We start from the raw sequence: 72,089 nt of genomic DNA, 5'->3' as shown, positions 1-72,089 counted from the left end.
ATGGAGAAGAGTCAATGAAACTGTCAAAATCTTCAGATTTATTTACCATAAATTGTAACTCTGAAGAGGACTGCTGGTACTTTTCTGAAAACAGGTTAAAAATATTGGAACATATTTTAAACATTAAAAGTGTCAGGAAAATACCTATGAGCTAGTGTTAGAGACACATTTAGCTAAGGAGCCAAACATCAGGTGTGTTCACTGAACAAGTAGTGAAAGTTCGACTGTGCCACCAAAGACAAGTCAAACAATGGTGTAGGTGAAAAGTATAAAACGTGTTAAGTGTATACGTTCGATAGTAAATGTAGATACTCAGTAAGCATCAATCCATGAGACACGCCGACAGGTTTAGATAAGAGTGTGGAGCAGGGGAATGGCAGTAAAACCAAGAGGAGCCATGTCCATGGGACACTGGATGTTTATGAGGCCTTTGGTGTCCTCGAGAGCTTAAGTAGTTCACTTATTGGTGACACCTCTCTGGGCCAGTGTTTTCTATCCAAGAAACAGAGACAAAATCCATACCTGCTCCTCAAGTGAAGCAGAGTCACACGTGGCCAGGCTTAACTCATCCTCCCTTCTTTTCCTTCTGTCTGCCGAGCTGTTTCTCATCCCCAATTCTGATTTTTGTAGCTCCTACCATTGTCTGCAAGAGTGACAACGTGTGATACAACACACCTGTGCTCCAGCATTCAGGAATGTGAGCCTTCCACCCTGTTGCTTCTCTCAGGACAAGATCTCATGTGAGCCTCCCTGGGATATACCAGGACTCAGGGGCAAGGGAAAGAAGAAAGAAGGAAAAGGAACCCTGAAAAACTGACTGATTCTTCAAAAGAGGCCAATTTTACCAGGACAAGACTAAGATGTAATTTGGAAATGACGAAGGTAACTTCAAGAAAATTAGTAATTTACTCTATCGAGAAGGTATAGGAGCTCATGAGAAAGCTGTGCTACTGAATGTAAGTTCATGTGCCCGACACACAGTGAGGCCAAACACTACTGAAACGTTGGAGTTTGGAGCAGAGAATTTATTGCAGGGTCATCCAAGGAGAATGGGTGGCTCATACCCCGCCAAAACCCCAAACTCTCTAAAGGGTTTCAGCAAAACATTTTTAAAGTCCAGGTAAGGGAGGGGTGTGGTTGATCATTACAAAGTTCTTGGTGTTGGAATCCTTTGTTCTTGCAGCTGTCTAGGTAGGTCAGGACACCATGTTTCTGTAAACTTTATTCTCTGTTCCACAACTTTTTTGGCTCTATGTGAATGGAAACGTGTTGTCCCTTAAAAGTCAGAGCCTTGAGAATGGGCTATCCTGTGTATTTCAGGCTATAGGCAACATTCTTAACTGGAAGCAAAAGCAATAGAATACAAACGTTAAGGTAAAAGAAACAACCAATATGGAATCAGATTTGTTCTTCCCTCTTACAGTTGAACTTAGTTGCAAAATCATATTCTATATTTCTGCACATTGATGTTCTGAGAGTGAATTCAAACCTTATTCTGCGTGCATGTAAATAGATCAAAATTATTAAGACATTTTCATGGTGGCAGGATTTTGGTTAACTTTTATTTAGTATTTGATACATTTACTGTATACAATTTATCTACAATGTACATTTATGAAATTTGGAGTTATCAAACAAAGTAAATGCTACTCTTAAAAATAAAAGTTCACTAAAAACCTTGATCCACTGTGGTATATCAAGCCCATTGGAAATAGCATACATGGTCCTTTTTACAGGAACTTGAGAGATTTCCTGAGTCAAAATCACCAAGTCATGATTTGATCCATCTGGGTGACTCTTTCTGTCTCTGCCTCCTGTGTCCTAGCTTCTGTACGTTTTGTTTGTTGTTTCTGCTTGGTGACCTATTTGATTGAAAGTCCTTTAGAAAAGGTCTGATTGAAAGTCTCAGTAACATACAGGACTTGGATAGCAGATGACAGAGTCAGCAACCAAATATATAAAGACGACCTGGAATCAACATCAGGCAAGGGAAGAGAGCCAGGGTGTGGCCGAGGTCCAGACTGAATGTGCCTCCTGGATGCTCTGGTGGACACTTAAAAGCTGGTCCAAAGTTTGTTTGGTTTTCTCCTAGGTTATTCCTGAGAAGTGAGTGTTTTGCCTGTGTATTAGTTGGCACTCCTCTTATAGTTATGCTTCCTAAGCTACAATGGCACCCATCCCCACTTCATTCTGTGTAATCAAGTGGGAAATCACAGCCCAACAATTTGTCAGTGGCTTTTGTGCCTTTTGTGTTTGTATCTTAACATTTGCTGGATCCAGGTGAATAGATGATTTTGGTCCTTTCAAAAGAAATAACAATGTCAACTTCACACTTGTTTTATGATGGAAAATCTTTGCCATCATAGTTTTCACATGAAAGATATATTTGTCACTTCCCAAATGTCAAGTCTAATAGAATGGGGATATAAATGATATATTTCTTTGTAGCCATCAACCCTCTAAGGTTATGATATGATGTGACATACCTATTTGTCATGATAAAGTAAACACTTTTACTGATGTCCTGAATTTTTGATGTTTTCAAATACTGAATATAGTCTGAGTTTTTCCTGGATTCTACAAATTTTGCAGCATGTATCATTTCAGGACTCATGTACAGTTAATTAAATAGCTATTAGTAATATACCTGCATTAAATATTTCATTAGAGAAGCAAGATTTATCAAATCTTTATACTTTAAATAAAAATAATCTTTCAAAACCAACGAAAAGAAAGAGATGTAATCTAATTGAGAGAACCCAAAATGGTAGCTGTAACTTCTTTTTAAAGATAGCTAGTAAAAAACTTTTATTTCTGTATAATAAATCAACTGCATATAAAACATGGTTCCATTTCTTTAAATAAACAAAAGCATTAATTAGTTGAACATTAAATGCTCATAAAATTAAAATAGGAAATATTCAAATATTATGACTGTATCAGTGGATTGTCATGAAATGAATATTTGAAAGAAATTCAATGCATGACAACCTTTGTTTATTTTTCCTATGTTTTCTATCCACATTTTACTCTACTCTTTAAAAAATAAAGATATTATCATTAGTCACCACTGGATCACTTCCTACTTTTCAATTGTTGCTAAAGATAAGAACTTTATTTTCATGATATAAAAAAGTCATATCAGGAGGATGAGAATATTCATACTTTAGCTTTCTCTTTATCTATGGCACTTGAATTTAAAACTGTTTCTGCAAATTGTCCCACATACACACTGGTTAATAAGCAGATATTCCTTTTGGACATCATTTTTACTAGAATTTTAAATAAAGCTTTACTTAAAACATATAAAAATGGAATCATGTTTTATCTGTTGGCCCCTGTGGCTTAACACCACTGCTAAAAACGGTCACATTTCCTGCCCAACATATAGTACCTTCTGACAAGCTCATGGAATCTCTTCTGCAGAAAAACTCTGCAAAGTTGGGAATGTAAACTGGTACATCTACTATGGTAAATAGTATGCAGGTTACTAAAAATATTAAAAATAGATGTACCATATAATCCAGCCATCCTACTTCTGGGTATATAGTCAAAGAAATTGAAATCAGGAGCTTGAAGGCAGATCAGGTTCATTGCAGCATTGTTCATAATAACCAATATATGGAAACAATCTAAGTGTCCACCTATGGATGAATGGACAAAGTAAATGTAGAATATACATACAGCAGAATATTATACAACCTTAAAAAAGAAGGAAATTCTTCCATTTGTGGCAACATGGACAAACTTGGAGGACAGTGTGCTGAATGAAATACGTCCCACACAGAAGGACAAGTACTACATGATTCCACTTACATGAGGAGTCTAAAATAGTCAAACTCTAAAAAGGCAGAGAGTAGAATGGTGGTTTCTGAGCGCTGGGAGGGGAGAATGGGGATTAATTAGCCAAATCTTGCAAAATTTCAGTTATATAAGATTAATAAATCCTAGAGATCTACTGTGCAGCATGGAGATTGTAGTTAACAATATTGTATTGTATACTTAAAATTTTCCTGAAAGGGTAGATTTTATGTTAAATATTCTTATTATAAAAAATAATAATATATAAGGAAGGAAGGAGGAAATTTTTGGAGGTGTTGGGTATGTTTATGACATAGAATGTGGTGATATTTCTACATGTGAATACTTATCTCAAAACTCATTAAGCTGTGTACATTAGATAAGTACAGCCTAACTCAATAAAGTGTTTTAAAAAACAGTCTGCAATGTACCCTCTTTACACAACTGAATTTACACAAAGGTGTGAATAACTTTTGAAATCTAGTGAATCTTCTTTCTTAGGATGTAATCTGAGAGCCCTATTTTCATATCAGTGGAAAGTCCTTCAGTATGATCCACTCTTTTGTAGGGAGAGTATGTCATTAGCAAAGGTTTTTAGAGGGGGAATTTTGGCTAAAACCAAAATTGGCCTGAGAATCATATATGCATATATATAACATACAAAATATAATAAATATTATTTTCTATATAAATGAAGTTAAACACAAATAAATTATACTGTTTCATTCAAAAATATGAATATTTGAAATGCTGCCTTGTTGCAACATTGTGTCTGTTCCTTCTGCAATCTCTTATTATTCATGCTGTGAGTGGTGTTTAGTCATGAGACTGAGGTTGTGAAAAGAAACTGCTTTCTTTGAGGTCTGCTCAGTTAGGTGAACTTTTATACTAGGTCTGCTTTTCCTTTCTATGTTCCACCTCGTAAAGTTTCTTGTTTGGGGGTAAATTCAGTTCTGGTCACTGGTGTGTCCTGGCACAGAGGGGACCCTCAGTCCCTCAGTAAACACCTATGAATGAATAAAAGAGCCCTTGATTAGTGGCAAAAACAACATTAACCAATGACTAGATTTTTGTGTTTGTTTGTTTTTGGAGTTTTTTTGGGGAGATAGAAAGGAGAGTCAAAGTGTCCCTCTTGCATAGGCTGTTTCTTTTTTTTTTTAATTTAATTTTATTTATTTTTTTATACAGCAGGTTCTTATGTCATCCATTTTATACACATCACTGTACACATGCCAACCCCAATCTCCCAATTCATCACACCACCACCCCCACCCGCCACTGCTTTCCTCCTTTGGTGTCCATACGTTTGTTCTCTACATCAATGTCTCAATTTCTGCCCTGCAAACTGATTCATCTGTAACATTTTTCTAGGTATCACATATATGCATTAATATGCCATATTTGTTTTTCTCTTTCTGACTTACTTCACTCAGTATGACAGTCTCTAGATGCATCCACGTCTCTACAAACGACTCAATTTAGTTCCTTTTTATGGTTGAATAATATTCCGTTGTATATATGTGCCACATCTTCTTTATCCATTTGTCTGTCAATGGGCATTTAGGTTATTTCCATGACCTGGCTATTGTAAATAGTGCTGCAATGAATATTGGGGTGCATGTGTCTTCTTGAATTACAGTTTTCTCTAGGTATATGGTCAGTAGTGGGATTGCTGGGTCATGTGGTAATTCTATTTTTAGTTTTTTAAGTAATCGTCATACTGTTCTTGATAGTGGCTGTATCAATTTACATTCCCACCAACAGTGCAAGAGGGTTCCCTTTTCTCCACACCCTCTCCAGCATTTATTGTTTGTAGATTTTCTGATGATGCTCATTCTAACTGGTGTGAGATGATACCTCATTGTAGTTTTGATTTGCATTTCTCTAATAATTAGTGATGTTGAGGAGCTTTTCATTTGCTTCTTTGCCATCTGTATGTCCTTTTTGGAGAAATGTCTATTTAGGTATTCTGCTCATTTTTTTTTATTGGGTTGTTTGTTTTTTTTTAATATTGAGCTGCATATAATACTTTGGAAATTAATCCTTTGTCTGTTGATTAATTTGCAAATATTTTTTCCCATTCTTAGGGCTGTCTTTTCATCTTGTTTGTAGTTACCTTTATTTACAAAAGCGTTTAAGTTTCATTAGGTCCCATTTGTTTATTTTTGTTTTTATTTCCTTTAGGAGGTGGATCAAAAAAGATCTTGCTGTGATTTATGTCAAAGAGTGTTCTTCCTATGATTTCCTCTAAGAGTTTAATAGTGTCCAGTCTTACAGTTAGGTCTCTAATCCATTTGAGTTTATTTTTGTGTATGGAGTTAGGGAGTGTTCTAATTTCATTCTTTTACATGTAGCTGTCCAGTTTTCCCTGAACCACTTATTTTTTTTTACATATTTATTGGAGTATAATTGCTTTACAATGGTGTGTTAATTTCTGCTTTATAACAAAGTGAATCAGTTATACATATACATATACTCCCATATCTCTTCCCTCTTGTGTCTCCCTCCCTCCCACCCTCCCTATCCCACCCCTCCAGGTGGTCACAAAGCACCGAGCTGATCTCCCTGTGCTATGCGGCTGCTTCTCACTAGCTATCTACCTTACGGTGAAGAGACTGACTTTCCTCCATTGTATATCCTTGCCTCCTTTGTCATAGATTAATTGACCATAGGTGTGTGGGTTTATCTCTGGGCTTTCTATCCTGTTCCATTGATCTATATTTCTGGTTTTGTGTCAGTACATATTGTCTTGATTACTGTAGCTTTGTAGTGTAGTCTGAGGTCAGGGAGTCTGATTCCTCCAGCTCTATTTTTTTCTCTCAAGACCACTTTGGCTATTCAGGGTCTTTTGTGTCTCCATACAGATTTTAAGATTTTTCGTTTCTAGTTCTGTAAAAAATGCCATCAGTAATTTGATAGAGATTCCATTGAATCTGTAGATTGTTTTGGATAGTATAGTCATTTTCACAATATTTATTCTTCCAATCCAAGAACATGGTATATCTCTCCATCTGTTTGTATCGTCTTTAATTTCTTTCATCAGTGTCTTCTAGTTTTCTGCAAACAGGTATTTTGTCTCCCTAGGTAGGTTTATTCCTAGGTATTTTATTCTTATTGTTGCAATGGTAAACAGGAGTGTTTCCTTAATTTCTCTTTCAGATTTTTCATCATTAGTGTATAGTAATGCAAGAGATATCTGTGCACTAATTTTGTATCCTGCAAATTTACCAGATTCATTGATTAGCTCTAGTAGTTTTCTGGTGGCATCTTTAGGATTCTCTATGTGCAGTACCATATTATCTGCAAACAATGACAGTTTTACTTCTTTTTCTCCAATTTTTATTCCTTTTATTTCTTTTTCTTCTCTGATTGCCATGGCTAGGACTTCCAAAACTACATTGAATAATAGTGGTGAGAGTGGACATCCTTGTCTTGTTCCTGATCTTAGAGGAGATGCTTTCAGTTTTTCACCATTGAGAATGATGCTTGCTGTGGGTTTGTCATATATGGCCTTTATTATGTTGAGGTAGGTTCCCTCTGTGCCCACTTTCTCGGGAGTTTTTTTATCATAAATCGGTGTTGAATTTTTTCAAAAGCTTTTCCTGCATCTATTGAGATGATAATATGGTTTTTATTCTTCAATTTGTTAATAGGGTGTATCACATTGATTGATTTGCATATATTGAAGAATCCTTGCATCCCTGGGATAAATCCCACTTGATTATGGTGTATGATCCTTTTAATGTGTTGTTGGATTCTGTGTCCTAGTATCTTGTTGAGGACATTTGCATCTATATTCATCAGTGATATTGGTCTGTAATTTTCTTTCTTTGTAATATTTTTTTCTGTTTTTGTTATCAGGGTGATTGTGGCCTCATAGAATGAGTTAGGGAGTGTTCCTTCCTCTGCAATTTTTTGGAAGAGTTTGAGAAGGATGGGTGTTAACTGTTCGCTAGATGTTTGATAGAATTCACCTGTGAAGCAATCTGGTCCTGGACTTTTGTTGTTGGAAAAATTTTAATCACAGTTTCAATTTCATTACTTGTGATTGGTCTGATCATATTTTCTTTTTCTTCCTGGTTCAGTCTTGGAAGGTTATACCTTTCTAAGTATTTGTCCATTTCTTCCAGGTTGTCCATTTTATTGTCATAGACTTGCTTTTAGTAGTCTCTTAGGATGCTTTGCATTTCTGCAGTGTCTGTTGTAACTTCTCTAATTTTATTGATTTGAGTCCTCTCCTTTTTCTTGATGAGTCTGGCTAACTGTTTATCAATTTTGTTTATCTTCCTAAAGAACCAGCTTTTAGTTTTATTGATCTCTGCTATTGTTTTCTTTGTTTCTATTTCATTTATTTCTGCTCTGATCTTTATGATTTCTTTCTTTCTGCTAACTTTGGGTTTTGTTTGTTCTTCTTTCTCTAGTTCCTTTAGGTGTAATGTTTGATTGTTTATTTGAGATGTTTCTTGTTTCTTGAGGTAGTCTTGTATAGCTATATACTTCCCTCTTAGAACTGCTTTTGCTGCATCCCATAGGTTTTGGATCATCGTGTTTTCATTATCATTTGTCTGTAGGTATTTTTTGATTTCCTCTTTGATTTCTTCAGTGATCTCTTGGTTATTTAGTAATGTATTGTTTAGCCTCCATGTGTTTGTGTTTTTTTACATTTTTTTCCCCTCTAATTGATATCTAATCTCATAACATTGTTGTCAGAAAGATGCTTGATATGATTTCAATTTTCTTAAATTTACTGAGGCTTGATTTGTGACCCAAGATGTGATCTATCCTGGCGAATGTTCTGTGCACACTTGCGAAGAAAGTATAATCTGCTGTTTTTGGATGGAATGTCCTATAAATATCAATTAAATATATCCGTTCTATTGTGTCATTTAAAGCTTGTGTTTCCTTATTAATTTTCTGTTTGGATAATCTGTCCATTGGTGTAATTGAGGTGTTAAAGTCCCCCACTATTATTGTGTTACTGTCTATTTACTCTTTTATAGCTGTTAGCAGTTGCCTTATGTATTGAGGTGTTGCTATGTTGGATGCATATATATTTATAATTGTTATATCTTCTTTTTGGATGGATACCTTGATCATTATGTAGTGTCCTTCCTTGTCTCTTGTAACATTCTTTATTTTAAAGTCTATTTTGTCTGATATGAGTATTGCTACTCCAGCTTTCTTTTGATTTCCATTTTCATGGAATATCTTTTTCCAGTCCCTCACTTTCAGTCTGAATGTGTCCCTAGGTCTGAAGTGGGTCTCTTGAAGACAGCATATATATGTGTGTTGTTTTGTATCCATTCAGCAAGCCTGTGTCTTTTGGTTGGAGCATTTAAGCCATTCACGTTTCAGGTAATTATCGATATATATATTCCTATTACTGTTTTCTTAATTGTTTTGGGTTTGTTTTTGTAAGTCCTTTTCTCCTCTTGTGTTTCTGACTTAGAGAAGTTCCTTTAACATTTGTTGTAGAGCTGGTTTGGTGGGGCTGAATTCTCTTAGCTTTTGCTTGTCTGTAAAGCTTTTGATTTCTCCATCAAATCTGAATGAGATCCTTGCTGGTTAGTGTAATCTTGGTTGTAGGTTCTTCCCTTTCATCACTTTAAGTATATCATGCCACTCCCTTCTGGCCTGTAGAGTTTCTGCTGAGAAATCAGCTTTTAACCTTGTGGGAGTTCCTTTGTATGTTATTTGTCACTTTTCCCTTGTTGCTTTCAATAATTTTTCTTTGTCTTTAATTTTTGCCAATTTTATTACTATGTGTCTTGGTGTGTTCTCCTTGGGTTTATCCTGTATGGGACTCTCTGCACTTCCTGGACTTGGGTGACTATTTCCTTTCTCATGTCAGGGAATTTTTGACTATAATCTCTTCAAATATTTTCTTGGGTCCTTTTTCTCTCTCTTCTCCTTCTGGGACCCCTATAATGTGAATGTTGATGCATTTAATGTTGTCCCAGAGGTCTCTTAGGCTGTCTTCATTTCTTTTCATTTTTTTAATTTATTCTGTTCTGCAGCAGTGAATTCTACCATTCTGTCTTCCAGGTCACTTATCCATTCTTCTGCCTCAGTTATTCTGCTATTGATTCCTTCTAGTGTAGTTTTCATTTCAATTATTGTGTTGTTCATCTCTGTTTGTTTGTTCTTTTATTCTTCTAGGTCTTTGTTAAACATTTCTTGCATCTTCTCCATCTTTGCCTCCATTCTTTTCCGAAGTCCTGGATTATCTTCTCTATTTTTCTTTTTCTGGAAGGTTTCCTATCTCCACTTCATTTAGTTGTTTTTCTGTGGTTTTATCTTGTTACTTCATCTGGTACATAGCCCTCTGCTTCTCATCTTGTCTATCTTTCTGTGAATGTGGGTTTTGTTCCACAGGCTGCAGGATTGTAGTCCTTCTCGCTTCTGCTGTCTGCCCTCTACAACTAGAATTTTTTTTTTTTAATTATTGAAGTATAGTTGATTTACTATATTGTGTTAGTTTTAGGTATACAACAAAGTGATTCAGTTACATATATATATATATATATATGATTATTTTCCATTATATGTTATTAGAAATTATTGAATATAGTTCCCTCTGCTTTAGAATAAATCTTGCTGCTTACCTATTTTATTTATAGTAGTTTGTATCTCTTAATCTCATACTCCTAATTTATCCCTCTCCCCCATTTCCCCTTTGGTAACCATAAGTTTGTTTTCTATGTCTGTGAGTCTGTTTTGTATACAGAATCATTAGTATTATTTTTTTAGATTTCACATATAAGTGATATCGTATAATACTTATCTTTGTCTGACTTACTTCACTTAGTATGGTAATCTCTAGGTTCATCCATGTTTGTGCAAATGTCATTATTTCATTCTTCTTGTTGCCGAGTAATATTCTATTTTATATATGTACCACATCTTCTTCATCCATTCATCTGTAGATGGGCATTTAGGTTGCTTCCATGTCTTGGCTCTTGTAAATAGTGCTGTTATGAGCATTGAGAGGAATGAATATTTTCAAATTAGAAATTTCTCTTTTCTGGATATATGCTCAGAAATGGGGTTGCTGAATCATATGGTAACTCTATTTTTAGTTTTTTAAAGGAACCTCCATACTGTTCTCCATAGTGGATGCTCCAATTTACACTCCTACCAACAATATAGGGTGTGTAGTTTTCTCCACACCCTCTCCAGTATTTATCATTTATAGATTTTTTGATGTTGGCCATTTTGACCAGTGTGAGGTGATATCTCATTGTGGATTTGATTAGCATTTCTCTAATAATTAGCAATGTTAAGTATCTTTTCATATGCCTGCTGACCATCTGTACGTCTTCTTTAAAGAAATGTCTGTTTAGGTCTTCTGACCATTTTTTGATTGGGTTTTTTTTTTTTATTGAGTTGTATGAGTTGTTTTGCAAATTTTGCATATTAAGCCCTTGTTGGTCCCATTTTTGACAAATATTTTCTCCCACTTCATAGGTTGGCTCTTCATTTTGTTGATGGTTTCATTTGCTGTGCAAAAGCTTTTAAGTTTGACTAGGTTCCATTTGTTTTAGATTTTCTTTTTATTAAGTTCTGTGTCTTACTTGCTTGGGGCATTTTTATATTAATTGCAAGTACAGACTATTACATTTCCAATAAAATAATAATGGTGTTTTATCACTCATGCACTATCAGTGGTCAGGTATTGTGCCAATTATTTTGTATACAGCATATTATTCAATCATCATCCAAACTCAAGTGATGGGGTTGTTATACCCCATACACAGGTTAGGATGTAAGGTGGCTCAGCAGGGTCACAGAACTCGCTCATTGAAAGCTAGTGAGTGTCAGGATGTGCATCCAGAATCCAGGCTCCAGCATCAGAGCCTAAACTATGAAATGGCCCTTCCCATTCCTGTTGCTGCACATCCTACAGTGATGACCTTCACAGTCACTGGAGGTGCTCAACTAATGGGTCCTTATAAAGTTTGCTAACTGGGGACATTGTGCTTTTATCTTCTCTACTTCAGGGAAGTTTTAATGTTTGTTGTACCAATTTCTGTTTTTTTCCCACATGAATGTCTCTTGTGCTGCACTGTAATTGTGCTAGTTTTTCTATGCAGCATTTCACTAGTATTAAGTTGTTCCTGATGTTTCTATTTACAAACTCTGGCCCTTCTGTCAAACTTAAGATTTTAAAGGATTGTAAACTTTAATTATGTCTTCTTAAAGATAGTTTAGATTTACTTTTGCTTTTCCACATTTAAAATCTAATGGCACAGTAAGTATGAAAACATTTACAATAACTGCTACCTCTGAGCAGAGTAATAAAGAAAGGTGAGATTGAACTCATAGACTGTTTATTTCCAGGGAATCTCTGAGGTTCAGTGACTGTGCAGGATAAGCATAGCACGGAATGAAGATGGTCTCTGAGCAGCTGGACACAGATGCTTTTCACTAGTGGAGGTTAATAATGGATTCATATACTTAAATAGAGTCTCTGGCAAAAGTTTGTCATCCTGGAAGCTTATGTTATTTACCTATTGGTGAACATTCTCTGGTAACAGCATCTCTGAATTATGATTTCCATAGCAAGTGTGACAGCAGATGTTAGAAAGCATTTTTTTGCTTTGAATTTCCATGTGACATATTTATACAGAGTTTATGTACAAATTTCATTCTGAAAATTAGATGGTAATTTCAATTGGGAAATATAATATATTTTTTAAAATTTCATAACACTGTTTAAAGTCATCCATAAATGAATATCTTAGAACGAGTATGATGGCTTTCTCATTTATATGATTATTATTTTACAGAGTTATTATTTACATTATTATAATACACAGTTGCTCAAACTTCTATTATTATACATAGTTGCTTAAACTTCCTGTTCCTCCTTTTTTAATAAAAAGCTGTTTCAGCTCACAGGATTACATTCCTTTCTTCAGGACTGCCATAAAAATTACCCATATATGTATGCATAAAATATTTGGACATATATATATATATATAATATTTGTGTGTATATATATATATGTTTATACATGTAAAACCCATAGGCCGATAAGTGATAGATAGATAGATAACCCACATATATATAAACCTTAAGAGATGTTTGGAAAACATAGAAGGTTTTCATCAGTAACCCAAATTTCTGAGGCATTTTTGGATAATTATAAGCAGATAAGCTTTTATTCATGGAACGGCAGCCCTTTGAAACAATTTGAGATTCAATACAGGTAAAGGATGTATTTTCCTAGGAAGTAAGTGCTTGAGTTTCCCAACAACCATAAAAATCACAGGAAAATTAATGGCAAGACATCAGGGCCTGACCCAGTGTCTTGTGTGTGGGAACTGAGAGCATCCTTCGTACCCAGGCTTCACAAAGCTCCTTAGTGATCACTGCCTTCATAATCTTCTATCAGGGGACAGAGATGCAGAGAGAAGGGAGCAGTGTCTCAGCTCATTTCAAGCTGCCACAACAAACACAGGTGTAGTGGAGGAAAACATATTTAAAGTCATAAATGCCTCTCGAGGATGAAGTCTCCTGTTCAAGTAGCCAGTTAGAGGCGACCTCAGGGTTTCTGCTGGTTCTTTATGTTTCTGACATGATGGCTAAATGGTATTTTTGTTCTGCTGGGTGCTTCGAGGGATTTAGATAAGGCAGTGTGGTCCTGAAGGTGTTAAGGTAATTTCTCTTGCATAACAGAAGGTGAAGTATTGGTGTGGAGGTGGTGAACCAACTAGAGAGGACAAGAAGGAGAAGTAAAAAAAAAATCAGAGATGAGAGAAACGGGCAAGGGAAGCCTGCAACACGCTAAGAGATCAGTGGGGTTGGACCTGGGCTGGCACCACCAGGAAAAGCTCTGCGTTCTGGTGGCTGGAAGGGCTGTAAAGGGAGGGGAGTGTGATATCTAAGATGATTCTCTTGCTGCTGTGTAAGTTCACACCGAGTTCTGAAACTTTCAACAAAAATGTTACTTTCTCAAATGCTTAGCATGGCTGTTTATGGTGCTATGTATTGCTTGTTTCTTTTTCCATTTAATAAAATCAAGGAAAGGGGCCTAGTTTCCATACCTGAACCTTGGCTCAGGAAGCAAGAGATGAGGCTCCTGGGTAGTGAGGAGGTCCTTCAGCTTTAACAAATCATAAAATGTGGATCAAGGTGAGATTTTTCTAGATATTAGGTGACAAGGGTGACATTTGGGTTACCCAGAGCAGGGGAAAATGACTCAGCGTAATAGTAAATCCAGGAAAGACACACTCTGTCTTTCAGGAAGCAAGCCTTTTTCTACATCCCACTAACAGCTATTCATCTTGACAGAAGCTGCCCAACCTCAAAAGTTATGAGAAAACTTAAGTGATAGAGAGAGAGGTTGTATTTAAATAATTCAGAGGACATAGGGGCCCGCTTAGAGTCAGAAGGCTTCTCACATGCAGGTGCACTGGCTTTCCACCCAGACCTCATGTGGTGCAGGCTGCAGACTGGAAGTGGTGGGAAACTTGCTCCACTGTCACACAGACAATGGCTTCTTGAAGCCTAAGCCCTTGGCTGGCTCCATTCAGAGGTCATGCAGTGAAGCTTTCCTGAGCCCTGTCCTTCCTCTTGCAGCTTTTGGGTTGGGGATACACCCACTGTGTTGTGTGTTTATTTAGATGCTAAGATTGGCTCCTTTGGGTCTTATTCAACATTTTTGCTCTCTCTCTCTTCTCCTACAAGAAATCTGGGGAGAAATGTGTGTAATAAACCCAATGCTTAAAAAGAAAGTACACCGAGCACCTGCTGATTTCCTCTCACTGGCTGCCTCCCCTCCCCTCCGCCAAGATATTTAACAAATGCTCTGACCTTGAAGTGGGCTTCCTTCTCAGGTGGGCAAGTGGTAGATTCCATATACAAAGAGCTATAAGAATAAATATATGGAAGAAACTATTTAATACAAGGACTTCCCTGGTAGTCCAGTGGTTTAGACTCCACACTTCCACTGCAAGGGGTGGCGGTTTGATTCCTGGTCAGGGAACTAAGAGACCACATGCCACACGGTGTGGCCAAAAAAAGAGAAAAATACAAAAAACAAACAAAAAACCCCACATACTGATATAGGTCATGTATCCAAACCATACCTTAAACCTCAACAGTAAGAAATCAAACAACCCGACTGAAACGTGGGCAAAAGATCTGAATATGCACCTCAACAAAGAAGATGCAGAGGTAGTATATATGAAAAGATGCTCCACATCATTTCTCATTAGGAAATCCCTGAAATATCACTACATATCTATTTAAATGACTAAAATAGGTGAGGCAACCCCTGAAATACCAATGTGGGTGACAGGAATTCTAATTCATTGCTGGCTTGAATGCAGTGGTATGGTCACTTTGGAAAACAGTTTGGTGTTTGCTTACAACACTAAATAGAGCCTTACCCTGCAATCTGGTAACTGCATCCCCAGACATTTACACAATTAATTTAAAAATATATGCCCACACCAAAACCCAAATGTGAGTGTTTAAAAAAAAATGTGAGTGTTTATAATAGCTTAATTCACAATCTTCAAAAGCTAGAAGTAACAAAGATGTCTTCCTACAGGTGAATGGATAAACAAAGTGTGATACATGGACATAGTGAGAGGTTACTCAGCAATAAAAGAGGAGTGAGCTGGCAAGCCACACAAAGGCATGGACAAATTACAAAAGCACATTGTTAAGTGAAATAAATCAACCTGAAAAAGTTAATTATGGTATGATTCCATTTTTAACACTTTTGGAAAAGGCAAATTATAGTAACAGCAAATAAACCGGTGGTTGCTATGGATCCAGGGCAGGGAAGTGGTTGAATAGTGAAGTGCACAGGATTTTTTTTTTTTTTTTTGGTAAAGAAAGTATTCTGTATCATACTTCATTGGTGGATACACGACACTGTGCATTTGTCAAAAGCCATCAAACTTCATAGCACAAAGAGTAAAGCTTAATATGTGCACATTATTTTAAAAAGCATTTAGGAGGATGAGGAATCTCAGGATGGAATTCAGAATGTGACAAAACAATTTAACTGAATTAGAAAGGTATGACAAAACCTCATTGAAGGGCGAGGGAAGGGAGATGTGGACCTAAGTAACTTTGGAAGTGAGTAGTGTCTGTAAGACTAAAGACAAAAGGAACTGTGTGTAAGCACTGTAGTCCAGTGGATAAAGTTGTTTCCCACAAAGGTATGAGTTAACAATTCTGAAACCACTTTACATAGTGGAATTGAATGATCAGATAAATAGATGGTGGATGTCTGGGGTCAGAATTCTCACTGTTAGGGTGGAAAGTTACAGGGAAGTAAGGGGAGGAGGCTAGAATAATCTATGTGGTAATGGATTAGAATTGAAGACATCAGTGTCAACTGAGGCTTAGCTTCATGTAGATACAGATGGTTACATACAGCAATATTTATAGATTTGTGTATACACTTGTGTTAACATACACACATATATTTCCTTGCTTCCTCAAGGTGGAGGGGATAGAAGCAATGACACCTTGGAAGCCTCAATCACACCCAGCACCTAAGCCATAGTTTCTAATTCCATTTTCCAATACAAGGAACCAGAGCTTCTTGGAAAAGTGGCTGACTCTAAGGCTGGGGCAGAGAATATGCAAAATGAGATTGGAGCATCCTGTAGACTAGAAAATGAAGATGTGCTCAAAACAGAAGGCAAAGCCCCACATTGATGGGAGTGTGTTACAAGGACACAAGAGTCAGCTTCAGTTTGTTCCCAGTAGTGACCAAAGTTGAAATAATTTGAACTAAAAAAATAATGTAGCATGGAGTCATAACCCAATACATAAATTAACTTCCAGGAGTACAAACTGATATTAAGAAATGATTGTGTCACTAAATAATGGATAAGAATAGATACAGTTCCTGCTCAGAATTCTAAATGATTTGTGTAGAGAGATCACCCTCAATCAGATGGAGCATAACTCCCCACTCCTTCAGTGTGATCTATGCATAGTGACTTCTTCCCAAAGAATGACTAATGGAAAGGGAGTAATAAGAGTAATTTACAGTGGAGAAACCTGACAAACCTACCTTGGCCAGGTGATCAAGGTTAAAAGCAATAGTCATAAACCAAGTTGATAGTATATAAACTTGATATGATGTCATAAAATGGCATTTTTATCTCAGTGGTCTTCTTTGCCCAAATCCATAACCTCAGTCTAATCATGAGAAAAACATCAGACAATTCCTAGTAGTGGGGCATCCTACAAAACCCCTGACCAGCACTCCTCCGAACTGTCCAGGTCGGCAAAACAAGGAAAGTCTACAAAACTGCCACAGACAAGAAGACATGACACATGATGGATAAATGTAACGTGGTCCCTACATGGGATTCCAGAGCACAAAAAAAAGACTAAGAAATGAATATAGACTTTTATAATAATGTAATCTCCTCACTGAAGTGAGATGTTAATAGAGAAAACTGGATGTAGGGTATATGGGAACTCTTTGTCCTATCTTTGTAAATTTTCTGTAAATGGTAGAGTATTCTAAAATTTAAAAAATTAAAATATACAAACCCATTATAATATTTTACTTAAAATTAATATTTTATCACTATATATCCTTGTGTATGCCTATACAGACAAATGATCATTTTCCTCCAAAAAAACCCACAACGTATGAAAACTAATTCCCCCAAACACATTGCCATATAAATACTTTGGCAGTAGCCCTCTTCCAGATAGTATCCTTAACTGCTCCCAACTCTGGATTCCTTTCTCCACGTCTGGATTCAATCACTTTCTCAATCACTCACCTTGCATGTTCACTGCACTGTCTCCTGCATGACTTGTGTTCCCAAATGACAGTGTGCCCTGGGCCCATGAGGGTCTTATGTCCCTCCACGTCCATTCAATCCTTAGCTAGTGGTAAGGAAAACTTACTGGATACACATGTATTCTTTTGATTGGTCACAGGGTTTGTTTGTTTGTTTTTGTTGCTTGTTTTTTTGTTGTTGTTTTTTCTCTGCAAGTGTCTTTTCCAAGGTCTTGGTCTTCAGGTAGCCAGAGATGCTCCAGGCAGCGCACAGATTGCGTGTTGTAGGGACCAGTGTGTGAACAGGTTTGATACTCTCTTTGTCTTCGGAAAACTGGGTAAAGCTAGTTTATCCATAATTTCATATAAACTTCAAATCAGTGACATTCACTAGGGCACACATTTTTCCTACAGCCTGTTGGAAATAGCTTTCTTTTTTTCTCCCAATGTAATACTGAGCTCTAAATATAACCTTAACATACATTTGGAGTTGACCCTTGACATATGAATAGCTGCATTGGAGCCCAGTGGGCGTGTCTGCAGGAGTGGCAGAGAACTTTGCACTGAGACAACCTCTGCATTTTGAGGTGTTTTTTTTTTTTTAATATCTTTATTGGAGTATAATTGCTTTACAATGTGAACCTAGGGGCAGGACAGGAATAAAGGCTGTTTGTTTTGATGCATGTTTTTCTTTATCACACTTGAGGCTTCCAGAATGTTGCTCCTTATGGCTTTTCTCTCAGGGTTTTAAAATATCTACTGTGGCTCCACTCAAATGTAACACTTTAAAGACTAAGTGCTAGCTACACTCTGTACTGAAACATTCTAAATATAAGGTCTGGGTCATGTGAGAGGAATGCTGCCTTGTTTCATTTCATCATTTTTAGATGCGGTATTTACAAAGCCATTCCATAATTTTAGTTAATTGTGTGCTTCTATCAGACTAGCAGAGAAGAGCACCTACATTTCTGGAACATGTTTAGGTTAGACTATGACATGAGTGGTCATGAAACATTTTAATGGCAAAATGTCAGCATCTTACACCCTGGAAAAAGGAGAAAAGGAGTGTGAGGGAATAAGGGCATTTGATTCTAGATGTATTCGGAAAATTTTTAGAAATGATGTAAGATTTTGAGCTACAGATCCTCAAAGAATTTGCATTCCTTATTCTAAAAGAATAGCCTAGAAAATGCAACCAAATGCAGCTGCTATTGAGGATAAAAAAAAAAATGCTATTAACAAGTAACCCCAAGTAGTTTCATTAAGAACATAAAGGATTATATCATATGCATGGATTTTTCTGATGCTGACTTGAAAACAAAAATGATTAGAACTATTATAATAAAATATTGAAATTCAAGAGCAATAATAATAAAATACTAAACTGGGAGATTAAGTCTGACAAATGACCACTTGTAGACATTTAGCCCTGATTTAAAACAATTTTTATGTTTAGCACATTTTTTCATTTAAATTGTAGTAAATGCTTAGTTCATTTTCTTGGTTTTCCAGGGAAACAATGACATTTTTGAATCTACCATTTTCCCATTCTTTCTGTAATAGTTATACATCTTATATTCATTCATATTTTATTGTCTATATGTATTTCAGAATCATTTAAAATAATAATGATGTTAATAATAACCTCTAGTGCTAAATTTTAAAAGTATTATCTCCAGGATTTTGCCAAAGAAAATAATAATGATTAGAGATATACATATTCCTTGTTATGAAAAGGAATTATCTTTGTGTTCCACCCTTGAAAGATTGTTGTTTATTACTTTTTTAATCAGGGAGTGTATTTCATTGAGTTGAATAACTTCTGAGGTAATGAAATATGTCTGTTAGTTTGTTGACTATAGAAATAGATTCCCAAATATAGTGTTAGCCTTGCATTCTTGGCCTAAATCTTATTTAGTCTTGGTAGATTATTTTTTAATATACCATCAAATTTAATTATCATATTTTAATTTATTTTTTTAACAACTGTAATCCTAATTGGATTGGTTCATCATTTTCTATTTTTGTGCTTTCTTGATCAGGGATTAAAATTGAGCATTATTATATTATTAATATACTGCTCCTAGTAAAACTAAAAGCCAAAATCAAAGCCCCAAATTATATTTGCCTCATATTTTATATGTCTTAACTTTCCCTAATATTCAGCAAATTTAGCATTGGAAAAAATGAGAGCACGTCTCCTACTTGGATCTTGGCAGGGTGAATACCTGCTTGATTCTGCAAAGACATACTCGACCACATCTTCTTTTTATTATTTTTATTTTAAAATGTACATTGAGGTCGCCGCTGCATAAAGTGCACCGTAAAACATCACCAGATGAACCTGTCATGAAAAGCAAAGCTCCTATTCTATTTCTTTCAAAATTTTTCACACTCTGCAGAGGCCACACTTTTAAATTATCTTTTTAGGTCTAAAGTATATATCCCTATAGCTCTAAAAAATAACACTTTACCACCGTATAGGAAGTCTGTTATGTCATCTCCCTTGCCTCAGTTTTAGGACATACCTCTCTCTCCTAGAGGTGATCCCACAGAGCTGGGTTGAGAGCTGGGGTGCAAAGGATGATCCTGGACGAAGCACCACAACACCACAGAAGTGTCATTGCTCATCTGACTCAAAGTCTGTCACAGTCACGTTAGAGAGGCTATTATGACAGACTGTAGAGAGAAGATATCTCCCCAACTGCCCTCATCAACTACAAGGACCACATTACCTGAATCGGCCCAGGGCCATTGTTCCCAACACAGAGAGTGTGAGTCAGCAGGTACAGGCAACACAGCAGTGTCTGTCTCAAGACATTGGCTTTCACAGTCCCCTTGGTCCCTGATGACATTCTGTGAGCATTCAGAGACGCTGAGACAAGAAGCTAGAAAGTCTCTGGTCTTTTCCGTTATTGAGACCAAAAATTCTCATTTTGCATAAGCTAGTCTGTCATGGACTTCCATGGCTTGCAACTGAAAAACTCCAAGCTAAGCAGAGACTGGGACTACTACTGGGTTTGCAAATGACAGAAAGTCATTTGGGATTGACTTCCCTGTGGTAGGACACGGCAAAGAGGATTCTCTGAAGAGAATTCGCTGTTTAATCTTGCCTTTTGTGACAGGGGTCTACCAAGGCTGAAGCTTTAGGACTGTAATAGGAAAAATATCAGATTGCTGGAGTAGTTGGCTATTTGTTGCAGACTTGGACAGCATCTTATAAGACAGAGACAAGTTTTAAGGAAGGCTGAGCCATCTGACAGCAGTAAGAGAAACGTGTGGCATGGCTCATATTGACTACATCTGCACGTAGCCAGGCATCTCAGATAAATCTTTGGTTGTTACAGGAGCCAAGTCTTGGCCTTCAGCTGAGGTTGACGTAGGGAAATGCAGGAAAGGGGTACATGGAGGTTAGCTGAGACCCTGAGGGTAATAAATAAACTCTTTCTCCCAACATTGCCCCTCCAACCCATCACTGACCTCTAGACCCTGCTTGGCTAGAAAACAGTAACCTCTCTTACAAATGGGCCACATTAGCCCTGGATCCTGTCTGCAGGCTTTATTTATTTATTTTTTAAAGTCTTTATTTTTATTGAATTTGTTACAGTATTGCTTCTGGGTTGTTTTGTTTTGTTTTTAATGTTTTGGTTTTCTTGGCCACGAGGCATGTGGGATCTCCCTGACTAGTGATTGAACCCTGCACTGGAAGGTGAAGTCATCACCACTGGACCGCCAGGGAAGTCCGCAGTCTCTTTTGTCAACAGAAGAAAATTGAGAGCTAGGAGAATCAACAGTGCCAAGGTGTATTTTTCTCAGTAACTGAAACGAAAAGCCTGGGATCCAGATTTAATTCACTACAATTTGACTATTTGTTTGAACTTTAATTTTTCATAAACTCTAAAGAAAACAAATGTGTTTTCAGCACACACTTACCTGAAAAACCCTATCCTTTCCAGGCACACCTGGGATTATGAATGCACAGTCCCCAGGTGATTTGTGGGTCCCTCAGGTAAGCAACAGGGAGTAGCCATAAAGTGCTCTTCTGCCCCTTGAATTATCTGCTGATCTGCATTATCCTTCATCTATTGATTCGGTCTTTGTCTTTTACACAGTTAAATGTGTTCCTGCAGTTCCTGGTGTGTGTTTATCTAAATTTCAGGAGTTCTTGGTTGTTTTTCTGCTGGGTCTTTCCCCAGATTTAGAAGGCTCACAGAGATCCCTGTGGGTGTGGGCATGGCTTATTTATTGGCTTGGCTGTGACTTCACCAAATGTCTCAGGGGAGAGGGTTTTATACTGGAGAGACCACTCACCTTTAGCAGTTATATTTCTACCTGGATGGATCCCATTTATTTAGCCTAGAGACTTCAGGGCTGTCTTAAGTTCTATCAGGCAGATGGTTCCCACTTTCCTGTACCCTTATTCATATATGCTGAACTGTGTTTTTTGTTTGTTTTTGATGAGTATTATATTTTAGTTCATAAGGAAGGCTGGAAAGATCCTTCCAGGGAGAGTGAACAATTACAAAATTGAACATGAAATTTTCTAGGAGCAAAGAAGTCAGTGTGTTTGCGGTTCTGAGTGTGAGACAAAACATGGTGCATGGTGAATCAGACAGGGAGAAACAGAGGTTGACCCTAGACAGTGCAGGGCCCTGTAGACTAGGATGATGATGTTGGTATCTACCTTACAACCCTGGGAAAGGCAATTCCTTATCAAAAATACTAACTAACTAGATTGTGGAGAATAAGATTATGAATCAAAAAGAATTAGATATCTAAAGGAAAATTTGTGATATTTATAATTCATGATAACTAGTGAATTGTTGTGAAGAAGGTGAGAATAAGTAGGGAAATTAGAGAATATTTAGCAGACCAAATAAAACAAGACTTCATAAAGGCTTGAATATAAAGAGTCAGGGGATAGTTTCCACGTGGATCCCCAGATTTCTAGTTTGTTTGGCTGGTGTGTCATCAACTGAGATGTGGAAGCTTGGAACAACACACTGTGCATGTAAGATTTGTGTCTGTTAGATATGTTACACTTCAAAAGTCACTGTTCAAAAGTCACTGTTAAAGAAGAAATCTGACTATTTGGATCAAAAGCCTATTTGGATCAAATTTGCCTATTTGGATCAAAAGCAAAAACCCAAAGATATAAATTAGAAAATCCTTCCAGGGCTGAGAAAAAAGGAAACACCCATCTTCCCCCAGTAGCATGTAGATAAAAAGAACTATGTGGATTTGCAGGTCCAGATAGTCATGATAAGGTTTTTACCCATGAAATACATCTTCTTTTGTTAATAAAAAAAATCCCTTAATGTGACAACATACAATTTTTTAAAGCTCTATACTTAATTATATACTTTAAAATAGTTAAAAATATCATAAATGCTTTTGAAAGAAAAGTCAGTAGAAAAATATAATATACCACATTTTATATGACTTGAAAAATGTATCTTAAAAATGTCTCTTTCATTTGAACCACGTTAGCAGTCCTTCCTGGTGTTTTACAAGTGCGTAAGTTTGATCATTGGAAAAGCACCCCGTTAGAAAGATTCCAAAGTAACCAGAAGAAGAAAGATGTATGTCTCTACTTTCTATTTTTATCAAAAATATTACAATGAGCATAATTTTGTATTTCATCCCAGCATGTGCTTTATCCCATAGATAATTTCTTGCAATAAAAATTATAAAACGTTATACATTTTAACCTTCATAATTTACTAAATTATTTTGTTTTCTTTTTTTTTCAACTAAGAGTGGGGGTATTTTCACATTTATTAGTAATTAATTGATCTTTTTTAAAAATAATTGAGGCAAGATTGGGATAGAAATTTCAAAAGTTACAAAACTATGCACAGGAGAAAGCGGAGTTAGCTTCTCCTTACGTGTTCCTTGCCTTTATTTTCCTCTTTGGAAGTTACTAGTTTCTTATGTATCCTGCATAGTAGAATGCATGTAAGTACTATTTTAATGCAAATATTAATATATAATTAATGTTTTAAAATATGGCCATCTTCATGTTTTCTGGGAAAATTGTTGATAAAAATATATTTAGTGTTACATTTAACTTTAAATACTTTGAGGCTGTCCCATAAAGTCATCACATTTTTCTAATTAATTGCTATATCAAGCTATATATATTTTTTTATAATTTATTTGTCCAGGCCTATTATTTGCTATTATGATCAGTAGTGCTGGCAATAGATGGGTGTCCAGTGCATGTGAGTGCAATCAAAGAATTTGATCATTACTTTGCTTATATTTTTATTAAATGTTTAATTACTTGTCTTTGGAGAGAGTTACACATTCTCTAGGTCAAAACCCAAACCTGCTGCATAGCACAGGGAGCTCAGCTAGGTGCTCTGTGATGACCTAGATGGGTGGGATGGGTGGGAGGTGGGGGTGGGAAGGAGGCCCAAGAGGGAGGAGATATATGTATATGTATAGCTGATTCACTTCATTGTACAGCAGAAACTAACACAACATTGTAAAGCAATTATACTCTAATACAAAAATAAATTTTAAAAAATGAATAAAAAGTAATATGCTCACCAAGATCTGCTTCTTCTTTCCATCCTAGGTATACAAGAAGTCAAGTGATCCACACTTCTTGGCATTTAACTGGGGACGTGAGCCCATTTCTGGCTATTGGAATGTGAATGCTGTTGGTGTGAATCACATCCCAGATGGAAGAATGAAAAACTTGTCAAATTTTTCAGACTATCTTTTGCTGACATGATCATGGAGAAGGCCTGCTCATGAAACAGAAAAGCCTCAAGACTAAACTGGTCTCGATGGAGAAAAACTGCCCTGAGTCATTCAGTCATTCAGATTCATGGTGGACTTGAATGAGTAGGAAAGAATGTTTTGTGTATCACTGCACTGAGATTTTTGGTGATCCTTGTTATTAGAGAATAAACTAGCCTATCCTGAATAACACTGGAAGATGACTTCCAGTTTCCAGTGGATCAATGTGCTCAGATTGTTGTGTGTTTGTGCAGACACATAGTTTTCACACTTACATGTATCTATAACCTACCTATACACTGTCTATACCAGGCTTATTCATTATATAAATGTTGTTGAAACTATTTTACCTGAATACTTAAAGTTCTTTATTCTTTACAATGCTGCATAATATTGTATTTGGATGTACCATAATTTAACCAGGCTATTTGATGAGTATTTATGGCATTTCCATAAATGTAAATGATGTAGACATTATAAATAAGGAATAAAAATAAGTTTTATACATGCAACCTTGATTTTTATTTGTAGGATACTTTGAGATAAAATTAATGGGGTCCTAAGAATGTGTGTATTTGGAATTTTGGTCCCCAGAAGCAGGCCTTAATATTCTTTCCTTGTGTCTATTGGTATATTTATTTTTCATATAAAATTTGCAAATTATTATTAGTTTTATAAATGAGTTGTTTTATGTTATTATCAAATTATTCTTCATAGGTTGTATTCTAGATTGCACTCTCAAATGATAGATGTAAAACTGACTGCTTATATAGTAACCAACAAAGGGTGTTATCAGACTTTACAACATTGGCTAATATTGTAGGTGAAAAAAGTATATGTCAGCTACATTTAATGTTTGTTACAACTGTAATAAACAAAGCTGAGTAATGTTTAAGAGACACTCATAGTTATTATTCTGTGAATGAATGTTCTTATTCTTTCTTTTTTAATCTTTTGGCCGCACTGCAGGGAATGCCTGATCCTAGTTCCCCGACCAGGATGGAACCCACGCCTACTGTGTTGGCAGTGCAGATTCTTAACCACTGAACCCCCAGGTAAGTCCTTGTTCTTACTTTTTATTCATATTTTCTTTTGGGTTATTTTTTCTTTTCAGAAAGTTAATTATATATGACAGAAATCAGAATTTTGAACTTTTTGGAATTCAGTGTGGTATGACAAGTGTCACATGAGTCTAATTTGTTAATTTTTAATATTGGCACAAGGTTGATCCAATCCCTTTTACTAATTAAAAGCAGAAATTACCAAAATTGAGAATACTCTTCACAGATGTCATGATTTCTCTTGATGTTTCAGTAATTGCATGTTTTATTGGAATTTTTACATTCAGATGTATTTTCAAATATAATGGATTTTTCCATAGTATCTTCCTATTTTTTTAATATACATTTAATGCCTGTAGGATCTTTAATGATATTTGTATTTTGCCCTTAGTTTTGGTAATTTGTACTTTCTTTGTGATTAGTTTTACTAGAGGTCTATAGTCACTTTAACAATCTTATCAAAGGATAAATTTTTTTACTTTGTATGTTTGTTTTATTAAAAATTTATACTTGTCTACCCATAGTTTCCTTCATCACTCATTCTTTGAGTCAATTTTATGTTCTTATTCTAATTTCTTTAATTAGATACTTAGGACATATATTTTTGAACAAATAAAATTTATTCTAAGAAAATGTTTAACTTATGGTTCATGGAACTGATATGATATTGTTTCACTATGATTCTTTTAAAAATATATTCTAACTTCCTTTATGATTTCCTTTGTGATCCATAGGTTATTTTGAAAAGTATTACTTAACTTATAAATAAAACAATTGAAGATTTTTTAAGTTATATTTATGTTATTGATTTTTATCTGAATACAACTGTGTTAGTGAAAATGTGGTATATTATTTCAATTTTTTGTATGATGAGCCAATAATATATGTAAAATATTTGTATGCACTATAGAATAATGTATATTCTATCATTATTGGGTACAATGTATATTCTCTCAATCAGACATAATATTTTTAAATGTGTTGTTCAGATCGTAATATTTTGTCTGCTTCTTTTGGCACTGATTAAGATATATGTGCTAAAATCTCCAATATGACTGTGAATGTGTGTATTTTATTTCAAATTATTTTTTGCTTTAGTGTTTTAAAAATTGATTGTGGTAAAATATATGTAATGAAGATATACCATTTTAGCAAAATTTTAGTGTACAGTTCAGTAGAATTAAGTATATTACATTGTTAAGTACATTAAATTGCAACCATCACTACCATCCATCTACAGAACTTTTTCCATATTTCAAAAGAGAAACTCTATACCCATTAATCAATAACTCCCCATTGCCTCTTCCCCCAGGACCCTGAAATCAACCTGTCTTTAACTATTTCATACGAGTGGAATCATACAGTATATGTCTTTCTTGATTGGCTTATTTCATTTGGCATAATGTTTTCAAGGTTCAACCATGTTGTAGCATGTGTCTAAATTTCTTTCCTTTGAGAAACTGAATAATATTTTGTTGGATGTATATATCACATTTTATTTATCTATTAATAGTCACTTGGGTTGCTTCTACTTTTTGTCTATTGTAACAATGTTGTTATAAACATGGGTGTAAAAATATCTCTTGAGACCCTGATTTCAGTTATTTTGGTTATATACCCAGAAGCTGAATTGCTGAATCATAGGGTAACTCTATGTTTTTTTTAAATTTTTTGAGGAACCACCATATTGTTTTCGATAGTGGCTGCACTATTTTACATCCAATCCACCATGCACAGAGTTCCAACTTCTCCACATCTTTGCAAATATTTGTTATTTTTTTCCTTCCTTCCTTCCTTCCCTTTTTTTTTTGTCCTGTAGTCCTTACATATTTTTAAAAATAATACCCATATTAATGATGTGAAGTGTTATTTCATTGTGGTTTTGATCTGCATTTCCCTAATGATTAGTGGTTTGAGTATCTTTGCATGTGATTACTGGCCATTTGTATATACTATTTGGAGAAATGTTCTTTCAAGTCCTTTGCCCATTTTTGGATTTGTTGTTGTTGTTGAGTTTTATGAGTTTTTTATATATTCTGCATATTAATCCCTCATCAGATAAGTGACTTTCAAACATTTTTCTCCCATTCTGAGGGTGGTTTTAGGTATTTTGAATCCGTTTTCATGGTTGAATGTATAATTTGAATTGTTACACCTTAGTGGTTAAGACTTCTCAAATAAGCATTCATATAAATGCATACAATTATTATCTGATAATAAGTTAAAAGTGTTATAATTTGGTTCCAGATGTAAAAGTTTAATAATTTATTTTTTCAGGTTTTATATATCAAATAGAGGTATTTTTTTGCAGTGATAATCAAAAATATTAAATATTTACCTCCAGTTATTTTTATGTAGATTTTATGTTTATTTTCTCATTGCCTGAAATTTTTCCTCAAGTAGTTTAATATTAGAACATAAATAGTATCATTTAGAAGCTCAATATTTTCTCCACATTGTTGGTGTCAGATTCATTTTTTCATTATTTTGAAAGTAAAATGATAGAACTATTCACTGAGTTTATGTGAATAGATGATAAGAACATAATGTAAGGCTCAGTTATTTTTAACTTGACAAGTCCTTCAGCAGAAAAGAATATGTTAAGAATATATTAAGAAATCATAGCTCATAATAAAATCCACTGAGGAATCATCAGAGCACTTTTCCTCTTCTTCATGATATATACAATTTGGTATCATGAGACAATGATAACGTGGGAGAGCAGAGAGGATTTAGCAAGTGAGAATTAACAAATGGAGAGGCAAAGTAGCTTATGATAGACTAAAATGCATTTTGTTAGAAAAATCATTAACTACTTCAAACTAGCTCTATAAAACTTAGATTTGGAAGCTTTATGTCTTGTGTCTGGCATGTCATTCATTCATATCTCTTCCTCTAAATGAACATGCTTTTCCATTTAATATGTGGTATATCAGTCTATTTAGGAATTTCAATGCAAAATCTAACAATTTAATTTTGTTAATGGGAGAAAAAGAAAAGTAGAGCTGACCATGCCAGGAACAGCTGTGGTCACATGTTGTATAGCTCTGGGACTGCAAAGGGACCTGGTCTCTCTCAGTGTCCACTCCATTCACTGGTGAGAATGCCTGAATTCCCACTCTTCAGCAACTCCTTGATGTCTAAGTCTCTTCATCTTCAGGTATGTACTAGTAAAATGAACTTATGCAAGTTATAAGATTGACTTCTGACATTATAGTGTGAGAAGCTCTGCTGATTCCCTCCCTAATGAAAATAGTAAGAACTATTTTTTTCAAATACACTAATCATTGAAAACATCTTGAAATTTTCCTAAGAGCAAGCAGCAAATAAACATCTATTCATAAAAATTTGGCAAGAAAGGTGAGTATCTGTGAAATTTGAACAAAGACCACTCTCTCCCTAGGCCCTCCCAGCTCATGAACTGGACATTCCACTCTAGGATGCTGTAGCCAAGGTCAGAGACTCCCTCTTTCACATTCCATTTGGAAGGCTGTCTTCCCGGGAAGAGCAGGACTTCAGGGCTTCTTATTCTGTCCTAGCTGCCTGTTACTGAGGCTACAGCCTGAGCAGTGCAGTTGAGAGATACGAGTTTCTTCCACACACACCCCCACTCATGGGATGTAGGCTTTACCTTGGGTGCATAGCTCTGAAAATACTGATGCTCTGATAGCCTTTCCCCTGGATTATGAGGAAATAGGTCTATTCCAAGAGAGGCAAGTCAAGGGAATCTTAGGCTGCTTGCACCTCCCACCACCAAATGCTCAGCTCCTAGTACAGGGTGTCACTCTGAGAGAAGCTTGCCATTGTCCATCCTCGCAGCTCCAGAGCCCTGGTTCTGAGATATTACCTGGAAGGAGAAGCCAGCCACAAAACAGATAGCTCAGGAAAAATTGAGAGGCACTCCTAGAGCATATAGCTCTAGGTGACTAGATGGGAATGTGGTGCTGCTGGACCCCAAGGAATGTCTCCTACATAAGGCCATGTCTGCAAAATCAGGAAACATGACCGACCTACCTAATAAATAGAAATAAACACAGATAATTGGCAAAATGAGGATACAGAATGAGAATACAAAATGAGGATTCATTTCATGTTTCAAATGAAGGCACAAGAAAAAAAATCTCAGAAAGAAAAGTAAATTAAGTGGAAATAAACACTATACCCAATAAAGTGTTCAAAACAGTAAAGAATATGCTCAATGAACTCAGAAGAATGAAGAACATAGTGACAAGTTTGTACCAAGAGTTAGAAATATAAAGAAAGAACAAAGAGCTGAAGAATATGATAAGTGATGTAGAATATACCCTAGAAGGAATTAACAGTAGAGTAGATGATACAGTTGAACAGCTCAGCAAATGGAAGAAAGAGTAGTGAAATCAATGAAGCTAAACAGAAAAAAGAAAAAAAATGTAAATGAGGATAGTATAAGAGACCTCTGGGACAACATCACATACTAACATTCACATTAAAAGGATCTCAGAAGGAGAATAAATGGAAAAAGGGGCAGAGGACTTATTTGAAGACATACTAGCTGAAAACCTTCCTAACCTAAAGAAGAAAACAGACATCCACGTTCAGGAAGCATAGAAACTCCCAAAAAAGATGAACCCAAAGAGGTCTCCACCAAGACACATTATAATTAAAATGGCAAAACTTAGAAAGAATTTTAAAAGCAGCAACAGAAAAGCAACCAGTTTACATGTAAGAGAACCTCCATATGAAAATCAGTTTATTTTTCAGCTGAAATTCTATGGGTCAGAAGGTAGGGGCACAATATATTTAAAGTGGTGAAAGGTCAAAGCCTACAACCAAGAATACACTACCAGGCAAGGTTATTGTTCATCTTTGAAGGAGAGATAAAAAGTATATCAGATAAGCAAATCTAAAAGAGTGTATTGTTTGCAAATATTTCTCTCATTCCATAGGTTCTTTTCATTTTGCTGATGGTTTCCTTTGCTGAGCAAAAACTTTTAAGTTTAGTTAGGTCCTATATGTTTATTTTTACTTTTATTTATTTTGTCTTGGGGGACTGATCTAAGAAAGTATTGCTATGATATATGTCAGAGAATGTTTTGCCTATGTTCTCTTCTAGGAGTTTTATGATGTCATGTCTTATATTTAAGTATTTAAGCCATTTTGAGTTTATTTTTGTGTATGGTGTGAGGGTGTGTTTTAACTTCATCGGTATGCATGTGTCTGACCAACTTTTCCAACATCACTTGCTGAAGACAGTATCTTTTCTCCATTTTATATTCTTGTCTCTTTGTCATAGATTAATTGACCATAGAGGTAGGGGTTTATTTCTGGACTCTCTATTCTGTTCCATTGATCCATATGTCTGTTTTGTACAAATACCTTGTTGCTTTGTTTACTGTAGCTTTGTAGTATTATCTGAAATCTGGAAGGGTTATGCCTCCAGCTTTGTTCTTTTTCCTCAAAATCAACCAGCTATTCTGGGTCTTTTGGGGGTCCATATAAATTTTAGTATTATTTGTTCTTGTTTTGTGAACAATGTCATGGGTATTTTCATAGGGATAGCAGGAACTCTGTAGATTGCTTTGAGCATTATGGTCATTTTAACAATATTGATTCTTCCAATCCAAAAGCATGGGATATATTTATATTTATTTGAATCATTTTTAATTTCTTTCATCAATGTTTTATAATTTATAACATATAGGTCTTTCATCTCCTTGCTTAAATTTATTCCTAGTAATCTTATTTTTTTTTTGATGTACTTTTAAGTGGAATTTTTTAAACTTTCTTTCTGACATTTTATTGCTAATGTAAATAAATGCAACAGGTTTCTGTATATTAATCATGTAACCTGTTACCTTGTTGAATTCATTTATTAGTTCTAAATGTATGTGTGGAGTCTTTAGGGTTCTCTACATAGAGTATCAAGTCATCTGCAAATAGTGACATAAAAGGAGAAATTGACAGAAATAGAATAACAGTATGAGAATTTAACACCTCACTGACATCAATGGACAGATCTTCTGACAGAAAATCAATAAGGCAACATAGATCCTTAATGACACAATAGACCAGATGAACTTAAATGATATCTACAGGAGACTACATCCAAAAAAAAAAACAAGCAACTCAGAATATGCATTGTTTTCAAGGCCACATGGAACATTCTCTATAATAGACCACATACTAGATCATAAAACAAGACTCAACAAATTTTAGAGGATAAACATTATTTAAAGCATCTTTCCTGACCACAATTGTATGAAACTAGAAATCAACTGCAGAAAGAAAAATGGGGAAAAAAATGATCACATGCTACCAAAAAAAAAAAAAAAAAAAGAGTTATTGATGAAATCAAAAAATAAATTAAAAAATACCTTGAGACAAGTGACAATGAAAAAATGACCTTTCAAAGTCTATGAGATGCAGCAAAAGCAGTTATAAGAGGGATGTCTATAGCAATAAAGACCTCACTCAAGAAACAAGAAAAATATCAAATAAACAACCTAACCTACCACCTAAAAAAGCATAAGAGAAAGAAGAACAAACAAAACACAAAGTCAGCAGAAGGAAGGAAATACTAAGGATCACAGAGGAAATAAACTAGATATTAAAAATATACAAAAGATCAATAAAACCAAGGGCTGTTTTTTTGAAAAAATAAACAAAATTGACAAACCTCTAGCCAAGCTTACCATATAGAAAAGACAAAGGACCCAAAGAAACAAAACAGGAAATGGAAAAGGAGAAATAACAACCAATGCTGCATAAATACAAAAAATTATAAGAGAATACTGTGAACAGTTACATGGCAACATATTGGACAACCTAGAAGAAATGGACAAGTTTCTAGAAACATATACACTGCCAAAATTGAGTCAAGAAGAAAAAGATAACTTTAAGACAGATCACTAGAATTGAAATAGAATCTGTAATTTAAAAACACCCTTTAGTCAAAAGTCCAGGACTGAATGGTTTCACTAGGGAATTCTAGCAAACATACAAAGAAGAATTTATACCTATCCTTTTCAAACTCTTCCAAAAGATTGAAGAGGAGTGAACACTCCCAAAAGCATTCTATGGAGCCGCTATCTCCCTTATACTGAAACGAGAATAGAAAATTACAGGCCAATATCTTTGATGAACATAGGTGCAAAAATCCTCAACAAATTTTTAGCAGACCAAATACATAAAAATGATCATACAGTATGATCAAGTTGGAGTCATTCCAATGTTGTAAGGATGTTTCAAAATTTGCAAATCCATCAGTGCAATACACCACATTAAAAAAAGGAAGGACAAAAACCACACGATCATTTCTTAGATGAAGAAAAAGCATTTGATAAAATTCAACATCCATTCATGATAAAATATTACCAAAGTGGGTATAAAGGGAACATATCTCAACATAATTAAAGTCATTACAACAAACCCACAGCCAACATAATACTCAATGGTGAAAAGATGAAAGAAAACCTTCAGGAACAAGACAAGGATGCCCAATCTTACCACTTCAACATAGTACTGGAAGTCCTAGCCACAGCAATTAAACAAGAAAAAGAAATAAATGTATCCAAATTGGAAGGGAAGAGGTAAAACTATCATTATTTTTTACTTTTTGTCACTTTTTCATTGGCCACCCAAATGGAAAAAAAAGATAATGATTTTCCCTTTTCCCCTAACTCAGGAAGGAGGAGGGGAGGAAGTGAGAGAGAGGGAGAGATAGATTTGATGTTCATCCAAAACCATCATGACTATGAAATACTAATAACAGAAAAGGCATATTTTAGAATATGAAGTTTTCATTCTTACACTTTACGTGTCCTAGTGTTAGTAATCATCTTTGAGAATCTGGTCATTTATCTTTTTAAATAACTTATCATGAATTAGTTCTCAAACACTCCCCCAGTTCCCCAACTATGATGTCCTCTATAGATATACTCGACTACACCAAATTATTTATAATTTTCCTCCACTTGATAAAATTTCTCCCAGTGCATTCTGACCTGCCCCAATCAGGATATAATTTTCTTCAGACCTGCACACATATGTTTTTTTCATTCTGGTTGAAAAATCACTTCCATTGGCTTCCTGAAAAGGAAACAATATTTCTGAGACCTTTCATTTATGAAAATATCTTAAGTCTGCCCTGATCACTTTGTGATAGTTTGGTTAGGTGTAAAAAACAAATTTGCACATCATTTTCCTAAAGAATTTGAAGACAAATTATCTGAAGTATCTTCCTGAGCTGCACTGGGGATGTGTATTTTGATTTTAAATTTTGATTTTTGTTATGCATCTTGCTTTTGTTTCTTTTCTTCTTTCTTTGAAAGTTTCTACTTCTGAGTTCCTTCTGCTCTGAGTTTTCACAATGATATGCCATAATCATTTATCTTAATCCCTTTGTGGTCACCCCATGGACATTTAAGATTATTTTCATTTTAATTTTTACCTCATTTTCAGTTTATTTGTTTCTTTCTTGTATTTTATCATGACCATGAATCAGTGCTTTTTATAGTTGTCATTATTCTGAAAATTCCTTCCTATAGGAGTTTATATTTTTGTCATTAGACTCTTCTGGTTATCTTCATTCCATTCATTTTATTATTTAGAAGCTCAGTTCATTTTATTATTTAGAAGGTTAACTTTCTTTAACCTTCAGAAAAGGCTGTATTTTCACAGATTTGGAATGTGCTAATAAAAGAAATCCATTTATTCTTTCTTCTTGTTGTTTTACTTCATGTGGGGATCAGATACTCTGCTCTGATATGATACAGAAACAGAAAGATGATGTACATATGCTGTGCTTAAATAAATTTTTGTCTCACGTGATTTTACTTTGTGAAACTAGCATTATTTTTTTCTTTTTAAAAAATCACAAGCAGATAGCAGTTACATAAATACTAACAATTTGTAGAGTTTTTTACTGCTGTCATGGTTTGTGCCAAGGTACACTAATCACCCACCATTGCTTTGTTAACATCAGAGAAAAAACGAATATGCCAAACAAAGCCCTAGTATTGATATAAAAATAATTTCCATACTGTGAACTCTCTGAAGGTTCTTGGGACCCTCAGGTGTCTGAGGGTACATTTTGAGTACTACTGATATTGACCTTAAATTTCATAATCAGGGCATTCATGATGAATATATACAAATAATTTTATGACTATCATTTTTTTCTCTCAAGTGTACTTTTCACTAATTGAAGCCTAAACAAAGTTTTATTAATTTATTTCCATCTACCTTATAAATAATGTTTATTTATCTCAGATATCTTCAGTCCAAATATACAAGTTTGTTAGCTTTTACATCTTTTTAAAGATGTTTTCCTGGCTGTTTAAAGCCATGGAATGGAAACATTTACCCAGATGTCAGTGTGAGCCAGAAGTGATTGACTTTAGAGGGACAACACTGGTTCTGCACAACAGCACGTAGGAACATAGGTTCTGACATGTAAGCAAACCTTGACCAAGTGGAATAGAGCCTCAACTATATTCAGTACTCTTGAAGACATTTTGATAGAAATACTTCTTCACAGACTTTTTTTTTTCTTGTTTCAGATGTTGAACTGGAGCATGGCCATATGTCCAGAAGCAGTGGAGGCTCTATGCTCTAGTTCAATAGAAGAGTGTCCACAGTGTCAAAGGAAAGGACACACAATCAGAGAAGCAGGCAGTTTGCAGTTTGCATCAGCTGAGATGCTTGTAGCTTAATATATTTTTAATATATTGCCTGGCCTTTTTCTCTCACACTTGAAATAATCCAAAACCTCAGTAAATATATTTTAATATGTAAACTATAATAAGCAGAAATGGGTTTTAAAAGGTTTAATGATACTTAAATTAATTATTTAGAAGTGCAAATTTCCACATTTATCCAAGATCAAGCCTCCAGGAATGACTGATTGGGCTACCCTATGTGCAATGCCATTTAAATGCAATAACTTGGAAATATTCAGTGAAATATGGTCTTTTATCTTTGCAATCTATAATTAAAATACCAATTTTATCTCAGCAATCTATGTAAATTTACATTTAGAATGAGCAAATTAAGTTCTTATTATAGCCTGGAGTAGTTATTGTTCCTTTTTATGTTTGGGCATTTTTAAGGGAAGGAGAAAGAGCATTACACGAGAAAAGCATTTGAAAAATTACCCTTATGAATTGGTAACGATATAGCAAGTATAGCTTTGTGAGATAACCTGTAGGTAGTTATGCAAAAACCATCACAATATTAGATGCAAGATGGCTTGTTTAAACATGGGAAAGTCAATAGCATTATGAGTGAATATACCTTTTCAATGGTCATCATTTACACACTATAAAGGCAGCATCTGAGAAAATGTGTTAGTGCAAACTACAGACAGCTAGTCAGAAGATAAAATCAGCATAGGTTTCCAAAGTAACTCTATCTTCCTATTTAAGGATATTTTGCTCATGATAACAGCTGGGAAAACTCATTAAGTTACTGGAAATGAGCCTAGCTTTGCTTTCATTATCAGTTCTGTGATAAAGCCTCCTGGACAGCATGAAAGAACTGTTAAAGAAAGGGTTTTGCAGCACTCATTTTTTAGAGAGTTGCATATTTTTGCAATAACAAATGTAGTTGTAAAACACAAGATGTTTTTCATCCCCAAACTGATTGGGGGGAGGGTCTTGGAAAATGATTTATGTTTGGTGCAATTTGCATATTTTAGGAAGATGTTTTACATATTTATATTCTCTCTTCTGCTGGTTTCCGACTAGAGTTGTTGCCAAGTCTCTTTGCCCAGTGGTAGGACTGACTGGAGGTGGAGGATGGGAATGGAGTGAGTGGTCCTTAAATCAGAGGTAAACCATTTTCTCCATAATGCAACAGAAAATTCATGGTGAGAGGATGGTTTTGGGAAAGGAAACATTGCTATATGCAAAATGTTATAAATTATTCTTATTGTAAAAATGAAGAAATTGAACTGAAGAGTATAATAAAATATCTATAAGAATCAATGAAGCTGGATTCAAGTTCAGTTCCCTCTGATTCTGAAGTCCACAGTTTTGACATTACTTCACATGCACCAACTTTCTTTCTCTGTCCACAAATATCCCCAAATCTCCCTGTCACCCTGCTCCCTAACTTCCTCCTTACAAGAATGGAAATTTTTATCCTAGTTATTAATGTTACTAACTGCAGAGTCTTCATGTTAGAAGTGAATTATCTTAGGATTCTTTATGGGGATACAATATGCAATAAAAATATAGGAGTTTTACAGTTATTACCCAAATATGTTTTTTAATAACATATTAAAACTGCTTTTAAAAATATCTCTGTAAATTCTCTAAAATAGAGATATCATTAGGGGAACTTATCATAAATTATTCAAGAATTACTAAATTCTCACAATGTTGGAAACCATATGGAAAATGCAAAAATGAATGTGTAGGGGTTCAAAAAGCAATACAAATATCTCCCTGGCCCAAGAATGATATAATAAGGACTACAATTACAGAAGAGGCTTATTATTATTATTATTATTAAGAAGAGATGAGACTTCTGTTTCTAGTAAATATGAAGTAGGCTTATTTCTCCCAGATCCTCCCTGTTATAAGTAAAAATTCCTGAACATAACACAATAATCAGACGTGGGAAGATTCTGAAGGGTGGAAAAGAGAAGATGGCTGCTTAGAGCCCTCAGGACTAGAGGAGAAATACAAAGCTGTGTTCACTGGGTTATCATTTTTCCTTCCATAGATATCTAACATGGTGCCTCAGAAGACTCCTAACTGGAATTGCCAACAGGAGCAGAAAAAAAACAACGTTTTAAGGAAAGTTCATTCCCCATGGACAAAGGATTTAGAGAGAGTGGTCTAACAGAACAGATAGATTTTTGTCAATATCTACCTGATTCTATCTAAACACCAATGGAAAACCGCCGTCCACCACAACCAGGGTTTCAGCAGAACTGAGTGAGAGCTAATTTTCACCCCAGCACCATGACCCATGGGGCAGGCAGCATCCTGAGTTCTCCCTGCAGTGATATCAGCTGGAAGGAGCAGGCTGCTGTTCATCCATTCCCCAGTCGGTGGAAGCCAGCAGTGCTCCAATCCCCTGTAAGAGCAGCATCAGCAGAGCTGAACAGAGAGCTGCTCTTCCTTTCCCTGCCCAGTGGAAGCACTTGCTGAAGTTGTGTCAATAGGGTTGACTAGGGAGCTGGTATCCCACCCACGTGTGGCAGAAACAGTCAGTGGTCTGATTACCCCACCTGTAGGGTCAGCAGAGCCCGGTGGCAGCCTTAGCTTCCAACCCCAGTGGTGAGTGGTGAGACTTCACAACACAAGGCAAAGCTCATCAACATGAGGTTCACTAACATCCCAAGTGTCCTCGGGGCTCAATGGGAGCTGCTCTTCATCCCAACCAGCAGCATGAGGAGGGGATAATCAGCACTGTCTTCTCTCCTGGTGTCAGCAGGGCATTCTGAAAAGTCAGCCTCCAGTCCCACCTGGAAATCAAGGGGATGGCAGGGGTCATGGGAGGCAGGTCTGGCTGACAACACACTCCTGCTTCCCCTCTTCTCTCGTATCAGTGGGGGTCTGGGGGGCTGAGCATTTTCCCCCAACCTGTAGCAATAGGAAGTCTGAGTCAGCCCTCCATGTTCCTCTGCCTGCTGTGAATGGGGCCAAGAGGGGATACTCACATCCACCCCACTCATCCACAGGAAGCAATTTGAGTCAGTGCCCCACTTTTGCTGGGGCAGTTTTGGAAGACCTAGCAGAAAGCTAAAGATAGATAAGCACCTGTCCCTCATGCTAGACCTGAGCAGGAAACTGCTAAATATGAAGATTATATAGGGTCTGCATTTTATAATAATATGATATCCAAGATGTTCAGAATATAATAAAAAATACTTTCAGGGAGAGACAGATGGAAGGAAAAAGTAACTATTACAAAATACTCCAGAGCATTCTGGTTTTAACAAAATATGCCTTCAAGAGAAACTATTTTACAAGAGCCTAATCTGCTGGGGTTTTATCAGAGCCTAATTTACCTGGAGGAAGGGAGATACCCAACAATAGCTCCTTCTTGTCACACTTAAGGTGGGGAAAAGATTCTGTAACTAATTAGTAACTATAGCAAAGATGTAGGATACAAGGATACAAAAGTCAATCTCTTTCTAATATAACAGAAATGAAAAGGTAGAATTTGAAATCTGAAACACATTATAACTTATATTAGCACCAAAGAATGGAATGTTTAGGTATAAATCTGACAAATTATGTGCAAGATTTGTATGAGAAAAAGTACAAATTCTGATGAAAGAAATCAAAGAACCAAATAAATAAAGAGATAGCCCATGTTCATAGAGAGGAAGAATCAATATTGTCAAGATATAAGTTCTTCCCAATTTCATCTGAAAGATTAAATGAAATCTCAATAAGTTATTTTGTGAAAAAATAGCAAATTGTTTATGAAATTTGTACAGAGAGGCAAAAGACCCAGAATAACCAACACAATATTAGAGGAGAAGACAAAAGTCAGAGCATTGACACTACCTACCCTCAAAACTTACTACAAAAGTGCAATAATCAAAGAATCATATTAGTGAAAGAATAGACGACGGATTAATTTAACAGAGTGGAAAGCCTGGAAATAGGTCCTATCCCATAAATATAGTCTGATGATCTTTGACAGGAAAGAAAATGCATTATTAGAGAACAAAAATGGTCTTCTCAAGAAACAGTGCTGGAAAAATGAGATATCCACATGCAAAAAAAGAAAAAAAATCTAAACACAAACATTACATCTTTTACAAAAATTTACTCCAAATGGATGATAGATCTAAATATAAATGCTAAATTATAAAACATTTGGAAGATAACATAGGAGAAAACCTAACTGGCCTTGTGTTCACTGATGACTTTTTAGATATCACACCAAAGGGACAGTCCATTAAGGAAATAATGAAAAGTTGGACTTCATTCAAATTAAAGCCATAGCCTGTTTTATACAGCTGTTCAACAAGGATTCAGATTACAGGAGACCAGGAGGGAACACCAGTATTATTAGCTGGTGCATGCTGATGCCAGGCTAAATCACGCTTTCCATTTTTCTTGTAGGATGACGTCTATGAGAAATTTTTAAACCACAACTATTAATTCTAGGAAAATGTCACCTTGTGGCTTGTTGGTGCACACACCTTTGTGAGCTAGTTCATCAATGGAAGGTTCCTAATCCTTTAACCAGCAAGTTTTCCTGAGATTTTCCTGAATTTAGAATTGAATTCACAATATTAGCCATTGTGTTATTGAAATTATCTTGTAAACATTTAGCTAATATTGGGGGCTTTCAGTTGAATAAATAAGTTGCATCTCTTACATCAAGAAAAAAAAACATTTGCAGTTGTACAAGGGATTGATTTATGATCATTTACCAATAATAATGGACATTAATTAAAAAAAAAAACAACTTCTGCCCTGTGTAAAACAATGTCAAGAAAATGAGAAGACAAGCCACAGACTAGGAAAAATATATTTGCAGAAGTACATCTGATACAATTATTTTATTTCTATATAACAGAAAACACTGTTGAAAATAACCTTCTAAAAATGATATCCTTGCCAAAGCACAAACCATGTCAATGATCTAGGAAGAAATCTATCAAACAGGATAGTATTTCTTTACATAATGGTAACAAACATCATTGGGAAATCACAAGTGCTTGATAACTAAGTGGACAAAGACACAATTATGTATTGGATACAATTTATTTTTAAAACAAATTTTTAAAGTCCTTATTGAATTTGATACAATATTGCATCTGTTTTATGTTTTTCTTTTTTTTTGGCCCTGAAGCATGTGGGATCTTAGCTCCTCCACAAGGGATTGAAACCACACCCCCTGCATTGGAAGGCGAAGTCTTAACCACTGACCTCCAAGGAAGTCCCATGGATACAACTTCTATTCTCATCATTTTGGAAGGATTGTTTGGCACTATCTGTGTAGTTGATATACACACACCCAGCGAGTCAGTAATTCCACTTCTAGGTATGTATCCAATAGAAATGCATGCAGCATATGTGTATCCAAATGCAGGGACATAAATGCTCATAGTGGCATTATAATAGCCCTATATTGGAAATACCCTAAGGCATTTCCGAAGTTGAGTGGATACATAATATTAGTAATAATGCTACAAGAATACAGTATATAGCTGTAAAAATAAATGAATCAGAGTTATATATACAAAGACAAAAATAAATTTCACAAACATAATATTGAATACAAGTCAAACAATGCATACTCTAGTTTTCCACATATATAAAATTTAAAAAAATAAGATATGATCTAAATTTTATAAATCTAGGATAATGAGTGCCTTTGGGGAAGAGAGTGAGAATGTTATTAGGAGAGGACATAAGTAGGAGAAGTGGCATTTGTTCTATTTCTTGATTTTGTTGCTGCTTCACTATATTCATTTTGTGAGATTTCATTTTTGTGAGCTGAACTTTTTAGTTCATGAACTTTTCAATATGTGTTGTTATACACCAATAAAGATGTTCAAAATAAGTAGAATGAAAACCTTAGTGTTTATATACTTAATTAAACTCATAAATACATATAACAAGGTCTCTGTTTAAGCCTGCAGGGTTAAGAAATGAAGATTTTTTCTCAAACTGAATAACTTGAAGAAAGAATTGCAAAACTTTTAAGATGTTGTCTAGTCTTTTCTGAAGCTGAGAGGATTCCTCAACCACTTGTGTGTTTTGAGGATGTATAAGTGAACAGATGGGAAAAATTGTTACTTTTTCATAGATTCAGGTCTTTGTACATAGGTTCTTATGTACTTAATAATTTAGAAAATGATTGAAGTTTAAAAGAATACTTGAAAGTATTAGGGCTAAGAAATATCCCAAAGTAATTTTTATTGGCTTTGACCAAAGAAAAAATAAAAAGTTATTTTATTGAAAAAAGTTTTTAGTAAGTTTAAAATGAGCAATAGCTTAAAACTATTTTCTCTGCCTTTTTATTTTCTTTTTTAAGTCTGCTGCCTGACTGGTTGTAATTTGGAATATAGTTGTACTTTTTTAAAGAGTTGTCACTCATGTTGTAAATCTCAGTATCTCTAGAATAATTTAAGAAAAAAGAAAGAGACATGTCATGCTATTGATTCTTTTACAAAAAATTAGCTCTGTCTCATCCCATAGCATTCCAGAGATGCTCAGAAAGCTGTGGTTGTAAAGTCCTGGAGAAAAGAAGATCCTCCCTTTCACTTGGTTCTTCCTTTTTACCCTGTTGTCTCTCTGTTAACTACCAATCATATGAACCAAATCCCCTTCTATTGAGAAATTTTGAAATTTAATATTTGGCTGTGGAAAACTATAAGGGACATTAAGAGGACAGAAATAAAGCAGAGTTAGTCTGCACTTTATGTATCTCTATAATTTTTCAAATATTTTTGAAAAGTTTTTAATAGAAAAATAGAAAGAAGATCCTTGTAGACAACAACCTATTTAGATAGATAGATAGATAGGTAAATAGATTACATCTTGTAACCACAAAGACTTGAATTGAAATCTCAATTCTGCCATTTTCTATTTGTCAGTTTTGGACAAGTTACATAATCTCTGTTCTCTTTCTTTTTCTAGATATATAGGTAGATAGATGATCAAGATGTATGTATATATGTATATGTGTATATATAGATATATGTATATGTGTATATACATAGTTGGGTTGACTAAATAGTAGATAAAGAAACCTTTAAAGTTTTGATCAGTTAAGTCTAGAATACATCCAGCTGCATGAAACTGAAATTCAGATAAGGTGCCTTAATCATTTAGAGTTTTATTGTTTTTTCACATATCATTAGTAGTTTCAATGTTGCCAGTCCAGGAATAAATGTATGGTTCTTCCCCCAAGCTCTTCTACATTTTTCTTCAGCTATATACAGTAGGTTATTTTTATCTTTATGATCACACAATAATTGCTCCGTCTCTAGGCAAAAAGAAGCAACAGGGGAAAAGATTAATGGTTGCTTGATATATTATTAGACAGACCCTTTTCATCAAAATAACTAAGGTGCTTCTCAAAGCAACTAGTATACATAATCACCCGTACTCTTATTTTAACCAAGACATTACTTCCCTAAGCTAAATTGTTTAATAAGGAACAATAGAGGAATGCTTATTTTCAAACAACTGGCAGTGTTTAGCACACCTCTACCTTTATGACAAACACAAATGCCCACTACCACCCTTCTTCCCATAAACAGAACAAAGTCACTCTAACCCCAGCAACAACAACATTCAAGTTTAATCCAGGTGCTGCATATCGCCTGAAATACAAGGACTCTGGATGCTGGGAGAACTTTCTTTTCATTATTCTGGAAGTCACCAAGGCTGTTCATAGTAGTTTATTTTTTCTCCCATCAAACATGTGGTAGGATCTTACTTCCCCACTCAAACTTAGCTATGACCAAAGACATGTGAGTGAGTGGAGCATCACTTCTGGGTTAAAGCTCTAAGAGACAGCACTGTGCACTCATTTTCCCTCTGTGCAGCAAGACAGAACTTTCAAGAAGGTGTTCCTTCCTCAGCCTAGATCTAAAAGGAGATGAGGTGGAACAGAGTTCCCAGGTGTTTGTGCTGTGTGTATAACAAAAGAAAGAAACAGTTTTTCTTCTTTCAGGCCACAAAGTCTCAGGAATTTTTTGCTACTTGATTAATTTAGAAACTGACTCTTAAAGAACTCTGTTTCTATAATAGAAGCCTAAAATGTGAAGCTCTGGATTAGTGCTCAGTTGGGAGGTGAAGAAGAAATCTCTTTTGGAGGCTGGCAAGATGGGGATCCTTTCATGCAGTGAGAAACATTTGATAAAACACTTGCCTGAGATATCTTTGGAGGCAGATAATGTTCTCAACGAACTTGTAACTTTAAAAGAAGACATTGAACAAACAGAACAGACAAGGTGTGAGTTGATTACTATAAGTTGTAATTGGAGAGAAGCCATAAGAAATGAGCTCAGAGGAGAGATGGCTAGTTTGTAGGAAAGAATGAAAGAGATTAGAGTAAGTTAAAAATGTGCAGAATTACAGGACTGCATATGCCGATTATATTTTTAACTATTAACCTATGAAAAACAAACCTAAAGAGAGCTTTGAGTGGTAAAGGCTGATAAAATCATGTTTTGCAGGCGAAGATTGATGAGCTCTATTCCCCCCAGGTCCTCCTTCTTAACGAATAAAAAGCCCTGGATATAATGCAATAAGCCATTATGGGAAGACTCCAACATGAGGGAAGAAAGGCAGATAGGCTCTCTTGGGTTCTGGGGCTTGAGAAATGACACAGTGGTGAGTTCCCTGGGTTTCCCTATTGCTTTCCATGTATCCCAGAAAGGATGTTGCAACAGCTTCCATACTGGAACTACCAAGAGGCACATATGCAAAAACTTCCATGAACACTTAGCCCACTGCCCAAAGGACTGGGAAGATTGTGGAGAAGAAGAACAGAAAAATGTTTGGCAATATCTAACTCAAACCAAGCAACAATGGAAAAAAAACCCCTGCCCTTTCAGTAGTTTTTGTGAAGTCAAATGAAGAGCTGAGTTTTCATCCCAAAGCCCTGCCCCATGGAACAGTTGGCAGTCAGTGTTCTGATTCTCTCACACAGCGGTGTGTGAAGGACCCCAATAAAGAGGAATATGAACTAAAATGTGAAAGGAGAAATAAATCCACAGTTACAGTAAGAAGCTTCAGCACTCCACCCTAAACATTTAAAGGGACTTCTAGACAGAAAACAGGCAAGGATTTAGAACACTTGACAGCACAAGTCAACCAACAGGATATAAACACAAATATAAGACACTCCACCCAACCACAGAGGGCACATGTTTTTTCAAAAGTCCATGGAACATTTACCAAGATAGACCATAAAATAATTCCAAGAGGTTTACCAAAAAATTCCTAGAGCTAATAAGGCAATTTGGTAAGTTTGCAGGATATAAACTCAACACATGGAAAACAATCACAGTTCTATCTATAAATAGCAAACATATGCCAACTGAAATAAAAAGACAATACAATTTATAATTGCTTGCAAGAAAATGAAATACATAGGTATAAAACTATCATATAATGTGCATGATCTATATACTAAGAATTATTAAAAAAACAATGAAACAAGTCACAGGAGACATAAATAAATGGAGAGACATATCATTTTTATGGAGTGGAAGACTCAACATAGCAAAGGTGCCAGTCCTCTCCAAATTGCTCTATAATGTTAATGCAATTATGGTAAAAATCCCAGCAAGGTTATTATAGACATACTCTAAAATGTATATGGAAAAACACATATTCTAAAATAGATAAATCCAGTTAGATAAACAAGAATATTTTTATTCTTGGCAGAAATTTTTTAACAGAAATCACTCTACTGTAACTTAAAAGTTAATATATAGGAACAATCATCAATAGGAAGACAGTGGAACTCACCAAAAAAGATACCCCACATCCAAAGACAAAGGAGAAACCACAATGAGATGGTAGGAAGGTCACAATCACAATAAAATCAAATCCCATAACCGCTGGGTGGGTGACTCACAAACTGGAGAGCAATTATACCACAGAACTCCATCCACTGGAGTAAAGTTTCTGAGCTTCACAATCAGGCTTCCCAACCTGGGGGTCCAGCGAGGGGAGGAGGAATTCCCAGAGAATCAACTTTGAAGGCTAGTGGGATTTGATTGCAGGACTTCAACAGGACTGGGAGAAACAGAGGCTCCACTCTTGGAGGGTATACACAAAGTAGTGTGCACATCAGGACCCAAAGGGAAGGAGCAGTGACCCCATAGGAGACTGAACCAGACCTACCTGCTGGCTTTGGAGGGTCTTTTGAAGAGGCGGGGGGGAAGCTGCAGCTCACCACAGGGACAAGGACACTGACAGCAGAAGTTCTGTGAAATACTCATTGGTGTGAGCCCTCCTGGAGTCTGCCATTAGCCCCACCAAAGAGACTCTAGGCTCCAGTTCTGGGTCACCTGAGGCCAAAAAAATACAAGGGAGGGACGTCAGCCCCACCAATCAGCACACAAGTGGATTAAAGTTTTGCTGAGCTGTGCCCACCAGAGCAACACCCAGCTCTACCCACCACCAGTCCCTCCATCAGGAAGCATGCACAAGGCTTTGAGATAGCCTCATCCACTAGAGGGCAGACAGCAGAAGCAAGAAGAACTAAAATCCTGCATCCCGTGGAAAAAAAAACCCACATTCACAGAAAGATAGACAAAATGAAAAGGCTGAGGACTATGTACCAGATGAAGGAACAAGATAAAACCCCAGAAAAAAAAAAACTAAATGAAGTGGAGATAGGCAATCTTCCAGAAAAAGAATTCAGAATAATGATAGTGAAGAGGATCCAGGACCTTGGAAAAAGAATGGAGGCAAAGATCAAGAAGATGCAAGAAATGTTTAAGAAAGACCTAGAAGAATTTAAGAAAAAACACCTAGAAGAATTAAAGAACAAATGGATATGGAAATTAAATAACTGAAATTAAAACTACACTAGAAGGAATCAATAGCAGAATAACTGAGGCAGAAGAATGGATAAGTGACCTGGAAGACAGAATGGTGGAATTCACTGCCTCGGAACAGAATAAAGAAAAAGAAATGAAAAGAAATGAAGAGAGAATAAGAGACCTCTAGGATAACATTAAATGAACCAACATTCATATTATAGGGGTCCCAGAAAGAGAAGAGAGAAAGAAAGGACCCAAGAAAATATTTGAAGACATTATAGTCAAAACTTCCCTAACATGAGAAAGGAAACAGACATCCAAGCCCAGGAAATGCAGAGAGTACCAGGCAGGATAAACCCAAGGAGAAACACGCCAAGACACACAGTAATCAAATTGAAAAAAGTTAAAGACAAAGAAAAATTATTAAAAGTAACACATGAAAAAACACAAATAACATACAAGGGAACTCCCATAAGGTTAACAGCTGATTTCTCAGCAGAAACTCTACAAGCCAGAAGGGACTGGCACGATATATTAAAGGTGATGAAAGGGAAGAACCAACAACCAAGATTACTCTAACCTGCAAGGATCTCATTCAGATTCGATGGAGAAATCAAAAGCTTTACAGACAAGCAAAAGCTAAGAGAATTCAGCACCACCAAACCAGCTCTACAACAAATGCTAAAGGAAATTCTCTAAGTTGGAAACACAAGAGGAGAAAAGGAACTACAAAAACAAACCCAACGCAATTAAGGAAATGGTAAAAGGAACACACATATTGATAATTACCTTACATGTGAATGGATTAAATGGTCTAAAAAAAAAGACACAGGCTCACTGAATGGATACAAAAACAAGACCCAAATATATGCTGTCTACAAGAGACCCACTTCAGACTTAGGGACATATACAGACTGAAAGTGAGGGGAAGGAAAATTATATTCCATGCAAATGGAAATCAAAAGAAAGCTGGAGTAACAACACTCATATCAGATAAAGTAGACATTAAAATAAATAATGTTACAAAAGTGAAGGAAGAGCTCTACTTAATGATCAAAGAATCAATCCAAGAAGAAGATATAACAATTATAAATATATATGCACCCAACATAGGAAGACTTCAATACATAAGGCAAGTGCTAACAGCTTTAAAAGAGGAAATTGACAGTAACCTAATAATAGTGGGGGACTTTAACACCTCACATACACCAATGGACAGGTCATCCAAACAGAAAATTAATAAGGAAACACCAGCTTTAAATGACACCATAGAAAAGATAGATTTAATTGATATTAACAAGACATTCCATCCGAAAACAACAGAATACAGTTTCTTCTCAAGTGCATATGGAACATTCTCTAGGATAGATCACATTTAGGGTCACAAATCAAGCCTCAGTAAACTTAAGAAAATTAAAACATATCAAGCATCTTTTTGACCACAACACTACGAGATTAGAAATAAATTACACGGGAAAAATGTAAAAAACACAAACACACGGGGGGTAAACAATACGATACTAAATAATGAAGAGATCACTAAAGAACTCAAAGAGGAAATCAAGAAAACCTAGGGACAAATGACAATGAAAACATGATCCAAAACCTATGCGATGCAACAAAAGCAGTTTTAAGAGGGAAGTATATAGCTATACAAGACTACCTCAAGAAACAAGAAAAATCTCACATAAAAAATCTAACCTTAATCCTAAAGGAACTAGAGAAAGAAGAACAAAAAAACCCCAAAAGTTAGCAGAAGGGAAGAAATTATGAAAATCAGATCAGAAATAAATAAAAAAGAAATGAAAGAAATGATAACAAAGGTCAATAAATCTAAAAGCTCCTTCACTGAGAAGGTAAACAAATTGACAAACCATTAGCCAGACTCATCAAGAAGAAAAGGGAGAAGACTCAGATCAACAGAATTAGAAATTAAAAAGAAGTAACAACTGACTCTTCAGAAATACAAAGGATCATGAGAGACTACTACAAGCAAATATATGTCAATAAAATGGACAACCTGGAAGAAATGGACAAATTCTTAGAAAAGCACAACCTTCTGAGACTGAATCAGGAAGAAATAGAAAATATAAACAGACCAATCACAAGCACTGAAATGAAACTGTGATTAAAGTTCTTCCAACAAACAAAAGCCCAGGACCAAATGGCTTCACAGGCAAATTCTATCAAACATTTAGAGAAGAGCTAACACCTATCCTTCCCAAACTCTTCCAAAATATTGCAGAGGGAGGAACACTCCCAAACTCATTCTATAAAGCTACCATCATCCTGATACCAAAACCAGACAGAGATGTCACGAAAAAGAAAACTACAGGCCAATATCACTGATGAACATAGATGCAAGAATCCTCAACAAAATATTAGGAAACAGAATCCAATAGCACATTAAAAGGATCATACACCATGATCAATTGTGGTTTATCCCAGGAATGCAAGGATTCTTCAATATATGCAAATCAATCAATATGATACACCATATTAACAAATTGAAGGAGAAAAACCATATGATCATCTCAATAGATGCAGAAAGACTTTCAACAATATTCTACACCCATTTATGATAAAAACTCCTCAGAAAGTAGGAATAGAGGTAACTTACTTCAATATAATAAAAGCCATATATGAAAAACACACAGACAACATTGTTCTCTATGGTGAAAAACTGAAAACATTTCCACTAAGATCAGGAAAAAGACAATGTTGCCCACTCTCCCCACTATTATTCAACATAGTTTTTGAAATTTTAGCCATTCTCACGAGTATTATTCACATATTTTTGAAAAGCCTACCCACAGCAATCAGAGAAGAGAAAGAAATAAAAGGTTTCAATTTGGAAAAGAAGAAGTAAAATTGTCACAGTTTGCAGATGACATGATAATATATATAGATAATCCTAAAAATGCCACCAAACAATTACTAGAGCTAATCAATGAAATTGGTAACGTTGCAGGATACAAAATTAACGCACAGAAATCTCTTGCATTCGTATATACTAACAATGAAAGATCAGAAAGAGAAATTAAGGAAACAATCCATTAACCATTGCAACGAAAAGAATAAAATACCTAGGAATAAACCTACATAAGTAGATAAAAGACCTGTACTCATAAAACAATAAGACACTGATGAAAGAAATCAAAGATGACACAAACAGATGGAGATATATACCATGTTCTTGGATTGGAAAAATCAATATTTTGAAAATCACTATACTACCCCAAACAATCTACAGATTCAATGCAATCCCTATCATATTACCAATGGCATTTTTTTTTTTTTTTTTTGCAGTACGCGGGCCTCTCACTGTTGTGGCCTCTCCCGTTGCGGAGCACAGGCTCCGGACGCGCAGGCTCAGCGGCCATGGCTCACGGGCCCAGCCGCTTCGCAGCATGTGGGATCCTCCCGGAACGGGGCATGAACCTGTGTCCCCTACATCGGCAGGCGGACTCTCAACCACTGCACCACCAGGGAAGCCCCCAATGGCACTTTTATAGAACTAGAATTTTTAAAAATCTTAAAATATTTATGGAATCACAAAAGACTCCAAATAGCCAAAGCAATCTTGAGGGAAAAAAAAAGCATCTTGAGGAATCAGGCTCCTGGACTTCACACTATACTACAAAGCTACAGTAATGAAGACAATATTGTACTGACCCCAAAACAGAAAAAATAGATCAATGGAACTGGATAGAAAGCCCAGAGATAAACCCATGATCATATGGTCACCTTATTTTTGATAAAGGAGGCAAGAATATACAATCGAGAAAGGACAGCCTCTTCAATAATGGTGCTGGGGAAACTGGACAGCTACATGTGAAAGAATGAAATTAGAACACTCCCTAACACCTTACACAAAAATAAACTCAAAATGGTTTAAAGACCTAAATGTCAGGCCAGACACTATAAAACTCTTAGAGGAAAACATAGACAGAACACTCTATGACATAAATCACAGCAAGATCCTTTTTGACTCACCTTCTAGAGAAATGGAAATAAAAACAAAAATAAACAAATGGGACCTAATGAAACTTCAAAGCTTTTACACAGCAAAGGAAACCATAAACAAGACAAAAAGACAACCCTCAGAATAGGAGAACATATTTGCAAATGAAGCAACTGACAAAGGATTAATTACCAATTTTTACAAGCAACTCATGCAGCTCAATATCTAAAAAACAAAAAGCCCAATCCATAAATGGGCTGAAGATCTAAACAGACATTTCTCCAAAGAAGATATACAGATTGCCAACAAACACATGAAATGATGCTCAACATCACTAATCATTAGAGAAATGCAAATCAAAACTACAATGAGGTATCACCTCACACCAGTCATAATGGCCATCTTCAAAAAAATCTACAAACATTAAATGCTGGAGAGGGTTTGGAGGAAAGGGAACACTCTTGTACTGTTGGTGGGAATGTAAAGTGATATAGCCACTATGGAAACAATATGGAGTTCCTTAAAAAACTAAAAATAGAACTACCATACGACCCAACAATCCCACTACTGGGCATATACTCTGGGAAAACCTTAGTTCAGAAAGAGTCCTCTACCACAATGTTCACTGCAGGTCTATTTACAATAGACAGGTAATGGAAGCAACCTAAATGTCCATCAACAGATGAATGGATAAAGAAGATGTGGCACATATATACAATGGAATATTACTCTGCCATAAAAGGAAATGAAATTGAGTTATTTTTAGTGAGGTGGATCGACCTAGAGACTGTCATGCAGAGTGAAGTAAGCCAGAAAGAGAAAAACAAATACCGTATGCTAACAAAAATATATGGAATCTAAAAAAAAAAAAAAGAAAGTTTCCGAAGAACCTAGGGGCAGGACAGGAATAAAGACACAGATGTAGAGAATGGACTTGAGGACATGGGGAGGGGGAAGCGTAACCTGGGACGAAGTGAGAGAGTGGCCATTATGGACATAAATACATTACCAAATGTTAAAAGATAGCTAGTGGGAAGCAGCTGCATAGCACAGGGAGATCAGCCTGGTGTTTTATGAGCACGTAGAGAGGTGGGATAGGGAGGATTAGAGGGAGACACAAGAGGGAGGAGATATGGGGATATATGTATAGGTATAGCTGATTGACTTTGTTATAAAGCAGAAACTAACACACCATTGTAAAGCAATTATACTCCAATAAACATGTTAAAAAAAAGATTCTAGGGAAGATGCATGTGGTTATCTCATGAATATGTCTATGAAAGCAAAATTAATAAAAATAAAGTCCTTTAAAGAAAGCAATAGTGTTCTAACTATCTTTAGTTTTTGATAATTGCATGACATCAATTAGGTATGGATTTTACTCACGTGAAAATACAATACTTCCCAATTATTATAGTTATAATCGATAAGTATGATGTATCTAGATCTTTAATTGCAATTAACTGAGTGAAAGTATGAAGAAAAGTGTTAAGAGATGGTGAAATTTAATAAACATGAATTTTTTTTAACTTGACAAGTTGGTTAGGTTCTTAAAAGCTACTTTGTAAAGATCCCTATCCAATAAAGTTCAGAAGTTTGCAATTAAATAAAATGTTAGCAAATATCTGCCCTCTAAGATAAAGATGAGAGAATTTTGGTCATCTGTTCATTTACTTTTTCCAAATGAGCAAGCATATTTTCCTTCCTCTTACTTGAAAGTAAAAGGAGAATATAAGTTGAAAATGACTTTATAATAAGAGTGGATATAAATGAGTCACTCTCTGGGCACCAGAATGAGTTCCAGAAAGATGGAAACATTTTTGTATTTGTTAAAATAGCTCATAATAGGTATTGAACTTAGTAGTTCTTGCATTTATTTACATATGCAATATTTCATCTACTGATATAACAGCATCTTTTGAGTATGTTCCAAAAACTCACACAAGTCATGAATATCAACATATTTCCCATTCTTGTAGAATTCAGAAACTAGTGATGAGACTGATAATCAAGTAACTATAAAACCATGCTATGTTAGTTGAGATAAGTGCCAGCATAGGAATTTCTCTAGTTGGCATGAATTTGTTCTCTTCCCTTTATTGGATGTTCCTTCTGACATTGAGGAGCTGGGAGGGAAGGGTCAGCTCGGGAGACATAGAGAATGGAGGAATAAAGTGATTAATTACCAGTTTTCTGGCCCTTTCTCTGGAACAAATGTAAATGTTAAATTTTGAATGTATATAATTATTTGTTATTCATTTATTTAGCAAATATCTATGGAGCACTTATCTTGAGAGAGATATTCCACTATTATTAACAAATTCATTCTCAAAAATCTTATTTATTTATTCCAGGTCATTATTCTTGTCCTCAAAGCATTATATCTTGAAAGTTGATATAAAGAGGTATTGATAGGTATGGATATGCCAACAAAGTCGACAACTTAGAAGAAATGGACAAGTTTCTAGAAACATACAGCTCACCAAAACTGAATCAAAATGGAATAATTTGAACAGATTGATAACTAGACGTGAAACGGAATGTGTGATTAAAAACAAACAAACAAAAGCCTCCTTAGAAATGAAAGTCCAGGAGCAGATGGTTTCACTGGAGAATTCTACCAAACATACAAAGAACTTACAACCATCCTTCTCAAACTCTTCTAAAAGGCTGAAAACATAAAATATCTCCCAAAGACCATCACCCTGACACCAAAACCAAAGATATTACCAAAAAAGAAAATTACAGGCTGATATAAGTATGCATAGGGCTTTTTATGTGAACACTAATGCCATTAATCAGACAAAATTAAAATTTGAATTTTTCTGAAAGTTTTGGAAAATGCACTGTTAACATGTTAACTTTAAGAGTGCCAATGATCTTGATTAAATAGGATAAAACTAATGTTTGGTGTACACCTATTATGTTCAAACTTTCATGCCCAGTGCTTTAGATTCAGTTCTCTGGTAGTTGTATAGATAGCTGCATTTTAAAGATGAATGAGTTTATCTGATTTGATGTATAACTTTACTGACACACAGGAAGAAAGGGACAGAGTAAGAAACCAGACTCAGGGCTTGCTGCGTGTACATTACACTGTTTCCATTAAACAAGGACACTGAAACTTATTCTGAAGGTCAAGTATATGTCTTGTTTTTGCTATTCTTTCACCTATCTCAACCTCCATGAGGACTCTATGTGGAAAATAGTATTTTAACAACTTTCCAGAAATCACTGCTCAAAAGCATTTACTAAACATTTGTTATATCTTAGACAGACCTCTCTTTAAACCTAGGTTTGCTGAAACCCTCGTTAAACCTGACCTTTGGCAAAAGAATATCAAAGAAAACTGATTCACAGGACCAGAGTGGACAAATCTATAGTCCTGGGTAAACTCCATAACTTCCAGCCCCTGTATGTGTCAAATATATAAGCAAAGTTGGACAAGCAGCAAAAAAAAATTTAAAACAATCTCTCCAATGATAGCATCAGGTCTCTGCAAAAGAAAAAAAGATTTTTTGATCACTCTTTAGCTGACCAGAATATTTGGTAATAAAAAGATTTTAAAGTGAAGAAAAACATAAGGAAGTAAATATAAATTGTAAAATATTTACCCCAAAAAATAAATAAATAAAAGAAAGGAAAGAAGCATTATCATGTAATTCTGACAAATCAGACACAATTGTTAAATGACCCATGATTCTTTCCATTCTTCTTGTGATGTGATTAGGTACACAACATTCCTTGAATTTTACCCCTTATTATTTTGAATTCATTTTCTTATCGCTTCAGCAAGTCACTCTTTGTTGAATGAATATTCTGAGTGTTCTGACATGTACCACTTAGAACTTATTTTGTGCTATCATTAGAGGAAGGCTTAAATCTTGTGGCTTAATAACCCAAATAGGCATTGATATGAGCTTTCACTGCAATTATATTTCTCTCAGTTATGAAAAATGGAGCATCTGTGTACCATCTGTTCAAGAAAATTTTGAAAGGTGTGTGGACATATCCTTCCCTTGCCCATCAAGCCATATCTCTCAGGAAGAAAAACAAACAAAAATCCCCATTGAAGCTAGAGTCGTTTGTGCCCAGCACTGGTGACTGATGCCCAGTAGGGGTCCTGAGCCACTAGTGAGATTCGCTTCCTCCTCATGCCTTTGGATTCCAATTTTCTTCTGACAATTTTAATCGAATTGCATTTAGCCACAAAGCCATGTAATTAAGAGATAATTTCCTTTCAGTGAGGTCACACAGCATAGTGGAAAGGGTCCTGATTTTATAGTCTGTGGAGCCTAATTTGGAAAGTGGCCATTTTCACACATTAGGTATGTGACCTGTGATTTAACCTACCTGTACCTCAGCCAATTTGCTCAACTCAACAAATACCTAATGACAGCCAAAGGTGGTCTTACCTGTGATAGATATCAGAGAATCAAAGAAGAGCGTAGAGAAGTCCCTGCTCTGAAAGGCTTCAAACATCAGTAGGAGAGGTTAGATTTTTAAACAGAAATGTGCCATGCATTGTAAAAGTTAATACTGCATAATTGTGTATAGAGAGGTTTAGCAGAATTTAGGAATGTGTCTACCCAAAAGAATGAAGAGGATTTTCACAGATTTATGACCACTTGAACTAAATGATGAAAGTGAATATTGGGTGGACTCAGGAAAGAAGGCAGTGTGAGCAGAGAAATTGTATGCTGAGACATCTTTAAGGAGATTGGTTTGGCTGGAGGATGGGGTCCTTTGGGAATGGGAGAGGGGGAGGAAGGAGACAGGGTGTGTGAGAAGGGCAGGAATGGATGATGGAGTACTTTCCATGTCAGATTCAAGAGAGGGTGTGACATGTTGCTCTATAAGCTTTCAGGAGCCAGAGAAGACATGGGTGGGATCATGCATGAAGACATAGTGTTCTTGAACAGGAAATTGGCACATTTCCTTGAGAATAAAGAGGAGGTGAAAAGGATAACTGTAGCTGCTAGAACATCTGTTATACATGCTTAGGGATAGGAGGTTGAGCGAACTTAGACATATTGGCTCCAATTTCCTCTGTGAAAGAGATAGCATTACCATTATGCAGAGACAGAGACAGAGAGAGACGGTGGGGTGCACATAGGGTTGATTGAGAAAAGGAATTAAGGCTCAGGATGGTACGATCGGGAACAGCAAACTAGTGCTGCTCACTGTCTAAAGGCATGCAGGGCCAGCTGAGGGTGCTGATAAAGGACTGATGATGGTAATGACCTGTATAGTTTCCTCCAGCAGTGATCAGACACCAAGTTTTAAGAAGGAAGGGGCATTTTCAACGCATCCAAGGCTGCCTTGAATAGCTCCAGCTTAGTAGAAGTATTTTCTTCCTGTTAGAGTAGTTATTTCTGTTTGTAGGTCTGAATAATTCTGTGCTTATTCTTGAAGTTCAGTGGACAGCTCATAGTATTAAATATTGAAATGGTTGATCAGGGAATAGATGGATGTACTTTAAATTTTATATCAAACTATTCTTTTGTTTTAGCAGAAAAATTCTGTAGTATGCTTTAAAAAGCATATTATCTTGTATTCATTGGCTTTGTTATTTAAAAACATAAATTTAACTTGGATTGGCCTTACATTCCATTTAAAATATTCTCTCCTTGTTTTTTCATCTTTTATTTCTCTTATTCAACAAAATTAACTCAAGTCATGAGAGTTGAGTTTCAGCTTTTGTCTAGTTTGTCTCCTAATGTTTCTAAGCTATTTCTACTCATGGTTTGCTTAGTTCTTAAATTATTTTCTTACCAATATAATTTTCTTTTAAATTTTCTTAGGATGTTTTACCTTTTAATCTTTGTTTTTACCTAATTCATGTCTTTTAAAGTACTTCTAAATTGAAAAGGACTTGCTGAGACTCTTCTTTTACTTGGAACGTATTTTTAAAAGAATGGATCCGTTAATTTTTGTGTGCCTGTTAATCTGCTTTCATTTTTGGCTGTAATATATGTGCATAATTAAGAAGCTGCTTCTTTTAATCTTTTTCAAACAATGTTGGCAGCTCCTTCTTGACATTTTATGTACTTTTATAAGCTCCTCCTCATTTTGCTGAGTCCTGTTCTACTTCCAACTGCAATTTGACAGTTAGGCACCAATTCTAGGGCCTGATATTTGTCAAGAATGGGTGGAAGTGTGGGTTTTTCCCAGCTGCTGTCTTTGCCATTTGTTAGAAAAATGGGTTTGGAATCCTTTGGTGATTTAGATAAATGTCCTGCCTCACAGTGACTTCATCTCCTTATGGAGCATCCTCTTCCTGCAAAAGGTTGCTTTGGACCTTGAGTCATTTCAATCACTTAATATAAATAAAGCTCAGTCATCTTTCTGAGTGTTTCCAAGGTTTCTTTGGGCTTTGATTTTGGATAAGCTTTCCCTGATCTGCACACGTTCCCCTCAGTTTGCTTCTCTTCCCATAGAAGAAGAATAAAGACATCTTGAGAACTGTCCCAAGAACAGTAACTGGGGACATGGGGAAAAGCTTTTGCCTGAATCTTTTGCTTGTCTCCTCAGCTAAAAATTTTCATTTTGTACCAGAGCTGCTTTTGGGCTGGAGGTTGAGGATGTTAAGAATAAATATCATTGCTGGACTTGCCCATGAATTATGAGTTCTGTTTTGTGTTTGAGATGAAACAGGAGGGATCTCAAAGTTTGAGGAAACTCCCTTTGAGAAGAATTTTCTGTGTTAGAGTATTGTCTGTGTTCCTGGATCCTTTATTTTTTTTGAGGAGTCTGTTGTCAGTTCAATTGTGTCCCTCCAAAAAGATATGTTGAAGTCTTAACCTCCTGTACCTGTGACTATGACCTTGTTTGGAAATAGGGTCTTTGCAGATCATCAAGCAATCAAGTTAAGATGAGCTCACACTGGATTAGGGTGGCCCAGAGTCCAGTAAAAGTTGTGCTCACAATGAGAGAGAGATTTGGAGAACACAGGGATAAGACAACCATGGAAAATGGAGCCCAAAATTGGAGTGATGCTACCATAAACCAAGAAACTCATGGAGCCACCAGAAACTGGGAGAAGCAAGGAAGGATTCTTCCTTAGAAGCCTTCAGAAGGAACATGGCCTTGCCAACATTTTGATTTTGGACTTCTAACCTTCAGAACTGTGAGAAAATGAATTTCTGTTGTTTTTTTCCCCTTGTTGATGATCATTGTTATAGCAGCCTTTGGAAAACAACGTGATCCAGGTGGTTTCCCAGGAGTGGGACACAACACCGATCACATTGAAAACTTGAGTTCAGTAACATCAACACCAATGTTTCAAGTCTGACCCTGTAATTTCCTCACTATGGATGAACTTGAATAACTAATATGACTCCATTAAGTGTGTTTCTATAAAATGGAAATAACCATCCCAGGTCATAAATATTAAGAGAATGAATGTAAAGTGATGAGGACTATGCCTGATTTCCTCAAGAATGCACTACATAAAAGGCCCACAGCTTCAGATGGGATTAACAAGGCCTCACCCCCAAAATATTATGAAAATTAAATGAAATAAATGCTGAGGATACTCCCGTCACATAATATTTCTGTAGATTCCCTGAATTTTAGCCTTAAAATTACAATTACAATCTCTAAAATTACAATTACAGGACTTTTCTGCATTTATTAAACAGTTATGTAATGTGTATCTACCATGTGTCAGACACAATACTCTGCACAGGTAAAGCAATAGGAGATTTAACAAACTTAGCCTCTGACCTTATGAAGTTTGCACTCTGTGGGGGTGACAGACGATAGAAATAATACAAACAAAAAAAGCACACATATTTTCATTAAAACTTGTGAAATATACTCCTCACACTCTCTTTTGTAGAGTGTCTACAAAAGAAAATGGTAGGGTCTATATTGGCAAAAGAGCTTCCTGATAATGCAGCATTTAAGCCAGTTTCTGAAAGATGAAAGGGAATGGACCTTGAGAAGGCCATGGATGAATGTTCTCCACAAAATAATGGTGTGGATGAAGGCTTTGAACTGAGAGGGAAGATGCTTCCCCAAGCAGGGCACACGGCAAGAACCTAGCAGGTGAGGAGAAGTGGGCCGGTTGAGCTTATGGAGTTCATCAAAGGTCAAAGCACATAGGAAATTCTAAGGCTCAACAAAGACTTTGGATTTTATTAAATAATTATGTCCCTTGAACGATTTAAGTAGAAGCATCATGCTCAATTTATGAACCCGTGTTTTTTTCAAGGGTCAACAGTATTGATTAAAAATAATTGCTGTTGCTACATTGTCTAAGTGAAGAGTAGATTTGAGGAAGAAAGGAGAGGAAATTGAGTCTTCAACAAGAGGCTATTGTAGCCATTCACCAAGAAATGGTGGTATATTTGGAAAATATGGTGGCAGATGGATTTAAATAAAAACAAATAAGAGATTCTCAAGATGTCAAGATGACTGGACTCATTGAAGATTTGACTGAGAGAAAGAGAGGCTTGAAGGACTACTTCTCTGTTTGGGACTTAGATAGCTGAGTGGTTGGGGCTTTCATTTCTTAAGAATTAGGTGAGAGATGATAGGAATGAGAATGGGTTCAGAATTGAGGATGGGATGTGGAGAGTTATCTTTGGGGCATGTTATTTTGGGTTATGGAAAAGAGCATAGATGTCAAATCTGTTGAAGCTGCAAGTTTCAGTAGATGAAGAGAGAGGAGTATTTTATGCTACAGAAGGTGTGAAGAAAAGGGAACCCTCAGCACTGTTGATGGGAATGTAAACTGGTGCAGCCACTATGGAGAACAGTATGGAAGTTCCTTAAAAAAACTAAAAATATAGTTACCATATGATCCTGCAAATCCACTGCTGGGCATATATCTGGAGAAAACTGTAATTTGAAAATGTACATGCACCCTATGTTCATAGCAGCATTATTTACAATAGCCAAGGTGGAAACAACCTAAATGTCCATCAACAGATGAATAGGTAAAGAAGATGTGGTACCCATATACAATGGAATGTTACTCAGCCATATAAAAGAATGAAATAATGTCATTTGCAGCAACATGGATGTTACTAAAGATTATCATACTAAGCAAAGTAAGTCAGAAAGAGAAAGACAAATACCATATGATATAACTTATATGTGGAATCTAAAATATGACAAAAATGAACTTATCTATGAAATAGAAACAGACTCACAGAAATTGAGAACAGACTTGTGGTTGTAAAGGGGGAGGGGTGTGAGGGAGGGAAAGACTAGGAGTTTGGGATTAGCAGATGTAAACTATTATATATAGAAAGGATAAACAACAAGGTCCTACTGTATAGCACAGGGAACTATATTTAATATCCTGTGATAAACCATAATGGAAAAGAATATGAAATAGAATATATATATGAATCACTTTGCTGTGCACCAGAAACTAATGCAACATTGTAAATCAACTATGCTGCAATAAAAAATAAAGTCAGGGATGAAGACCCTGGAAGATGAGAGAGGAGTATTTTAAACCTGGCAACATGGAGGTTGTTGGTGATATGGAAAAAGGAGTTTTGGTAAAGTGGGGAGAGAGAAGTTATAGGCACATTCACTCTATACACATCCATCAAGCTGACACCTGTGAATCTATACTTTTCTGTATGTATATGTAATACTTGAATACATGTCATAAGAATTAGAAATGAAACTGGGGGAGAAAATCTACAGGCTGCTCAGTGTGCTACCTTCAGAATGCTGGGCTGATGTGGACACTACCACTCAGAGCTCTATCCCAAAGCAAAGCTCCAACACACCACTCTAGGCTGACATTTGGTGGGTGATGGGACTCTGAGAGCCAGAAAGGCCCCTTTATGTTTCCGGGAAAGCAGCAAACCCCATCAGGCAAAACATTTAAAGTTGCAACAGCTCCAGAGTGCTGACATCCAATCCCCTCATCCAGAGGGGCCCTGGGAAGCAGCAGGAAGGGGTGCCCATATCCTGGATGGTCTATTTGGGAAATATTCATCCCTGTTCTAGGCTTGAGGTACAAGGGAGGCATACCCCAAAGACAGTAACAAATATAAGGTGATGAGGTGTTAGAGGCACAGGCATGCCCTCACCCAGCTTCAGGGAATCCGGGGACTGAGGTGTCAGGTAGAGGGGTGACTCTTAGTGGAGCAAAGATTGAGTCAACATGGACAAAAAATATATTATCTCGAAGCAGTGGTGGATAGCAGGAGAACCCTACCCCAAGTTCTCAGAGATATAAACCTGTGGAAGGCAAACAATATAATATATATATACATATATATATATATATATACATACATATATATATATATAAAGGGAAATATATAGGAGAATATAATCAAATTTCTGTAAAGTCAACGAGATAGTAAGAATTTCCAATAAACAGGTCAGGACTGAAGGGAATTTTACTCATTACTTTAAAAATAAAACATATATATATATATATACACATATACACACACTATATATTATAGTATACAAATATACATTTATATATTATAATACATATTATTTATAATATATTGTTATATAATATATTATTATATATATTACATAACAATAGAAACTGCCCGGCAAATTTTGGATTGCCATATCAGTGTCTGGAACTTGAGGGTAGTCAAAAAAAAACTGAACCCAGATATCAGAAGACAATAAATGGCTTTTAACCAATAATTAATGCAATAACCTTTGGATGAAGTTTCACCTGCAAAATTAATTCAACGTAGGTTTAAATATGAGTTTTGACATTAAAAAGAATTGAAGTTCAAAGACCATTAATAACAACTGAAATAACTGACAGTGTCTTCAGGAAGGAAGTATTTAATGAAGCATCACAGAAGCCAACAATATGCCTGATATTAATTAACTTTTTAATTATATGGTGAAAGGAATAGGCTTCAAGTAAATGCAATTTCCTGTTGATGGTTAATGAAAGATGGTGACAACATTAGTAAAGATGGAAAATGCAAACTGACCGAAAGAAATGAGTTAAAATAGGCACATTTTACAAGGAAATAGTAGCTTTTGTGAAGGGCAAAATTAGGAAAAGAATATAACCTAATATATTGGGATTTGAAAAGTCAGTGCAATTATTTATGATATGTGTATATATCAAGCTAGGAGAAAAGGCATGCAATTGGATTTGTTATCAGATGACAAAACTGAACTAACTCAGTCTAAGTTGAGGGTCCCAGTGTAATTTGAATGTCAGGTAACGCTTATATATATATATTTAGGTATCAACTTAACTATTTAAGGCTGTAAAAACTTAGATTAGCCAAGTGCTGACTTCTATCAGTTTTTATAAAAAACATGGAGCAGAGAAGGAGTTGGAGGTGGTGCTGGCCTCTGGTTCTACAGTGGAACACTTGTGTGGAGAAGTCACGGCTCAGTGTTATGCAAACAGGAGCCTGGAGGAAAATATTCCGTGGCTCTACCCGCAGATGGCCATGTGCCGGTGAACAGAGGAAACCCTATATCTTTCCTATACTTCTGAGTACAAATTCCATCCAAAGACTTCTCACATTTTCTTTGCCACCAGCCTGGGCCAGGCCACTGTTTTCTTCTTGTCTGGGTGATTGCAAGAGCCGCATAACTGGTATCCCAGTTTCCACCCTTACTTTGAACACTATTCTCCTCCCGGGGAACGGAATGATCTTTTGAAAACCGAAAGAGCATGCCATCCCCCTGTGCAACACTCTCCTACAGACTCACACCTCATGCAGAGCAAAGCCACGGAGACTGACCTGTTCCCACCCTCTTGTTTCTCCACTCCCCCTCATCTTTATTCTCATACGTCCGCCAGGAACATTTCCCACCTCAGGGCTCTTTGCATTGCCTCTTATACCTTCTGGAGCATCCTTCTTACAGCCAGTCACACTGAATTCCACATGTGTGTGGTCTTTGATGAAATGTCATACTCTGAGTCTGGCTGTTCTGATGCTCTATTTACAATTACAGTACTCATCGGCACTCTTAATTCCAATTCCCTATGTAATTTCTCCATACAAAAAAGGTCTGCTAGTACTTTTTTATTGAAGTATGTTGATTTACAATACAATATTATATTAATTTCAAGTGTACAACATAGTGATTCAATATTTGTATAGATTATACTCCATTTAAAGTTATTATAAAATATTGGCTATATTCCCTGTGCTATACAATAGATCCTTGTAGCTTATTTATTTGTACCTCTTAATCCTCTACTCCTATTTTGCCCCTCCCCACTCTCTCTTCCCTCTGGTAACCACTTGTTTGTTCTTAGTAACTATGAATCCGTTTATTTTTTGTTATATTCGTTTGTTTTACTTTTTAGATTCCACACATATGTGAAGACACACAGTTTTTGTCTTTGTCTGACTTACTTCACTAAGTATAATACCTTCCAGGCCCATCCATGTTGTTGAAAATGACAATATTTCATTATTTTTTATGGCTAAGTAATATTCCATTATATACACATACACACACACACAGAGTTTGCTTCCATATCTTGGCTATTATAAATAATGCTACTATGAAAATTAGGGTGCATAGTGGAATTGCTGCATCATATGGTAGTTCTATTTTTATTTTTTTAGGAATCTCTGTACTGTTTTCTATAGTGGCTGCACCAATGTACATTCCCACCAACACTTCACAAGTATTCCCTTTTCTCCACACCCTCACCAACACTGATTTTGCTTGCTATGTGTCTCTAGCACTTAAAATGACATCTGGCACAAACAGATACTTAATAAATACTTTTCAATGAATAAATAAATGCAGAAGAGAGAGGATAAAATTTTTGGAATGATGTCATCAAGTAGCAAGAGGAATGGTGATGTTTCACAGCAGGATGCCTAATTTTATGTAAGAACAAGGGAAAGAGGGAGGGCGTGAAGTATGTGCATATAGTCCATGGTTTTATTACCCAATTTGTTCAAGATGTTGATGTAAAAGTGGTATTTATTTATTCGGCCCCTCGAAGACCCTCCCAATATTTGGGACATGCTCTGGCAACATCAAGAAATAAAATAGAATATAAAGTGTGAAAATAATACATGGGCCTGTTGAGACTTTGCTGTGCTCAGGCCGTTGGGTCTTTGACTCAGTGCCTGAGTGGGACATTTTACCACGGATCGTTGTGTGCAGGGGCAAATCGAGGCCTGGGTTCACTGCTTTAGCCTAGGCAGGAGACCGCATGCCTTAAGACACGTGGGTGAATGACCTTGATTGATGGCTACAGCTTTGCCCAAAGACAGACGATTGTTTTTTAGTTGTAAATAACATAGTCAAGCAAGAGTGTGTAAGGGGTGAGCTTCAGGCCTTGTTGGAAGTTGGAGTTAGAGGCCTTTGCAGAGACATAGGTCAAGAGGACCTTAGTTAATGTAAGCCTGTGGGCAACTTCCACAAATGCTAGCTTTGCAGGCAACACCATGGCAGCACTTGGGTCTCTGTGAGCTGTGACTACTGGCAACTGAGCAGGATGAGGCCTTGACCACACTGGGTCTACAGATGTAGAGACCTCAGAATTCAAGCTACTAAACTTCCCATGCAGAGACAGCCTTACTCAGGCAGGCTTGTCACAGGTGAAGGTTAGGCTGTAGACAAAGGGTATTTTCTTCTAGCAGCCTCATCCATATTAAGAAGAAGAAAAATTTATCCTGTTTTCAAACTCAAAGGCACCAAGTAAAGTCGTCTGTGCACTTACTACTTCTCAGCCTAGGTAAGCAGCTGAAGACCAGCCAACTCAAACTCCATCTGGTGGTTACACCAAAGAGGGAAATATGAGGGGCTAAATGGGATCCCTGTCCACGGGTCCAAATGGCACCCTCTACTTAGACCGCATGGTCCCCAGTTATTTCTGGATTGCTTAATCACATGGGGTGATGGGGAGAAACAGTCCTTAGTAGGCAGGTATCCTAGCCCTAGACTATTCCATGGCAATCCCCTAGACAAATTTATAGCAAGAGTCCCATGACACAGCACTCTTGTCCCAAAGGAAGTCTTCATGCTTTGTTAATAATTCAGAAAAAAAACCTGCCTTGAAGTAGAGGTGACAGTTAGCTGATCTTGAAGATATTAGAGAAAGAGGCAACTCAAACAAAACCTGCTGTCACTTTGCATATTTATCAATATTCAGATAAAACATTGAGACCAACGTCTCTGCTGTAGAAAGGAGATGGCAGGTAGGCATGTCAGCCTCCCAGGGAGAGTAAGTTCTGAGGCCAGCATGAACCACTTGCTGAGTCTTTGCTGCACAGCCTCTCAGATTCCTGCAGCTTTGTATCAAAAAGTACTGTTAGGTAAGGAAGTACCAGAAGGTGTTCTATTGAATCTACCAGATTCGAAACATAATTTAATATCAATTCAATCTTCCTCTGGTAATTAATATAAATGAACATATCCTTCCACTCAAAGTGGACCGCTGAATTTGTCACCCCAAACCCTCCCTGCTGAGCAAATTTACCACTGGGTAGGGTTGAAAGTCTGTGGCAGGTGCTGGCCTAGTTGCTGTCTGCAGCACTGGGGACCCAGCTCCAGGCCAGCTCGTCCTCTGCTGACAGCTGCAGGGCCTCCCCAGGAGGCCGCAGTGGGGGGCACACATGAAGACCAAAGCCATGCGAGCAGGTACCCAGAGTCTAAACAACCTCCTCGTGCAGCAGGACTTTCTATATGCCTTTAACAATTTTTATATGGTATGTGGCTATGAAATTCCTATTATACAGCTTGTTGTTTCAAGTCACATCAATTTCCTTATGACAGCTTGGGTTCTGAAATGTTTTGGCATTCCACGGTCAGTCTCTATTATGGCCTGAGTAACAAGGTAAAAGCTGCTTTTTAATGAGAGAACGTCTGTCAGCAGAGAAAGCCAGAGCCTTACTCCAAAAAGCCTTGTTGTCTGCACTTTCTTTCTCCTTCTGGCATTTTTCAGAGACCCCTACACAGTACTTCTGCCCGCCCCAGACACCACTAATCCTCTCAGTGCTTCTGGGTCCTCAGGCCCAAGTGCCAGGGCATTTTCCAGCCCCCTGGGCTTGCTGTGGAGAGCTTTCATGCCTCTGCTCTTTCCCAGTCAAAACTGCCAGGCTTGAGGCTTACAAGGTAAAATGGGCCAGGACAGCACATCCCAAACCCCACCAAGGGCTGTGTGTCTTTATATTTTGCAGAGGGTACCTGTGCATCTTTATATTTTGCCTCTCATTTGATTAGAGTCAATATCCTAACACGCCCCTGCCTACAGTATCTCCACAGACTTTACCAGTATGGCAGGTTCTGAACGTTCACAGGCCTTATTTCTCACCTCTTATTGAAGTATCTGAGTGCTTATTACTTCCTATTCTCTGGGTCAATACTATCAAAGTAATGAACCAGTAAGAAATTATATAGGACGTCAACGAGCTGATCAAGATCCCTCTGGCCCATAGTTTGGCAAGAGCAAGAGAGGGGACACTGACTTGAAACAAAACAATAAAGATGTTCTGCTGCCTATGCCATTGCAAATTGTCTCTGAATTCCCTTCCTGTTAAGAATTTCCAGGACAATAGCTATGTCTAGTGTCAGAGGCTAAGTTGATTTTCTACAGGAAATGGGGACGTGGTAGAATTAGTCTTCAGTGTAACAATAATTCCTGGAAATTCCCCAGGGATGTAGTCACGCTCCGGGTTCATATGTGGATGTGCAGAGGGTTCATCTGAGGGGCTTCCATTTGACTTTTCTTACCACAACAACCTTTACTCCATGGAACTGAGAAAAAAACCACACTGTGGACCCACGGTCCAACTGGAACCCATTCTTAGACAGAAGAGGTCAAGGCCCTATTCTAACCAGTGAACCATTGTGTCCTTACAGGTATCTGGAAGTCAGCATAAGTTGATGTGAAGCAGAACTTTAATAGATTGACAATTACTTTTACTTCAAGAGGTATTATTATCATTTGTTAGGGAACAATTGACCAAAACCACTTGCCCTGGCCAGGCACAATAATAATGTTTGCATAAGTTATAGCACAACAGGAGGTCCCGATAAGAAACACGGAACTAACAAGCTACAACCCATCCAGTTGGAGGAATTCAGGAGGGGCCAAAAGGAAGAAGGAGACACCAGCCCATAATATGTCCTGCCAACCTCCCAGAGACCTTTGCGCTGGAATCCATCTTGGCTGAGAGATGCACGTACCACCAGGAAGGACCCTGAGTCAGACAAAATATGGACACGAGCAAAATGATTGGCCAGAGATCACCCGGAAACTAACCCCATCACCGTAAAGCCTGAGACTGTGAGCCACATGGAAGAGCAGTCCTCCTGGGTTCCCTTACCCTTCTGCTCTCTGCCCGCACACTCTTTCCCAATAAAGTCTTTTGCTTTGTCAGTACATGTGTCTCCTCAGACAATTCAGTTACAAGAGCCTACTCTAAGGCCCTGGAAGGGGTCCCCTTCCAGTAAAAATTTTGCTGTTGTCACAGATCTAGGACTGCCAGATAAAATACAGGATGACCAGTTACATTTCAATTTCAGATAAACACAAAGTTTTTAGTTAAGTGTTGCATGAAACATACTTATATTTAAAAGTGTGTTGTTTATCTGAAATTCAAATTTTACTGGACACCCTGTGTTCTTTTCCCTTAAATCTGAAAACCCTGAACAAACTTCTGTTGTTGTGAAAACTCTGATTAACAATGTGGATTATTTTGGTAAATTTTCCTACCTTGTCTCTGATGGTTCAGTGTGGACCCTGGGCCTTACTGTCCTGGGCTCTTAATATGGCCATCATGATCATGGAACCAAATCGCTTTGCAGAGTGCAGAGGAGTTCTTTCTGTCTGAGGCCTCAATGACACACAGTGTGTGACTCTGTGCTGATATATTTGCTTGGGGCTCTTGTGTGTACTGTTGACCTAAAGTAAAGAGACTGACCGTAATTCTTCCAGCAAAAGTAGCTTTATTTGAGATAAGAAAGAATTGCAATTCAGGGTCTGCAGCACCATAAGGAGAGGAGAACACTTTTTTTTTTTTTTTTTTTTGTGGTACACGGGCCTCTCACTGTTGTGGCCTCTCCCGTTGCGGAGCACAGGCTCCGGACGCGCAGGCTCAGCGGCCATGGCTCACAGGCCCAGCCGCTCCGCAGCATGTGGGATCTTCCTGGACCGGGGCACGAACCCATGTCCCCTGCATCGGCAGGCGGACTCTCAACCACTGAGCCACCAGGGAAGCCCGAGAACTCTTTTAAAGAGGGGAGGAGGGAGGTGGGAGGGCTGTGGTCAATAGAGTCCACTGGAAGAAGTGAGAGTCCCAAGTAGAGAGGCTTCTCATTGGCTGGGTTGTGACTCTCTCTCGTTGGCCATGCTCTTGCCAGGCAGTAAGACGAGTCTCTTTGCTTCCTGCTGGGCTCTGCTGTCATCATGGTGCATGAGAGATTTCCCTTCTGACCCCCGACTCCATTTCAACTAATGTTTCTGTTTATTAATTTGTACAGTGCCTACCTACAATTTCTAGTGAGTTCACACAGTATGAGGCCACCCTTAGCAATGGAGGCTGGGAACTGGTATCTAAATGTTCCATCTTTTCAACCCTTGAGTGTAAAACTTCTGTATCCCCGTGAGATGAAGCCTTAGTTCTCAATGGTGACAATTGTGTCATGCACGTCTGTGTGGCTTTCCCTCATTCCATGCTTCAGTCTCCCCTCTCTCCTTCTCTTGCCTTCGGGCGGGTGTTATTCCCGAAATGAACTGTCTGCACAAAAGCCCTGGTCGCAGGCTCTGCTTTTTGAGTAAAGACAAAACCTTGGTGAAAACACCTTACAAGCCACTCATAGGCTTGTTCCCCTGCTACATCCACTTGTGACTTCTTCAAAGCCATTTGGAGATGAGGGACTTCTTCTAAGTTGTCATGAGAGCCTTTGGGTTTTCCTCAAGCTGCCCCAGGTGCCTGTTCAGAATTTTCCATTTCTCTTTTTCTCTATGTATGCTGCCTTTTTTCTCCCCAGCAACTAAATATCACAGTTATTTGAGCTACTGTCACCTTGACCTCCACCTGCTTTTCATCTCATGCTATTACAGTGATAATTAGAATGAAATATGCTCACCACATGGCATAAATCACCCACTTTGCATCCTCCCACACAGAGATTATGCTTCATTTTGTATAAGTTTTCCTTATATAAGCCTTTTATTATACATGATTATATATATGTGCAATCCAATCTCAGAATTTTATTTCCAGTGTCCATATCCTGGGCTCCAATCTAATACCAATAATTATATTTGTGAGAGGTTTGATAAAAAACAGACAGTACATGTAAAACACAATAATTCCAGGAGGATTTGCATGTATAGTGAATTCTTGCAAAGGCTGGAATATAGTGGAACACAAGTGGTCATGCAACAACTTAGAACTGGTAGTGGCCAAGCCGTCATGGTACCTTCATGGTACCTGAAGCCGACATGATGGGATGGAGTGGTTACTGGAACCAGCGGGAAAGACAGTGTTCTCGTTAATTTTATATGTAACTTGTCCAGGCCATGGTGCCCAGTTTTTGTTCCAACACCAGTCTAGATGTCATTGCAAAGGTGTCCTTTCGCTGAGGTTAACATTTAAATCAGTAAACTGTGAGTAAAACAGATGACCCTCTATAATGTGAATAAGCTTCTTCCAATCAGTAAAGTCTTAAGTGAAAAGATGGCCATCCTGTGAGGAGGAAGGGAATCTGTCTCCAGATGGCCTTCAGATATGAGGATGCAACATCAGTGCTTCATTGGGTGTCCAGCTGGCCCACCGCCCTGCAGATCTTAGACTCACCAGCCTCCACATCATGTGAGCCAGTTCCTTAAAATCTTTCTCTCTCTTCTCTCATTCATAGATATAAAGGATATAGATATAGTACATATAGATATACATACAGTACATTCCTATTGTTCTGGTCTCTGGAGAACCTGACAAAAGTAATCATGTTCACTTCATCAGCTCATGAAGAAGAGCAGTGACCTTCAGTGAAGTGGCTCAGCATGCCTGAGCTGACCATTCAGGGAGGAAGTCTAGGGAATAAATACCCACACTATCTGTATTCCCTCTTTGAATTCCTCCTAGGGCTCCTCATTGGCTAAACCCAATTAAAAAAAAAATCTGACTCAATCTTTTTGGCTCAGTCCCCCAGGGTGAACAGTGGGGAGAAAGGGAAGAAGGGACCAGCAGGGGTGCATCTATGACAGCAGCATCATCACTTCTTTTCCATTCTGCACTTGCTTTAACCCTGTGTTTCCTGGAAGAGAGCAGCATCCCTGCAGTAGGAGTCCTCTTCTCCTTTGTGCCTGAATATGCTTATGTCACAAAGCTGAAACATCAGCACAGCTATTACAATACTAATGGTGTTATTTTGTACTCCCTGGTCAATAAGCCTGGCTTATTTCTCAATATATTCACAACTTTTGTAGAAAAATGGGTCCTATTAATAATAATAATAATAGCAAGATATTGGTCATTCCATTACTCTATCAAAAAGTTATTTATTTAATTATTCAACAACTCTACATGTTTGCATTCTTCCCATTTGACTGATGATAACTTGAGGTGCAGTGATGATTTCCCTTGAATATTTATTAGAATCCATTACTTTCTAATTCTAAAGCCACAGTTTTTCCAGGATACAGCACTCCCTCAATTTAGAACACAAAAGCAAATGTTACAGCAAGGAAATAAAATAAAGCGTATTTAGAAATTACATCATTTATTGAGATTTCTAAATTGAATCAAGTACATTCTACTATGTTCCTTTAAATAAAAGCTTCCAACAAATGTGATCTATATTTTACATAGAGATGATAGTAATAACACTCTGATGAGCTGTGAGTTTAAGACAGAATTGGGTCTATGTTGATGCTGTGTCCACATTAAATTTAAATTCCAGTGGAAGACTCTTGATCCATTTATTATCTTCACATACCATTTTTTAGAAGGAAAACACTGATTAACATTCCAAGGAAGCATGAAAACCAAAGTGATGTGCTGAACTCAGTGAAAAATGACAAAACAGGAAAATGATTTTACTTGGGGGCCTGACATTTTTTACATAAATTGCTCTCCATCTGATACTTCCTTCATTTGGGGTCAATAAAGCATGCTGATTTTCCTGAAGCAAGGTAATTGCACAGGACCAAGATACATCCTGGATTTCTGATTATTTCTTTAAACTGATTTCCCTGATCATCTGAATGCTTTGGCTAAGTCCCCAAGAGGTGAGTGGCAGAGACCAGATGGCAACACCATGAGATAATCAAGGGACACAAGTCTTGGGAAGAAGTCCAGGGGAATGAGGTCAGAAACAGGACAAATTCCAAACTACAGGGTACTGGGGTGCCATTATCCCAAATTATATTTAGGTCCCTGCTTCAGAGAAGATCTCTGAATGTTGAGGTCTTTCATAAAAACATCCAATCTGTTTATTTGCCCTTATAGCTTCCATGAAACAAGGCAGAACCAGGCATATATGTCTGCTTCCTTGGAGAGATGAGTGTGAGACCACGATGAGAAATAAGAGGGTGTCTAAGCTCCTAAATCTCTCTCCTCAGTGCCCATATGGAGTCCTGAGTTTGCTGTTTCAAATACCTAAAATATGGGACCCTTCGAATGAAAAGAATGATGAGGAAGGTGAATGCAGGGGCTCTTTCCAAGACATTCTCACTCCTCTCCCCTCCTCCAGAAAAAAAATAAAAGGGAGCATGAGTCCTGATATGATGAACAGGGAGAGCTCTTTAATTTTTGATATGTAATTTAATGCCTTGTTAGGATCCAAAAATATAATTTAGCTGATGAGACCTAGAATTCAAACTGCCTTACAAAAACAAATCATCAATCACAGAATAGCAGGACAGGAAAATTGATTAATCACTCTGTTGTTGAAAACAGCAAACAAGCTCCCTCAAAAAAAGTCCCTAAAGTTCCAATGAAACAAAAAGTGTGATTCATGCATTATGTTCACTCATTCAATTTTAAGAAAGGAAAGGACTGACTGCCTTCTAGACAAATGAAGAAGCTTGAGAAGACAGTAGAAGCAAAATGCAAAGACCCTTCAAAGGATGGGTTTCATTATTTTCTGGTCAATCTAAATGCGGGCCATGACTAGAGAAACCTTTCTCAGTGAAGTGGGGAGAAAGTCTAAGATCACTAATGCCACTGCTTACACCTTTGGCTTCCAAGGTAAGTATAAGTGAAAAGGATGTACCAGGCATGACCCCATCTTTCTTCCAGGTGAGGGACTCATTGTGCGTCTTGATGTCCATTGTTTGAAGTTCTTGTCATTATTACTTGATCTTATTTCTTATTTCTCAAATGCCACATGAGTTGTTCAAAATATCTTGTTATAAGTCTTCTTTGATTTTAATTACAACATTGAGAAAAGAGTAGGGGCCACCCTTTAAAACTGCATAACTTTTTCTAGAAGCAGCTTCGGTGGGAATACACCATTGCCATTTGGCCAGTTATATTCAGGCCTTTGGAGTTTGGGGTTTTATAACTCAAGATGGTTATCTACTTTTTCTGGACCCAGTTGCTTGCAGTTGTTTTCTAGAATACTGGCATTCAAGGATGAAAAAGGCAAGTCAGAACATTAGTGATATTGATAAAACTACCTCGATAAAGTGAACTATCTTTTAAAAAAGTCCTGCTGCATTAACAATATCATAAGTTAAGCGGTCACACGGCTAGCATTGCTGTTGCTAGTAATCTATAGTGACAGTTGACTAACAGCCTCACACCAAGCCCCTTATTTAACGATGGAGGATGGATTCCCAGGATGCAGCCCATGAATCCTCTCAGTGTCAGTTGTCACATGTTGTTAAAATAATGCTGCATTTAATCAACTGAAACTGACACCAGCAAGTAAAGAGAGTTGCAACCTCCCAATCATAGGATGGATCAGAGCAGAAAGAGAGGTTTCTCAGCAGCATGCCAGGATGCATGGCGTCAAAGAACAATTGTGAAGAACGAAGAACATAGGGTGCTGGGAGATGGGGGAAGCTGCTGACGTACAGCAGGGGCGATACTTACATTATAAACAGCATCTATCGGGGCCTTCATTGCAGCCTCGCCTTTCATCTGGGGAAGCCGAGTCGCAAAGTAGGTGGTGAGTTACAATGGTGTTCATTCCTTTGCACGTGTCCCTCCTGGAGGAGGGTCTCTGCACTTTTCATTATGCAGCCTGGTCTTGTTTTTTCTCATTATATTGTTTCTGTGAGATTTACTGCTATTTCGCTTGTCATCCCTGGATCCTGTTATTCAAGTGCAGAAGAAATGAGAATGATTTCCTTCCATACCCTTAACTCAAGG

The sequence above is a fragment of the Orcinus orca genome, chromosome 9 (genome assembly GCF_937001465.1).
Source record: "Orcinus orca chromosome 9, mOrcOrc1.1, whole genome shotgun sequence".
Lineage (NCBI taxonomy): Eukaryota > Metazoa > Chordata > Mammalia > Artiodactyla > Delphinidae > Orcinus > Orcinus orca.
Note: the sequence above shows the minus strand (reverse complement) of the source record.